Below are 72,089 nucleotides of genomic sequence, written 5' to 3' on the forward strand. Positions count from 1 at the left end.
ACAGATTACTGTCCCACTGGGCCCACTATGAGGTGCTCTGGGTAAAAGTCCCACCTATCCCACGTACCCCACTCACCCTACACTGACAGTGGGCCTTGATAACTGAGCTGAGGTTACACATCGCACCCTAGCCAGAAACAAGTTTTTGCTTCTATTTTGGAGAGGTGGGATTCACAAGGTGAGAATTTTCCCCAAAATGGAAACATTGTTCAAATGGTACTAAAGCAGCCATGAAGCTATATTATGCTATGGAAAAAAATCATATTTTTCATCAACTTTAAGAAGTGAACACAAAGGATGCATTTAATTTAAGTAGGAATGAAGTGACAATGCTTTTAGAACAAAAACAAAACTTTATTTTCCCTTATGTTGGAGGATATTGGTTTAATTCATATTATTATTCCCACTGATGCTTTACATAACATGGGACATAAAAAATGTACTGTGAATAAAAGTTCTTTTCATTCAAATGGAGAAGAAAATTATAGGCTCAAAAAAATCAAGTTAAATATCAAAAAATAAAAGCTTCTATGTTTCAAAAAACCTGACAATGAAGACAGTATCAAATTTGTGATGAGTGAGATACACTTGATGGTGAGCCTCTGAAAACCTTGGCTTTGAAGTTGAAGCTTCTGCTTAGAAACAGTGTGGGCAGAGCAGACCTGTTCACATTTTGACAGAAGGGCAAGTTTAAGAGTCCTTTAGTTCAAATATCTGTTAATTATCCTCTGTCAGAAACACTCTTCAGAGTGTTAAACAGAATTCTTATGGAAGAAGAGGCGTCCAGCAGCCACAACCCTGCTTTAGGGGAATCTGTTGACTTGGAACTCTCTGGCACTGTTAAGATCCCTGGAACAACTGCCCCCTACTCTGTTCAGCTGACATGTAAGGACTCAGTAGCAGCAAGCCGCTATCGCCCAGGGGAGTACGACTTCTTATACTTGGAGATGAGGGCGTCTGTTTTTCCAAGGCTCACTCTGTAGCAGTCCACTGGCACCAAAGAGCCAAGCGGTGGCATTCTGTCCAAGCGCTCCTGGTTGCTGGCTGCGAATGGCGATGACACTGGCTCTGATACAGCAGCTTTTTCTGCAGGAGTCAAGCGCTCTTCGCCTCCAGGTTCCTCTGTGTGGCCGCCCTGGGAATTCAAAGGGCCGCTACTCGCCTCACCGCCCTTAAGGTGCCTGTGGTGATCTTCGCTGAGCAGCAGCACGATGGTCCCACCAACACGAAGCACTCTGGCACAAAAAATAAATAAATAAATAAAGGTAATTAGTATGAGTATTTCTTTCTTTGTAGACAACAAACAATCCCACTTTGTTTAAAATATTTGGTGTTCTTAATTTGAAATTTAATTTTAGCCATTTAAATACGAGGATTTTGATAATTAGGTAGTATCTTCCATAATGCATATTCATTATAGTAATTATGAAATCACTAGTACAAATCTGCTTTAATTATCTATTTTTACTCTATTTAAAAGGCAAGCCTCAAAGTAATTTGTAGTCACAGTTTAATAAGTGATTGTACAAAGGAAAAGGCAAATGAAAGGATCCTGAGGAATCTGAGCACATGAAAGGCAGCAGGCTGAACAAGAACAGAACAAAGTCCCCAGGAAGGACTGAGCACGAAAACAAGAAAGGGCGACAGGGAAGGCCCGGCAGTGTCAGCCTGTGGGGGAGGATTCACTTTCTCAATCGCTTGACCAAAGTCTATACAGCACTTACATGGAAACAGTGATGAATGAGGACATACAGTCCCGAGTTGCTAAAGAGACGACTGAGCAGTGGGAGAGAGAGGCAAGGAAAGAGCTAAAGAGCATATGTGGCAAACGCCACTATTGAGGCAAGGGTGAGGGGCTCCGGAAACACCTCAGGTGGGACCCAAACCTGGGCACTCGGAGTCGGGGAGACTCTCAGAGGCTGAGAATAGCTGCAGTGGGTGTGAAGGACAAGCAGGAGTGAGCTGGGCCGAGGGACTGGGGGACTGGAGCAAGGGGGTGCCCGAGGCAGGGAAGGGAGCAGAGACAGGAAGCTGTGGAGAGGACATACTGAAGGTGGTCCAGCTGGGAGGAACCAGAGCGGGCGGGACGAGGGGATGGAAGAGCTCAGTGTGGAATATGCTGAGCGGGGGGCCAACAGACAGCTGGGCGTAGGGCCTGGAGCTTGTCAGAGAGACCAGGGTCGGAGGTGGAGATTTGAGTTTCCCATAATAAATGGCAGATAAAGCCAGGTGGTGCTAGTGACAAAGAACCCACCTGCAGGAGACATGAGAGGCAGGTTCGATCCCTGGATGGGAAAGATCCCCTGGAGCAGGAAATGGCAACCCACTGCAGTATACTTGCCTGAGAAATCTCATGGACAGAGGAGCCAGGTGGGCTACAATCCATGGGGTCGCAAAGAGTCCGACACAACTGAAGGACTTAACAAACACAAAGCAATAATGGGGGATGAGATCACCTAGGGTGGATGAACAGAAAGAGGAGAGAAAAGGGGTCAAGGAACAGGGACTTAACATTCAAGGAAGGATGGAGAAGGAAGAGCCCATGAAACAGCCAAGGAGAAGGTCTGAACTATGGTGATAGCATGGAAGCCAGAAGAGCAGAGTTTTAAGACGGGAATGAATGGTCTCAACACTGTCAAATGCTACAGGACTAACAAGTGATGAGGATATTAGTGACTCTGGGGCAGCACTCCTAGTTGGGGCCAGGAGCCAGTACTGGTCTGCAGAGGCAAGGCGGGGGTGGGAAGGTGAGGAGAACAAGTATAGACTTTTCTCTGAAGAACTTGGCTGCAGAGGTTAAGAAACCAGGTGCCAGCTGGAGGACCAAGACTTAAAGGGAGCCCTGCCCCCACCACACCCAGCAATGAGGTCAGGAGCTGAAGTAGCTTTCCCTCATCTCAACAGTCCGCCAATCTAAACGAGTCTGTCTGCAAACGACATCACACATTCATCCACTTCATTCTATGCTCTCCTCTGCCCACACTACCACAGCCTGACAGGTCTTATTTCCAAATCTGTCATCATCCCCCAACCTCCCCTTCTGAGTTTCCACACCAGACACAACTACATCCCTGCGAAGCTCTCAACCATTAAACTTCAAATAAACTCTCGGCTCCCACTTGCCTGCTTCCCTTTGCTCACCGTGTGTTCTACAAACTGACCGCCCTTCTTCTTGCCCCAGGACATCCAGCTCTGCTGTTCTGGGGCACTGACACCCACTCCCTTGTGTGCTTCTCATCATTCAGGTCTCAGAGTTCAGACGCCTCCTTGGAGAGGCCTTTCCCTGAGCATCTATCTAAGGAAGCCACTGCTGCTCTCTTAGTCACTCTCTGGCAAAAATGTCGTCTTTAGTGTTCATCGTATCTATCGTGATCTGAAATTATTCTGTTGATTTATTCATGATTTGTATTCCGATGCTGGAGTGCCAGCCCCACGTGGGCAAAAACTCTGTCCTGTTCACAGCCAGATCCCCACTGCCTAGTACAGTGTGTCAGTATGAAAGGCCACAAAAATGTCTGGGGAAGGGATAACTGGATCTGGAGAGAATGAGGAGGTGGACAGGTTGAAGGTAAGAAAGAAGTGGGCAGAGAACAGTTCCTGAGGATGCAGGAACCAAGGGGATAAACTCTTGCTACTGGGAGAGGAGGAGGTGAGGTGAAAGGTGTGGCTGGACACCAGGGGACAGAAACAAAAAACACAGGTATCTCTGAACACATAGGAAAAAACACAATTAAGATAATAAATGAGATTCAATTTTTCACCTACCATATTAACAACAATAAAAAGACTACCACACTCAAGATGGCAAGATTAGAAAAAAATGAGTATTCCTAAAGACAAAAATTGATATAACTTTTTGGACAGTAGTTTAGCAATAATATGGAGGCTTGACTAGTGGTTCAGATGGTAAAGGGTCTGCCTACAATGCCGGAGACCTGGGTTCAATTCCTGGGTCAGGAAGATCCCCTGGAGAAGGAAATGGCAACCCACTCCAGTACTCTTGCCTGGAAAATCCCATGGATGGAGGAGCCTGGTAGGCTACAGTCCATGGGGTTGCAGAGTCTGACACAACTGAGCGACTTCCCTTTCCCTTTCCCTTTAGCAATAATATATCAAAAATATGAAATGTATATAACCTTTGACCCAGCAATCTCACATCTAGGAAATTATTCTAAGATATAAGAGCAGAAGCTGTAGCAGTAGTAGAATAATAGTGACAATTAATGGCAAAGACGGCTAATATTTATCAGTATCAAGGGCTTCCTGGGTGGCACTAGAAGCAGGTGGTAAAGAACCTGCTTGCCAATGCAGGAGATGTAAGAGATGTGAGTTGGATCCCTGGGTCAGGAAGATCTCCTGGATGAGATCATGGCAACTGACTCCAGTATTCTTGCCTGGAGAATCCCATGGACAGAGGAGCCTGGCGGGCTACAATCCACAGGGTTGCGCAGAGTCAGACATGACTGAAGCAACTCAGCAGGCATGCATGTATTATGTGATGAATGTTGTTTTAAATGCTTTGTATATCATTTAGTCCTTAGAATTCAAGTATATTCTGTTGCCACATCCATTTTTCAGATGAAGAAACAGAGGCACTGTGGTTTTAAATAACTTACTCATTATAGTCAGTTTGAAAAACTGTTTGTGCAAAGATGGCTCAGAATGTTATTCTTTATTAAAATGAAATGGTGGAAGTTACCTAAATACCCATCCCAAGTTCTGTAGGCTACATAATGGTATATACATATAATGCAACCACTGTGGCAACCACTGAAAATTATCATGTACATTACGACGACTCATCAGAATGATTGTGACATATTTCTGAGTGGAAAAAACAAAGCAGTTTATACAGTGCAGTAAATTAAGGATGATCCTATTAATATAAAGTTGAAAACATCTATTTGTATATGTGTACATGGAATGATGTCTAACAGGATGTTCAGCAATTAATTTATTGTAACTTTTTTCACATAATGGAAGAAAATAAGAAAGTAAAAATCACCTGGAATCCTGCTACTCAGAGGTGACCATTTTTGATAAAATGTCCTTCTAAGCATCTTTCCACATTCATATACATGTAAATTTCTTACTAAGAAAGCTATTCAGAAATTATAAAGCAATATGTTTCAAACTGGATTCCTATAAACACTAGTATAGTATGAGAGATTATTTCTTGTATATATAAAAAAGAAACCAGCTACAATTATGTGGTCAGTAAGTTGGAGAAGCTCTGTACCAAACAACATAAAAGAGATTTCTCTTTTACATGTGAACCTGCAAGGCTAGGGGTAGATGACACAAACACCCAACTTATTTGAACTTGGATGGCATCAGGCCTTAACCTTCTACCACTCGTCTCTATTCCAAGCAGTCTGGTATATTCATTGTTTTTTGCACATTCTTTTTGCTTCATTATTACCCAAGAAGTACTTGCTAGAATATCTGCATGTATAAAACGTGGTGTGGTCTCCTTTTTCATTCTTTGCAAATTTCTAAATTTCACTGAGATCATGCTTCTTCCATGAATCCACCTCAAATCTTCTGGGCATTGAGTGACTTCTTCCTTCAAGCCGAACAAGTTAAATTTCTAATTTTGCTCATCTGGTTGAGAAGAAAGCTCAAATATTATACTTATCTGTATTTCTCCTTTGCATACATGAGATTGTTATTGCTGAAGTAAATTAAAGGAGGAAATAATTGAGCTGAGAGTGCAGCGCTCACACCACCAGAGCAATCATCTGTCCGACAATTTAAAATTCTGATTGTATGTTCTTTCTTGAAGAATCCAGTGCTCTGTTACACTCAGGACCCAATATTTCCATTGCCTATTATAAACATGTTTATTTTGTATTTTTTCTTAGTGTAAACTATTGGTAAGTCATTGGGAAAAAAGTTATGTATACTTTAGATATATTTATGTATATCCCCACCTATTTCTCAAAAGCACTGGAACTGTTCTACACTGAAAAATCAGGTCTGAGCTAACAGTTACTGAGAGCTTTCAAGGCACCTAGCACTGTCCTTACTTCCCTGGTGGCTCAGCTGGCTCCGCCTGCAATGTGGGAGACCTGGGTTTGATCCCCGGCTTGAGAAGATCCCCTGGAGAAGGGAACACCTATTCACTCCAGTATTCTGGCCTGGAAAATTAGCCTGTCCTAAGAGCTTTAAATCTACTGACTCCTCAGGCCAACACTATCCAGTATGTACTATTATTTAAAGATGAGGCACAGGGTGATTGAACAACATGCCTAGGACAGAAATGACAGAAGAACTATTGAGTATTCTGACTCCAGAGACCACGCTCTTCACCATTGTGTTACAATATATGGCCTGTACAAAACCTCAAACCAGAAAAAGTCAAAAGCCAAACCATAAAGGCTGAGGCCATGTGGCAAGGAAGCTTGGGCACAGGAGCCAGGAATGTTCCTTATGTCCATAGGCATAATTTTTTTTTCTAAATTTTATTTAAAAAATTTTTTGCTTTTTTAATTTTTACAGTGTTGTGTTGGTTTCTACCATACGATTCGAAACGGCTGTAACTATAAATACATCCTTTCCCTCTAGAGCTTTCCTCCCTTTCCCATCCCTCCCTAATCCATCACAGAGCACCAGACGGCGCTCCCTGTGTCACACAGCATCTTCTCACCAGCCATCCATTTTACACATGATAGTGTATACATGTTGATACTGCTTTTTCCGTTTATCCTACTCTCTCCCTCCCCTACAGTGTCTGTAAGCCCATTCTCTACATTTTCATCTCCATTCCTTCCTTGCAAATAGGTTAATCAGTACCATTTTTCTTTCTGGGAGGCACCTGAATTAAGCAGGAAATCTTGAATGTCTTCCTGATTCTCGCGTAAATATTTAAATTTCCTGAAACAATGTGAGGGTGGTCATATCTGTTAGTTTCATTTTCAGTTACTTAGAATAAAAATCAAAACTGACCGAGAGAAAGTCAGGCTGGTCTAATTTTACTAGCGATGAAAGGACAGTCTACTCCAAACACTGCCCTCCAGTGACTTGTGAAGATGTTTAAAATACACAGCACTAGATCAGCAGGTAGGCTAAGCTGCCACCTCTAGTGGAAAGTTCCAGGTTGGGTGAAAAGTTTCATATTAAGTGTAACATGCTCTTACAGTAGTATCTCACCACGGGCTAGCTTAATAGTACAACTGGTAAGTTACCACGCTAGGCACAAAGGCCGTGGTTATTAATCCTGGGGGCACCACAGAATCGCCTTGGGAGATAAAAAATACTGGATGCCCAGGTTCTACTCTGGACTGATTAAATCAAAGTCTCAACGAGGAGGAGTGGAGAATGGGTATCAATGTTTTTCAGAAGTTCCTGAAATGATGTTAATATGAAATCAGCATTGCAAAATCTCGAGGGGAATGCTCCATCAACCAGAAGGCGATACAGGAGCTCAGGAAATGTCTGAGTTACAGGTGCTGAGACCCCAGGTGACGTCACAAGTCAGGTAACTGTGGAACAGGGTTACACACAGGCTCCTGACCATGTACTACGCTGTCCTGCACCATCACACACTCAGTTGAGACAATTTAATACAAACGGACCCCTTATCCATGTCCCTTCATTCCTCTGTGTTCTAGGTTCTCTCCTTTATCAGCTGAAATGATCAGGAAAATTCATATTCAGGTCTCACTGTTTGAACCTCTCAAAGAAACACTTTCACTTCACTGCATTATATTCCCTGAGGTTGACCTTAGAAACATTACATGACTAGCACTTCTGCATTTTCATTTCAAACCAACAACGAAGGCATCATTCTACTTGACTGAATGTTTCATATGTAAATTCTGTCCTGTTGCTCAGTAGCTCTGTGATCTTGAGAAGGATAATATTTCTGGGTCCTGGTTTCTCTCCTGTAAAATGTGGGGGATTAACACATAGGAGGCAGGGTTGGGGGAGAATTAGAAGTAAATATGTAAATTAAGTAGCTCAGTGACTGAAATATATGTCACTATTTTAGATTTTCAAATTTTTGGCTATAATGAAAAATTATCTTTTCCTGAATAAAACTTATAGTATGATGATACAGAATAACTATATCAAGTTTATAACTATATAAACTTCTGATTTGAAATCTTAGAAAATTAAGCTATAAAAACACGAGAAAATTACTAAAATGTAATCAAATCTTAACTGAAGAGCTACAATACATTTTGCTTAAATGCCCTATGGCTCAAAGATTTTGGAAAGAGACTCAACAACTTACCTTTCCATCTCCTGCAGCATCCTTTTGATGTCTTTTCCTAACTTAAACTTTTTTCCAAATGGAATATCAGAAATTATAATATCGACACTTTCTGAAGGCAATGGCAATTCTGAAATACAAAAATGAGAAAATTCTATTACACTAAGTTCAAACATTTACAACCTAAATATGATAAAACTGAAGTACACAGGATTTTTTGCATACTGAATAAAATTTAAGGCTTCTAATATTGTTTCTAAGGAATGACAAGATCCTGAAGGCTTTCAGAATCACTAAAAATAGATGTTACAATTGTTGTATTTTGTCCTTTGAAAAGTGGTTTTTCAAGTGTAATAAAATATGCCATAAGTTAAGAGAATTTTAAATTAACCAGAAAATTAAACTCTTTAAAAATATTACATGAAAAGAAAATTGCTAGATCCAAGAAGAAATCTATTAGGATGCCTAGAAAAACCTTTTACAAAATTATATCCTATAACTTTCATTTTTCTTTTCATGATCATATATAAAATCCATTTGTAGATCTATTTGTTTTTAAGAAAAGTGACACACATGTTTCATTGTATTTTTAATGGCAACCCCAAAGGTTAAGAACATACACTTAAGTCCTAAGATTAGAGAAAAAGTTAAACAATCAATAATCAAGAAAATGACATCACTAAAACAAAATATAGTGTTTGATTATCAAATCTAAATTTCTTTCTCAACTTTACATTTTATTCTCAGAAATTAATTACCACAAGGTAATACCCCCAATCTCAACTTCCACATTTTCTGATTATACTTTTCACTTTGCACTCTTTATACTTCTACTACCACCATCTAAATTTAAAAAATTATTTTACTTTCAGACAGCACCTAATTCTATAGAAATACAATAGAATTTAAATAATCTTTACTATTCTGAATACAAATTTTTGTTGGCAGGAAATTTAAAAACAAAACAAAAAATCCTGTTATCTGGGAAAGTCTAATGGATGAACATTTGCTAATAGAAGAAAGAGTGGGTTGTTAGAAAACAAGTAATGGGATGATATTTTGTTAGAACTAGGCAGGAAATCTTTTTTTTTTCCCCCAAGTCACGTTTTAACGTCATGGTGGCTCAGACGGTAAAGAATTCGCCTGCATGCAGGAGATCGGGTTCAATACCTGGGTCCAGAAGATCCCCTGGAGAAGGGAATGGCAACCCACTCCAGTATTCTTGCCTGGAGAAATCCCATGGACAGAGGAGCCTGGTGGGCTACAGTCTATGGGGTCGCAAAGATTCGGAAACAACTAGTGACTATCACTTTCACTTTCTTTTTTCATTTAGTTTTAGGGTATTGATATAGAGTGGGGCTTCCCAGGTGGCTCAGTGGTAGAGTCTGCTTGCTGACACAAGAGATGTGGGTTCTATCCCTGGGTTGACGGTAAAGACGGTAAAGAATTCGCCTGCATGCAGGAGATCGGGTTCAATACCTGGGTCCAGAAGACACCCTGGAGGAGGAAATGACAACCCAATCCATTATTCTTGCCTGGGAAATCCCATGGACAGAGGAGCCTGGCGGGCTATAGTCCATGGGACTGCAAAGAATCAGACATGACTGAGCAAACTGAACACGCACACATCCACTTGAACACTGTAACTATACTTGTAAAACTACTAAAGACAATGAGCAAACATGGTTATCAAACGTTTATACATGAGGAACCAGGCAGTAACTTATCTTGAGATTGAGCCCAAGTCTTTTGCTTACATAAACACACAACAAACACGAGCTGCCCATCTTCTGGTTTGGATTTTTTCCCCTGCTTGTTAGTCTACTTTCATTTGCAAGTTTTCTACTCTGTATTATAATTTACCAAACTGCTTTAAATCATTTTAGAAGATGAAGGAATAAACATCACTGAGACAGAAGGGAGTAATCTTTTACATAGAACCAGTGTCATCTTCCAATAATAGAACAGAAAATAATCTGGGCTTTTGTGCAGGCTCTGGTGTCAGCTTGCATTTGGCGCTGCCACTTACCAGCTGTGTGACTTTGGAAAATTATTGCTTTACTTTTCTCATCTGTAAAATGGGATAAGAGTACCTATCTCAGAAGTTAACATGTAAGGAACCTACAGAAAGTATCAACAGACATTGCCTGGCACACAATGAGCAGTCAGTAATTGTCAGCTGTTGTCAGTATTTACAACGTCCTCTCTCGCGTGTATAAGGAGATGACAGCCAGGGGGACCCAGTGGGTCAGAATCCTTCCAGGAAGCGCTGCAGAACTTCACAATTCTTCTCACGGCTCCTCAAAGACCTAGTGGGGCTGCTACTTCCAGATGGGTCTCTTTTCAACTTGCCTTTCCCTTAGCAGTGGTTCTCAACGTGCGGTCCCCAGAGAAGCACCATCAGTATCACCTGGAACTATAAACGCAAAATCTTGGGCCCTACAACCAACCTTGATGTTTAATGTGGATCAGAATCAACTAAGGGCCTGGAAGAACGCAAACTGCTGGCCCTACTTCCAGGGATGCTGATGCATGAACTCCTAAAATCACGAGCACCTGACCCATAAGAGTCAACACACAGTAAAATCTTTTAAATTATTAAATGTTTGAACTGCCTGTGAACAAAGAGTTTGTAACTAAGGAGATAAAATTCTGAAATAGAAACATAGCTTAAAACAAGTAAAAAAATCATCTTTTTTACATCTCTGCAGGATGATTCAAAAACATGAAAAAAAAAAAAAAAAGGTAAAAGACTGGTATGTCTTGAATAAAACTGTCCTATTTACTCCCTCCTTCTGGGATAAGTTTGAGTAAGAACTGCTTAAAACCAGGATATAGCCCTAAGATATTTTCTCTCCAAAAGTTTTAAGAGCCTTTAAAATAACTTTCATGTATATATGTAGACAAGAGACTGGGTAAACTGAGAACTTTTACAAGGCTGAGCACATCCTTTTTATATTTTCTTTCATTGTACTTTGTTATTCTTTCCATCATCTAGGTTTATAACAATGGCATTCTATCTTGTAATTCTCAGTTGCTCATATACTTGTATATTTGATTTAATCTTCATGACCGGCCATTTCACCTTGACTTTTTCTATTCCTCAGTTGGTTCATCTCTTAAATGTCTGGGTTTTATTAATTTTTAATAATTTTTCCCCCTCTGACATGCTTGTTAGTGAAACGTTGCCTGAACTTTTTATATTTGAAAGTATATTTGTACTAAAATGATATCTTGGTTGAGCATACTTCTGGGTCCCACTTTGCCTTAGTAACCTTGTGCTGCTGCTGCTGCTGCTAAGTCGCTTCAGTCGTGTCCGACTCTGTTCAACCCCATAGATGTCAGCCCACCAGGCCCTGCCGTCCCTGGGATTCTCCAGGCAAGAACACTGGAGTGGGTTGCCATTTCCTTCTCCAATGCGTGAAACTGAAAAGTGACAGTGAAGTCACTCAGTCGTGTCCGACTCTTAGCGACCCCATGGACTGCAGCCTACCAGGCTCCTCCGTCCATGGGATTTTCCAGGCAAGGGTACTGGAGTGGGGTGCCATTGCCTTCTCCTAGTAACCTTGTAAGTAGCCACTATTTCATTGGCTATTGTTCTATAATTTTGTTTCCATTGTGGGCAGATTTTGAAGTTTACTGCATTAGATTATGCCTTTTCTTTATTTGATTGCTGCTGGTGAAATTTTTCTCTTCTACTATCTTTCTCTTTATACTATTCTTTTTGATTTCATAAAATAGAGAATACAAATACTTCAATGAAGTTGAAATTTCTATATGTATTGCTAATTCAGAATTCCATAATTAGTCTTGAATATGCAAAATGTAGCTTGGCATCTGGGAGATAATTTTAAAGTGCTGTTGCCAGTTTTGTTTTTAATGACTGCAATTTATCAAAAACTTTAAAAACTTAAAAGTTTTTTTGCACTCCATTTGTTGAATTCTTTGATTACAGATTTCCAATGAATTCTGAAAAAACTGCAACTACAATTAGGCAACTTGTTTATTTAAAAAAGTTTATAGCACAATTATAAGATACTCTGGCTAGGTACATCAGCTATCAGTACATCTTCAAAAATTTAAACATTTTTAAGAAAACTGAAGTATAGTTGACTTACAATGTTGTGCCAATCTCTGCTGTACAGCAAAGTAACTCAGTTATACACATACAGTTCTTTGGTTATATCCTTTTCCATTATGGCTTATCCCAGGAGATTGAACACAGCTCCCTGTGGCATACAGTAGGACCTTGTTGTTTATCTATTCTAAATGTAATACTTTGCATCTACCAACTCCAAACTCCCAGTCCATCCTACTCCCTCATCTCTTCCCCTTGGCAATCACAAGTCTGATCTCCCTGTGAGCCTGTTTTTGTTTTGTGAACAGGAAGATTGTTTTCTGTTCTGTTCACTTGTGCCATATTTTAAGATTCCACATCTAAGTGATGTTATATGGTATTTGTCTTGCTCTTTCTAACTTACTTCACTTAGTATGATAATCTCTAGTTGCATCCATGTTGCGGCAAATGGCATTATTTCATCTTTTTTTTACAGCTGAGCAGCATTCCATTACACACACACACACACACACACACACACACACACACGTATGTACCACATTTTCTTTCCCTATTCATCTGCTGATGGACATTTAGGTTGTCTCCAAGTTCTGCCTATTGGGCATAGTGCTGCTGTGAACCTCTGGGTGCATGTATCTCTTTGAATTATACTTTTGTCTGAGTATATATGCCCAGTAGTGGGATTGGTGGATCATACGATAATTCTATTTTTAGTTTTCTGAGGAACCTCCCTACTGTTTTCCATAGTGACCACACCAACTTACATTCCCACCAATGGTATAGGGAGGGTTCCTTTTTCTCCACATCTTCTCTAACATTTGTTATTTGCAGACTTCTTAATGAAGGCCATTCTGACCAGAGTGAGGTGGTACCTAATTGTAGTTTTGATTTGTATTTCTTTAATATTTAGTGATGCTAAGCATCTTTTCATATGCCTACTGGCCATCTATCCTCTGGAGAAATGTTTATTAAGGTATCCTGTTCATTTTTTTTTCTTGGATTGCACTTTTTTTTGTGGTTGTTGTTGAGTTGTATGAGCTCTTTGTGTATTTTGGAGATAAAGCACTTGTTGGATGCATCATTTACAAATATTTCTCTCATTCTGTAGGTTGTCTGTGTTCTTTTCTCTGTGCAAAAGCTTATAAGTTTGGTTAGGTCCCTTTGTTTATTTTTATTTCTATTGCCTGGGAGAATGGCCGAAGAAAACATTGATACGATTTACATAGGGGAATGCTTTGCCTATGCTTTCTTCTAGGGTAGGAGTTTTATGGTATTATATCTTTTTTTTTTTTTAAATTGGAGGATAACTGCTTTACAATGTTGTATTGGTTTCTGCCGTACAGCAATGCGAATCAGTCACAACTGTACATATATCTTGTCCCTCTTAAGCCTCTCTCCCACCTCCAGGGTTATGTTTGTCTTTAAGCCATTTTGAGTTTATTTTTGTGCACAGTATGAGGATGTGTTTTAACTTCATTGATTTACATGCAGCTGTCCAACTTTTCCAGTACCACTTGCTAAAGAGACTGTCTTTTTCCCATTTTAAACTCGTATTAAACATTTGCAGTTCAGTTCAGTCGCTCAGTCGTGTTCGACTCTTTGTGACCCCATGAATCTCAGCACGCCAGGCCTCCCTGTCCATCACCAAGTCCCGGAGTTCACTCAGACTCACATCCATTGAGTCGGTGATGCCATCCAGCCATCTCATCCTCTGTCGTCCCCTTCTCCTCCTGCCCCCAATCCCTCCCAGCATGAGAGTCTTTTCCAATGAGTCAACTCTTCGCATGAGGTGGCCAAAGTACTGGAGTTTCAGCTTTAGCATCAGTCCTTCCAATGAACACCCAGGACTGATCTCCTTTAGCATGGACTGGTTGGATCTCCTTGCAGTCCAAGGGACTCTCAAGAGTCTTCTCCAACACCACAGTTCAAAGCATCAATTCTTCGGTGCTCAGCTTTCTTCACAGTCCAACTCTCACATCCATACATGAACACTGGAAAAACCATAGCCTTGACTAGATGGACCTTTGTTGGCAAAGTAATGTCTCTGCTTTTCAATATGCTATCTAGGTTGGTCATAACTTTCCTTCCAAGGAGTAAGCGTCTTTCAATTTCATGGCTGCAGTCACCATCTGCAGTGATTTTGGAGCCCAGAAAAATAAAGTCTGACACTGTTTCCACTGTTTCCCCATCTATTTCCCATGAAGTGATGGGACCAGATGCCATGATCTTCGTTTTCTGAATGTTGAGTTTTAAGCCAACTTTTTCACTCTCCTCTTTCACTTTCATCAAGAGGCTTTTTAGTTTCTCTTCACTTTCTGCCATAAGGGTGGTGTCATCTGCATATCTGAGGTTATTGATATTTCTCCCGGCAATCTTGATTCCAGCTTGTGCTTCTTCCAGTCCAGCGTTTCTCATGATTGACTCTGCACAGAAGTTAAACCCAACAAATGATGGGCAAACAAAAAAGCATGTACTGTCAGGTTGAATTTTTTTGCATTCAACCATCTTTACAGATAGTCTACAGTTTAGTTACTCTGTGTATATTAAAAAAATTTTTTTAAGTCTATTATTTTGATAAGTTACTATTTCAATTCAGAACATCACAGTTTGTTTGGAGGTAATTATGAATTATGTAGGTACCATGTCAAATTCTAAGTACATTTCTCTGTCATAGATTTCTTTATTTAATAAGAACATTAATCTTCACCAGGATTCTGTGGTCTACCAAACAATGCATAAACAGACACAGGTGCAGTGCTGAGCTGAATCTACAGTAGCGTTCACAATAATGAAAGATGTTTCATCTCTGACAGAAAAAAAATTCCTAAATTTCCAAGAATTGGGAGGGGGTAGGAATACTAAACCATTACTGGTTTGACTTAGCTAATTTTCTTTTTGAAGGATCTGGTAACACTGATACAAACTGGTAACATTTAACTTTCTGCAGAGGTCTTCTGCTAATGGAGCCAATGTACTAATAGCTATAGCTTCATTTTGTTTATATACATAAGAAAATTTGGAATTGAAAATGAACAAAATTAATTTAGAAGAGTGGTCATTTGATCTAAATGAAAAGTCATGCTTCACAGAGTGATAGTTAAATGCATTTCTTTCTGTGCATCTGATAAACACTAAATTTTGGCTTGCTCTCCTTGAAATAATGAACTAAGTTTTGGAGTAAATGCTAGATGCCTCTATAAACAAGTTTATTTCATTTGGTTACTGCTATCACCATTGCCCTCACAGTGCATGATAAAAGTAAATAAACATTTTACTTTAGTTGTATGTTCATCAACAGCTTTCTTGAGAAATAGTAATTCAGTATATAATTTTTCATTAAATATGCACTTTTAAAACCTTATTGCTGCTGAAAGAGTTTGTTACAGAACAGTGTTACCAAACAAAGGGACTTATAGCATATGATGTATGATAAAGCCACTGTAGCAAAAACACTCAAATTCTCTAAGGTGGGCTTCTCACCCCCTATTTCCCACACATATTTCACACCCAACCTATCACTTCTCATATTTCCCCTGACTTCCCAGATGCCAGAGCAGCCTGGCAGCTTCATGAACTGTGCAGAATATGGTGTGAACCACAACATACCCAGTAGAACGCCAACTTTTCTGCTTCCCTTACCAGCCCAACTACCCAAAAGAATGATGAGAACTAGCTGTCTTCAAGTTACCTCTTCCTGTTCTCTCCAGATCCCATTCAGGCAGGCAAGCCTTTGTTCCTGCTGCTCCACGGAACCAGTTAGGCCTGAGTTTTGCTCCACAGAACTGGTCAAGCCTGAGCTTTGCTTCACCAACCAGCAGCATCTGACACAGTTGCTCATTCTTGCTCAGATTCTCTCTTACTTTCTCATCCCTGGTGGTTCCTTTACTAGATTCTCACTCTCCAGAACTCTAGGCATTTCATCCTCAGAGAAAGCCTCTCTCTTCTCTATTTGTGCTCATTTCCTAGGTGATCTCATGGATGTAAATGTTATCTAGACTAGTGATGTGCACTGTCTCCCCTAAACTCCAGATTTGTATGTTGACTACTACCTTGAGATCTTAATGGTTCTTAATCATCATGTGGAACTGAACAAGCCCCCAACTCTTGTTCCTCCTGCAGTTTTCCGCAACTCAATGAACGGCAATGCCACCCTCTAGCTGTTCAAGCCAGAAAGCTTAGTCATCCTTGTTCTTTTTCTCACATTTAATCCACTAACAAATCCTGTTGGCTCTACGTTCGATGTATATATACATATACATATATATATGTGTGTGTGTATATATATATGTCTGACCTCTTTTCAACACCTCCATCAATACCACTTTGTCCCAAGCCACCACCATTTACCTGGATTAATGCAATAGTCTTGCAACTAGTCTCTCTGTTTCCATCCTTGCTCTACTATTGTCTGTTCTTAACAGACAATAAAAAGACTAATCTTTTAAAAAGCTAGGATTTATTTGGCTACTAGGTATAATAGAAAACTTAAAAAAAAAAAAAAACTTTTCTTTATTAACAATTGAGCACTTAATGCTTGTTTTTAAAGTGAAATCTTATGGGAAATACCCAAAACATGATAACTGATGAAAGCTGAGCTGGTACAGCAGCGATATTCTGATGGACAAATTAGTACTTCCTTTCTCATGCAACCAAGGCACTTTTGAGACTGTAAAGAGTTGGAAAAACCACTGCTCTGGAACAATTTATAGAGCTATTCCATTTTTCTTGAAGATCTCAAAAAAAAAAAAAAAAACAGCTTTCTTAAAGAAATGTATATGAAAACTTGATTTCAATCTAATCATCCCTCAGCTTCCTCTAGAAACTTGTGTTGCACAGAGTCCAATTAAAAACCTCGACAGAAAGATTGAAAAGATAGTCACTGGCAGCAAACAATTATGAAACTTCAACCAACAATACAATGTCTTCTTTGAGGCCACTTTATTATGCATCTATATAGAAAAGTTATCCTAATATTTTGTTAACAATGCATTTCTACTACTTTTTTACTATCATAGAACACTTTTTTTTAACAATATACTGTTTCTCTAGATTACAGGGACTTGTCTATCACCTACTCTCACTGTGCCAAGAGAATATGATTTTCTTAGCTGAGAATTAAATGTGGTCACTTTTAAGGGAGAAAGGCACACTGACGGAAAGATAGGAGGAATGTGAGGCTTCTCTCAGTCTAAATACCATGTGTGTTAGTAAAATATTATTTTGGACTCCATAGACTTGATTCCTTATAATGTTTCTTGCTGTTGACTCCCCATCAGTAAACAGGGAGTAATGGCTTTCCTCTGCCTCACAGGGTGATGAATCCTGGTTTGCCTTAGAATTTCTGTTTTAGCATTAAAAGTAGTACTGGTGTAGCAAACTGGGAAGGCTTGTTACCTCATTCTCCATAACATAGGAATACTATCCAACTGAAGCAAGGGGAAGGTAAGATAATTCAAAACATTTCATATAGTTTACTGCAAAGAATTCACAGATTCTCAACAAATTATTGTTGCTGTTATTCTGTTTATTTTATGCCTATATTAAATGATCCCTTGTTATCATATGAGAAATGGTTCAGATGCAACAAACACATCTTAAAATTTCTTAAGATGCTTTTACTTTGTACCATGCTTTTCAGGCATGCCTTTACTTACATACTTAGGGAAACTACATAAATATAGTTCCTGACAATGAATCTTTTGAAAAATAAAAAAGTTACAATTATAATATTGGAAGTAAACTGAGTATTGGCCCCACAGATATATCACAAGGTATAAATAATTCAACCTTTATATTAACATATGAAAAGGGAGTGGTGTTCTATATTATGATTCTAAGTGTGTTTACACATGTTTATTTCCCCCAAAAGTTTGCATTTTTAATATCTTACCTATAACAGAGACTTGAAGTAACTCAATCTTATCCCTGAGGCCTGCAGCTCTCAGATTGTCATATGCACCTGATAACTGGGAGTCACTGACATCAGCACCCACGTAATATACATGCTGTGAGGGGAGAAACTCACATTGTAAATAAAACCATATTTATGTAGTTAAGGAAATCTACTTGCAGTTTTTCAAATGATGAAAATGAAATCAATAGATTTGTTAATTCACATTAAAAGAAATTTATGATATTTCTTTAAAATAACATTCAAGGACCAAAACCCGAGAAGTTTTTGGTAAAATGTTAACACATTAATTTTTAACATTTTACAATTAATATTTTAAAATACAAATGTCTAAGGAATTGAGGGATTTATATAATGTAGGTCATGACTAGTTACTGGAATTCTGTCATAATTTCCTAAATTTATCACAGTATTTAAAGAAATAACACAGTAATTTAATTAATCTTTCATAGTCTACTTTGACTACAAGTAAATAGTAACTCATATAATTAAAAATAATAATCCCTAAACAGACAATCTACCTGTAAATAATGGTTAAGTGAATACACAACACACACTGATTAAAGTAAAACACTGCTTGGTTTACCAAACTTTAGAACTTACTGGCCATTCCTTAGCAGCTTCCAAAAGTATTGTTCCAAGTCCACACATTGGATCTAAAACAACTGCACCAGCCTATAGATAGAAATGTGGATTTGCTGCTGTTAAATCTACTGTAACAGGTATTATGCAAGAAGCCTAAAACTTGAGGAATCAATCATTTCAGAGTAAAGATTCCTTTCTCAACTCTATTAGGAGTTTCAGGTAGTTAAAGCCCTAGGGCAGGTGTCTGCTTGGCACATTTAAAGATTAGGCAGGAGACCAGTGTGTCAAAGCACAGTAGGGGCCAGGCAGCTCCACCAAGATGCGCTGTGTAGAATTACAACCACCACGTCCTACAGGTTTAAAAAACTGTGCAGCTCATGGTACAAGCCTACAGTATGACATGTGGGGCTTCTGCTTCTTACCCGGAAAGTGACACAGTGAAGGGGTCACCAGCAGAGGCAAAGAAAACACAACAAATCAGGCACTGGCTTTTAAAGTGCCATCTGGAAGTTGACACACATCATTTCCACCAACATTTAATTGGGGAAAGCACGTCAGTCGCATGACACACACAATGTGAAGAGGTTAGGAAAGGGGCCCTCCTCTCTGTACCTGAGAGGAGAGCAGGAAATCTGGAGGAAAGAAACTAATGACTCTCCCCTCTGGGGGACAGAGGGTGTCACACCATGTCTGATCTTGTTGCTGTTACCAGGATTCTGATTCTATTCTGAAGGATGGGAAACTACTGCAGGGTTCTGAGCAGAGGAGAAACATGATGTAACATTTCAAAGGGATCACTGTGGCTGCCCTGGTGAGAAAGGACCACAGAAAAGTAGGGGAGTTACGAGGAGGCTAGTTAGGGAATCCAGGCAGAGATAATGGCGGCCCGAATAAAGAGTGACATTGGTGGAGGTGGGGAGAAGTAGTTGGATTCTGGGTATATTTTAAAGGAAGAACCGACAGGATGGATGGCAATGCGGAATATTACAAAATGACAATGGTCTGATGTGACTGAAGTTTTTAAGAGAAGGTAAAAAAAATATATAAGCCTATCGTCTGGATGCTGGTGATCTCCTAAGTACCAACGTTTGGTAGATGAAGGCCCAGCAGGGTACCCTGACAGCAGAGGACCCTGACACAGAGCCTAGGCTGGTCCTCAAACAAAGGGGAAACATCCCACAGGCAGGAGTGGTGACAGTGACCACGTGCGGGTAGGCTAAGCAAGGTGAGTGGTTTCGGTGGCGTGCTCAGAGAAGAGCCTGAGGGAAGGGGACACCAGAGAGCACGGGAAGGAAGAAGTAGACACCAAATATGGATGGCTGGTCCTAAGTGTTTCTCTAAAGGGAAGCAGAGGAGGGGGTGAGAGCTGATGGATCATGTGGGTTCAGGAGAGGGTCAATTCATTTTTAAGTTGCAAGATATTATAGCACGTGCACATGCTGATGGGAATGACCCAGTAGAGAAAAAAGTCCTTAAGGAGGCACGAGGGAATGGAATCCAGCACACAAGTAAGGGAGCAAAACAAGGACAGTTCATTTATTATAATGATTATAATAATTATAAGCCACTGTAATTCCAATATGTTGGTAGACCTCGTGAGAACATGTTAAACTTCTCTTTTGATTCCATTATTTATGTCACTTAAGAAGCAGGAGAATTACAAGTATGCTCAAGGGAATGACTGTAATGATAGAGCCTAAAATCCACGTGGGGAGGGAGGGCTGAGTACAGGTGGTGAGCAGGGCCACCTACTGGGCTTCCTTGGTAGCCCAGCCGGTAAAGAATCCGCCTGCAATACAGGAGACCCTGGTTCAATTCCTGGGTCAGAAGATCCCTGAAGAAGGGCATGGCAACCCTTTCCAGTATTCTTGCCTAGAGAATCCCATGGACAGAGGCACCTGGCGGGCTACAGCCCATGTGGCTGCAAAGAGTCGGACACGACTGGACTAAGCACAGCACAGCACAGGGCCACCGGTGACTAGCGGTCTCATGGAGTTAAAAAACGATGGCAGGGCACAGGAGGAAGTGAGTGGGAAGGAGGAGGAGGATAAGAGCAGCATTTCTGGGATTTGGGGAAGGTATACTTTTCTGGGTATGATAAATTCTAGGATGTGACTACAGCAGATCATGAGAGGCAGGGAGAGCAAGACACTAAGGGATCAGATAGCGCAGACACTGAGTTGATTTCTGACAGGAATAATGCTGTATACTAGTACAGCGGTGACAAGAGATCTGTAGATGACCAGGATGATTGGATGGCACGTGCTTCTAAGGCAGCGAGAGATCCTGGGCAGAAAGGGCAGCGAGGTGCAAGCCGGACACCTACCCCAGCGCCAGGCCCAGAGGTCCCTTGGTCTGTCTACAGAGGAGGCAGAGTGCTCAGAAGACAGCGGGGTTCAGCCAGAGCCAGGGGCTACCTGATGAAAAGAAACAAAATGTCCTTCAGAAGCTTCTCCCTGACACTAAAGTCTACCAGAGTGTCATATGGATCCCCCATGAAGGGGCAGAAAAGTAACAAAAAGAATAATGATTTAAATGACAATTTTAAGATTAATAGCGGTATGAGAACTAATTTTTATTAATGACTTAAAATGTACCAAACTCCATGCTCTTTCTCCCCACAGTCCCTCTTCGATGAGGTGATCTGCCCTTAAATATTTTTCAATGTCCTGATTTTACTGCAGGACTGTCATGACACCTGGGGACATAGACAGTGGCAGAGAAGTATTTCCATATGCTTAAAGTAATAACCAAGATTTACACAGAACTTGATTTTCCTTGCTTTTATGATCTGTATGAAGTAGAATGGTTTACATTGAACATGAAAAATACCTAACACCCCCAGGCTTAAATTTCAGTTTCCATGGCATTGGCCTACTCAAGGTTGAGCTGCTTGTGCAGTTTTAGGTACCAAGCTCCAAAGAGGGGCCGCCTGGATGAAGGCTGGATACTGGGATCATTTATACGGTGGGCCATACTGTGTTCTCCCAAAAAGAACCATGCTGTGCACATCTAAGGGTAGGAAGTCCCTTAAAAGCTAGAGCGAAAACAGGCAGAACCAACAATACACATCTAGTGAAATGAAACTTCTGGAGGGAACAGATAAATATGTGAAAAAAGTTAAAGCCGCTAGAGATATCAAATATAGCATGTGATGTGTGCTAAGTTGCCTCAGACTCTGTGTGACCCCATGGACTGTAGCCCTCCCAACTCCTCTGTCCATGAGATTCTCCAGGAAAGAATACTGAAGAGGGTTGCCATGCCCTTCTCCAAGGGATTTTCACAACTTAAGGATTGAATCCAGGTTTGTTCTGTCTCCTGCATTGGCAGACAGTTCTTTACCAAATATAGCATGCTGCTGCTGCTGCTAAGTCACTTCAGTCGTGTCCGACTCTGTGCGACCCCATAGATGGCAGCCCACCATGCTCCTTTGTCCCTGAGATTCTCCAGGCAAGAACACTGGAATGGGTTGCCACTTCCTTCTCCAATGCATGCATGCATGCTAAGTCGCTTCTTTCGTGTCTGACTCTGTGCAACCCCATGGACAGCAGCCCACCAGGCTCCTCTGTCCCTGGGATTTTCTAAGCAAGAATACTGGAGTGGGTTGCCATTTCCTTCTCCAGTGCATGCATACATGCTAAGTCGCTTCAGTCGTGTCTGACTCTGTGTGACCCCATGGACAGCAGCCCTCCAGGCTCCTCTGTCCATGGAATTCTCTAGGCATACACATACACAATTTTCCAAAGCTAAAAAAATCCATGATTTTAAAACTAAACATTTCAATAAAGTACAGCACATTTTGGTGACTCTGGTTATACCTTGGAAGATAATGTCCAAGGAAAACTCAAAATCCACAGGCAAAATATAAAGAGATGGAAAATATGTGAGAAAGGAAGCTTAACATGTTTATCACAGGATCTCCAGAAACAAAAAAAAGGAAATTGTTTAAGTAAAAGACACTAAAGCAAAATAGTTGAGGAAATAATAAGTAAATAATGGATGAAAGAGTACCTGAGCTGGAGGAAAAAATGATTTCTATAATTATTATATATACTAAATAATAGTTATTATAATTATTATTACTGTTGAGGTCCAGGGCAGGATGCCCCAAAATATGCTTTAATGGCATATTGATTATTTTGAGTTAAAAGTTACTTAAGAAACAGCAGGTAATGATATAAAAAGGACATACACTCTGACCCACTTCTCTCCCCCTGAAAGCAGGAATTTAATCTCCCAAGTGAAGGTATCTTCCCTCTACCAGGAGGATAGAAAGCATCTTTATCACCCGAGTTAGGGAATTCAAAGCTGTATACATGAGAAAGCTGGATAAACAAACTGTTACTTCTTCACTAGTCTGGTACCCCAAGCACAAACCTCTTTGTTTTGTTAAATCTTCACAAGTGTTTCTTTGTCTAAAAATAATATATAAATAGCCTGCTTCCATCACTTCAGGGGTCCCACATCTATGAGAGTTTCATGCATACAAATTAAAAATTTTTTTCTTCTGTTAATCTGTCTTGTGTCAATTTAATTATTAGATCAGTCAAAAGAACTCAAGGGGGGATAGCGAGGTAATTTCTCCCTCCTTGACATTATCATAGCAGAAGTTAACACTTAGGTACTTCCTATATGCTAGGTGCTGTTCTAATCCCTTGATAAATGCTAATTCACATGGTCCTATGAGATTACTATTTTCATCTTGGAAGTAAGAAACCGAGGCGCAGAGATGTTAAGTATCTTACATAAAGTTTCCCAGCCTGTAAGTGGTAGGGTTGGAAAGGGAACTCAGGGAGTTGGACTCATCCAGTTCTGGGCTGAATAAAAAAGATACTTACATAAGTACATCTGGTAATATCCCTGAGATTAGAGGATTAAAAAGAAAACTCTTACAAGCTTGCAAATAAAAAGAACAAGATAGCCATCAAGGAAAAGAAAAATCATACTGGCAGGAACTGCTCCCCTAAAACACTGGAAGTGAAAGGATAATGGAACAGCATTTATAGACCTCTGAGAGAAAAGGACTGGAACTCAAGGATCTCATACCAAGCCAAAGGGGGATACCCAGGTGACAGGAAGAAGTGTAAGGAGATACTGGAGTCCAGAGCGTATATTATTCAAATACCAAGTTTGAGGAAAGTACCAAGAAAAGACTATCCAAGCAACAAATAAAGCAGAGCAGAGACCTCAAAGAGAGAAAGATAAAGTGAAGAAGAAGGGTGAGAAGCACTGTACCTCACACTATACCTGTGTGTTTATACAGAAATGCATGTTACACACACTGCATCTTAATGATTACGGGTGGGTTGTGTAATATAAGTGCAGTATAAGAACTTTTGAAAACGGATATACTTGGAAATTTTGATGCATAATAAATAATTCAGTTCAAGCTGGTAGTTGGGAATGGAAGAGGGTAAACATGTTTCAAAGGTCTCACTGTAGGGAGGAGCAAAGGTGGGCCAGAAGAAGAGAAAAAATACCCTGGAGGTCTCATCTCATGACAAGGGAGGAGCGGACAGAGGAGGAAGTTCAGAGTGTAGGTGGTAAAAACAGTGTGCTGGCAAAGAAAAGAGTTGATGTCTTGTTTTAAAGTCAAGTCTCATGTGTTTAATTAAGAGAGCTGGGAGAGAGAGCCATTCAATAGCACACAGAGTAAAATCCAACCTCAGGGAAAACAATGAGACGATTCACTTGATGAAAGTAGCATAAATAAAGAGTAAACTGCAAGAAGTTGCAAAGCAAATCTATCATAACTGCTGTATCTATCATAATACTGTACTGAATTCTCTCACTGAAAGAGCCTATCATTGTGGGATAAAGATAGAGTTCTATGTTTATAAAAAATACACACTGAAAACAAAGTTGAAAACGAAGCAGAACTACAAAGGAAAATGCAAAGAAAAAAAGTGGAAATACTAAGACATGGTGAAATTTAAGTTTAAACTTACAAATCAACATGATGAAAACTTTAATAACAATAAAAAGGAACACTTTACAATGAGGCAGTAACAGTCAAATGAGTATAAACCAAACTACAGAACAAACTACAGAATGAGGTGACAATGAATAAAAATGCAAAATCTTAAAAAATATAATCTAATAAATTTCAAAATACCTCTTTCAGTACTGAGCAGATAGTAAAACAGCAAGTAAAAGATACAGAGGCCATCTCTTGACTAGAAAATAAAATTATTTTCTTATGTTCATGGAGCATTTACAAAAACTGATCAAGATCTTGGTTAAATTTTAAGTAGAAGTTGTACAGGCCACATGACTGTGACAAAAAATTAGAAATAATAAAATGTAGTTATCTTTTGACTCAGCATTTTCATAGCCAAAATTCTCCCAGAAGTTTGACAAAAGCCTATCTGCAGTTCGTAAGTGTAATGGCAAGAAAAGAAATAGAAAAACAGAATAAAAAAGGTTAAAAGAACCAAAGAGAAAAGAAAGCAACCATCAATAAGAGGCTGTGTAAATTAATTATGGAAAGGACCTTGGTATTCAATTAAAAGGGACCAGAACAGGTTCCTTACCTTAATTTCTGCGAGGGAGGCCATTGCCCAGGCTATGGTAGATCTCAACCCTGCTGTCTTGATGTAAGCTCTGCAGGCTAAAGGAACCCTATTAATAGGATACAAACAAAAATAATTAACCCATTCATACCTGTACATCATGCACTGAAGTATTGCCTAAGTTAGAGAGTATATAACCTTTTTATTAATACAAAATTACCTTCTCTAACTGGTACCTTGTCTAACCAGCCAGTGTGGTATTTCAGAAAGGAAAATTTTTTAGATAACTGAAATTTAAACCCTTAAGTGCTTAACTTAAAAAATTTAATCGTATGAGGGAAGTCCTTCTAACTTTATATGCTTCCCTGACTTCCTATGTAGAACAGACCTTTTCTCACTGACCCAGAGTCATCGAGAGTAAACTGCACTGTGCTACAGATGCAGTACAGGACCCACGGCTGAACGGATGCCAACCCTTAAAGAATTTCTAAAAGGTCCCTTTCGTAAGTTTGCCTTTTGCTCATTTGCACCTTTCTCTAAAGTTGGAATGAAGCTTGACACTGCACTGTCGAAAATAATTTATTGAATGAAATGCTGAAGCAGAGGACTCCCCAGTGAGTTCACTGGTCTCCATTACCTATCACTTCATACTTGATCTTCTACCCCATTATTGCTAATATCGGTGTTTCCAGATTTGATACAGATTTTCAAAATATTATTTCTATGTTTCTGGTGCAGTGAACAACATTGCCTTGCAAATTTCAATGCACTTATCTATTTTGTGTATACTATTTATTGGTAAGACATGATATATGATTTCAAAAATCAATGCTTGGCTGTTTTGTGGTTAGGCCTGTTTTAAAGCCACTAAGAGGGCTCTTCTACTAACAATACACCAAGCCACAGTGTTTTCCAAACCCTATTTCCTTTCATCATTTTCTTTCTGCTCTTAAAGTTTTCTTGTTTTGTCTGTATTTATTGCAAGCCTCTTAAGATCTTAGAATTAGATGAGGTATGTCTTTTAAATAAAACAGTGTAATTGTGTATTTAGTATTATGATGAAGACTGCATGATAAAACTACGAGAGGTTGTTTTTGTTGAAAAGGTTTTTCAGGAAATAAAATTTCATACTGTAAATAGTACCATATCCAGAGATTTGGAATCTGGGATATAAACTTTGTGGGTAGAAGAATTATAAAATAATCTGATCAACGAATCTTGCTTCAGCAGGCTAAGTGCAGCAATTATCTCGCTACAAAACACATCAGGTATAATCAAAACTGAGAAATTACTTTCACTCTAGACACACACAAATAGAACTGGTACGGAAAACTGTCTCTGTCCATACACATTACGAAGTCCTTTTCTACGCATCGGGGATTTATACAGAACCTTTGAAATTTTTGACTATTGTATGCATACTTTTGCTAATAGAGGTTTATTTTATGGTAGCCAACTCTATTAATGTGTGACACAAGGGTACCCATTCTTACTTTGCTTGGACAAAACTAATCTGCTATTACTTCAACAAAAGGGCCTCATTATATCAGTAAAATAAAATTATTCAGGGAAAAGAACTGTTCAGAAATAAACTCTTTGAAAATAAAAATAATTCTCTATTTTCATAGGACCTGGCTAATGTGTTTATTCGGAGTTTTAGCTGACTTTTACCCCAGTACAAAAATAAATGTGGCTTTTGATCCTCTTGTCCTCATATATGAATCTCTTCTTTATTTTCTTACACACCATTATCACCAAGTTGAAGACATTCTCATCTCCATCTCTAGCCTAGATCAGTCCCCTGAATCCCAGATCTTTATCTTCAAATGTGTGTTTGGAGACCTTTTACCTGGAAGTACTGCAAAACTTACAGACATAAACTAAGCATACTCTGCTTTCCCTGTATTTCATATCTCCATACATTTCTTCATTTTCGTGGGTCATTTCCTATCTACAATATATAGAGTATCCCCATCTACATCTGCAGGGGTTAGGGCCTGGCACTCCAAAAGGCACTGAAGTAGGGAAGCCTGGACACCTCGTAGGTGTAGATGTACGTAGGTGTAGATGTAAAACAGTGGGTTAGGTCTGGTCTGGGAGAGTTGGGAAGGTACTGGAGTAGGTGGGGGCCAAGGGAAGCCAACAGGGCCTTGAGGCATGTGATGACCTCATGTGTGTTAAAGTGACTATTGGTGCATGATATCTGTAATCTTGAGGCTAGTGGGGCCTACCCTATAACTAGCACACAGCGAGAACACAATCATTCAGCATTTCTTGACCATTCAGAATGTCCTCAGCTCTGTGCTAATCAACTGCAATGGTGCATCATCTGATAAAACTGTTACAATGACCTTAAGCGTTCTTTTTACATCCTGATCTGGGCTTACACATGTACAAATGTGACCTCAGGGTCAATGGGATCTTTCCATAGGATTTTTATGATTTTAAAAATATTCCATACCTAGAACCACCTAGAGAAAAGATATCTAAATCACTTTATACTATGTAAACATGGCTATGCATATAAAATGTTTTGAAGATGCCAACAATATTTACATGCTCCCAAGAAACTGCAAATCACTATTTCCATCATCCAACCACCCATTCCTTCCCAAAGCATCTAAGAAAGTACTGCTGTATGATAAACATTCAATAAATATTTCTGAATAAGAAATATTCAGAAAAATTCAACTGTATTTATTATTATATAGTACCCTACATAACTAGGGAGAAAACCTGAAGAAGATTTTAAAAATTGGAATTACTCTCCCACAAAAAAAACTGCAGTAAAATGTGAAGTATGTTCAAAATGAATTTTAAGAACTGTGATGTATTTTCTATTTTAATGAAAAATCCAAGAGGCCAATGGACTAAAATTTAGTTTAAATGTGGGCCTGTGAAAATCATTTAATAAAAAAATAGATATGATTTTCAATATGAAAAATGTAATCAGTTGACTATTGTGATCAAATCTTTCACAACTCTAACCAGTCCAATCAGGATCCAAAGTTCCATGCAAATACTTTACTGGTTCAAGCAAAGAACTCAAAGGCTTTGATTTAAGCTCCCTCTGATATATCAGTGTTTCATACTATGAATAAAAACACAAAGTTTTTAGTTTTACAAACTCTCCTAAGACACAAACCTGAAGCTTAGAAATAATACGTACCTGAACACAGGAATTCCCAACACAGAGTAAACGTCACTTAGATGTATAAAAATCTGAAAGAACAAATATTGACGTTAGAATGGACCAGGTAATGCATTACCCAATGAGTGACAATTTGAAAGCTTCCATTTGGAACCTATACAACGTATATTTTAATAAATTCCAAGGCCTCTTCATATCTGAAAAAATATTCCATAGTATTTTTTATTGAGCAAAGTAAATTTTAAGTACATCTCATAGAAAAATTCTGAAGTCAATTTGGTAAACAACTTATATTGAGAATCACATTACGAAGAACTCAAGATCACTTTTCTTTACAGCGATTCTTTGAATTACCCTAACTAAATTAGATTTTTAAGCATTTTAGGTTAGAGCTGCTGCTGCTGCTAAGTCGCTTCAATCGTGTCCAACTCTGTGCGACCCCATAGACGGCAGCCCACCAGGCTCCACCGTCCCTAGGATTCTCCAGGCAAGAACACTGGAGTGGGTTGCCATTTCCTTCTCTAATGCATGAAAGTGAAAAGTGAAAGTGAAGTTGCTCAGTTGTGTCCGACCCTTAGCGACCCCATGGACTGCAGCCTTCCAGGTTCCGCCGTCCTTGGGATTTTCCAGGCAAGAGTACTGGAGTGGGTTGCCAGTGCCTTCTCCGTTTAGGTTAGAGACAATTACCTAAATCTACCCTAATTCTAGCCTCAAGTAAGACTTGATACCATGGTTAACAGAAAACCTGCTTAAGCTAATATACTGTAGTAAGAGTGACCTTTCACTCTATTATTTATAGGGACTGCTTTTTTTTTCTTTTAAAATTTTTATTGGGGTATAGTTAATCCACAAGCTGTGCTACTTTCAGGTGTACAGCAAAGTGCATCAGTTATATGAAGAGTTTATTCCTTTCTATCATGGCATCTGGTCCCACCACTTCATGGGAAATAGATGAGCAAACAGTGGAAACAGTGTCAGACTTTATTTTTTTGGGCTCCAAAATCACTGCAGATGGTGACTGCAGCCATGAAATTAAAAGACGCTTACTCCTTGGAAGGAAAGTTATGTCCAACCTAGACAGCATATTCAAAAGCAGAGACATTACTTTGCCAACAAAGGTCCGTCTAGTCAAGGCTATGGTTTTTCCTGTGGTCATGTATGGATGTGAGAGTTGGACTGTGAAGAAAGCTGAGCACTGAAGAATTGTTGCCTTTGAACTGTGGTGTTGGAGAAGACTCCTGAGAGTCCCTTGGACTGCAAGGAGATCCAAGCAGTCCATTCTGAAGGAGATCAGCCCTGGGATTTCTTTGGAAGGAATGATGCTAAAGCCTGAAACTCCAGTACTTTGGCCACCTCATGGGAAGAGTTGACTCATTGGAAAAGACTGATGCTGGGAGGGATTGGGGGCAGGAGGAGAAGGGGATGACAGAGGATGAGATGGCTGGATGGCATCACTGACTCGATGGACGTGAGTCTGAGTGAACTTCGGGAGTTGGTGATGGACAGGGAGGCCTGGCATGCTGCGATTCATGGGGTGGCAAAGAGTCGGACATGACTGAGCGACTGAACTGAACTGAACTGATCATCTTTCTCCTGTTATTTTCCCCCCAGTTTTATTGAGAAATAATTCATACATCACTATCTACGTTTAAATCATACAGTATGAAGGTTTGATTCATGTATATTATGAAATGATTATCACAATAGGTTCAACTAATATCCACCTTCTCATGTAGATAAAAAGAAAAGCAAAAAAGGGGAAAAAATTTCCTCACCATGAGGACTCTTAGGATTTACTCTTCACAACCTTCCTATACCACACAGCAGTGTTAGCTATAGTTCTCATGTTAGGTCATGATGAGGATTTAAATGTCTCAAGTTGAAATCAGTAGCCCACATAAATTTTAAAAGAATCTTACTCCTTTAGCCTGATGAGGTTTATGGAATATTCTAACTCTGCTCTTTGACCTCAACAACATTTGACTCCTGATACTTTTACCCCAAAGGTATTTTAATATAGTTTAATCAGAACTATTCCAATATTGATAAGCTTTTACTAAGAAAAGAATAATCTGGAATGAATTCCATTTAGTTTAATTCTTTGATCATTGAAGCTAAACTTTACAATTTTTTTTATCTTATTCATGTTAGCAAAGCTACTGATTGGTATTGATTCTTTTCTATTTAACAGTTAAAGTTATGATATACTGATATTTTTATATACCAAATGTTATCAGGTACAACTTTTTGCACTATGAAGTCTTCTCTGTTACTTGTACAGAACAAAATTTGCTAAAATTTGATTCTTCTGTCAGTTTTGGTCACATAGATTTTACTATGTGTGATTCTGTTGTCAATTTTGTTTTGTGTTAATTATTTCTACTAATAGCTATTATTTGCATTAAATGGATGATAGGAATTAAATTAGATATATTTGTTTATGAGCTAAACTATGAGAAAACTGTGGTTCTGAGACACTGAGATGGAGTCAGGGAGAGATGAGGAGGAAACCAGACGGAAGATAAGAAAACTATAGACAGGGAGATGAAAGAAGATACGCTTATATAAAAACATTCTCAGCATCAAAGAATTTTGCAAAACAGCAATAAAGGATATACACTAGGCATGCCTTTTTAAAAGCAAAAAATATCAAATAACAAAATAGAAAACAACACAAAGCCTTCTGGTTTGACTAGCCATTACTCCTTTTAAAGCTATATAAAAATAATCTACCAATTAATGAATCATAAAAATGACTACTGGTCAAACTTATGGTCTTCAAAAAACACTGAAGAACATTTGTTATAGTCAGAATTCATTGTCCCATGTGTTTACTTTGTTCCAATTAAAAATGGTATAACCTCATTAAATTAATTTTGAAAATAGAGAAAAGGGAAAGAAAAATAATCCCACAAGCCCAACAAAGCCACTGTTAACACAGGTCTGTTTTCCAATTTTATTTTTTACATTAACTAGAATTTCTTATAGATATTTGTTATGTATTATAGTGATTATAGAGAGCATCTCTAGTGTTTAGTTTAACTGCGACTAAACAATTCCATTCCAAAAGTTCAATTTGAATGAGACATTTTCACAGTGAAAACTACTAGCAAAAGAATCTGCAAAAAAAAAGAATCTGCAGTATTCTGTTGCAGAGGAGGAATCAGACTGTTAGATCCATGTAGACATGACTTAAAACTTTAAAGCAAAGTTAAAAAGCACACTAAAAGTTATTGACATTGCAGCTGTATTGTAATAACTTTGAATGGAGACAGATGGCTATTAGACTTGTGATGATTTTATAATGTATGCAAATGTTGAATCACTGTGTAATTCACGTGAATCATATTTTATGTCAACTACATTTCAATTAAAAAAAAAGAATAGTTGGCATTGTCTTTAAAGAATTAGGTTATGAGCATATAAAATAAAATGAACATTCATTACCTCCAAATTTGGATTCCTCAAATCTGCTTTCCATCCAAACTGTTTCATAAGAGCAATTCCAATTACTCTTCCTACCTCCTGAAAAGGCAACAGGTTAAAAAAAGATAAGACTACTAAAAATGAAAATTTTAAGTTTAAATGTAAGCAGAAAACTATCAGGGAAATCAATCATACTATCTGATGGTAATTTAAGGTTACAATATTAAAATACTACACGAAAGCATTTTCTATTCAAGGCAATAAGGGTGCATTGTACCGCTTCCACCCCAACAAATCTTATGGCATTGACGTTTACTTGTGTGTAATCTCTCTCCTCGTAATTTCAGACACATGAAATAACCAGATTGTGGCCTGATAAATATGGTCATTCTGGGTTCCAGGAAATAGATGCAAACTGAAAGATGAACTATTTTAGCTATGGCAATTCTGTATAATTTAAAAGTACCTGTTTAGTAGCATTAGGTTCAGACTGAAGAGTCTGTCTGATTTTAAGACTGGCCCAAGGACCCACACCTATGCCCTCAATATCACTAAACTTTGCAGGGTCCTTTTGTGGTGTTCGCTCTCCTTTTAAGTACACCTGTGTATCTCAGTCTGGGTCCTGGGAAGATCCCACATTCAAGACCTGGTGCTGAGCAACCACTCGATCAACACAGAACCGAATTGAAGAGAAAGCCAAAAGGCTTAGGGCCATGATATTCGAATTTCCAAATGTAAACAGTATCTATGAGTTTAAGGAAACTTTTAGGAAGAAAGTAAAAGGAAGTCTTTATGTAGACTGGCACAGTATTCCTCTTAAGCATCTGAGGTAAAGTTAAGAAGGAAAATGCATTTTTAGAAGAGATTTAGTTATGTGCGATTAGGTCGAGTGATCTGTCTGGGCCTGGTTATGTATTCTGTGAGAAGTTTTCACCTCATTTTTGATCTAAAGAATAATTAATTCTTTTAGAAAATGGGAACCCACTCTGGGGGGCAAGTGTACCTGCGCAGTAAGGGTCTTTGCAACGGCCCCACTGCAGCGACAGGAAACTCTAAAAGTTAAGTTGGTCTGGTTACGCGTATCAACAGCTTCCGTGACATCATCCTGAAGTTTTTGAAATTTTTCTCCTTCGGTGATAAAATTTCCTTGCTCCAATATTTTTTCTTCTATTTGTTTTTCCAGCTGGCATTCCTTAGTCTCTTGTAGCTCTTGGATTTGTTCTGTTTTCAATTTCTTAGCAGTGATATCATCTTCTCCCACTTTTCTTTTGAGTGGGTTAGCATTTTTGTGAGAAAGTTTTTCCTTTTTTGCATCAAGTTCAAGAAGATTCTTCCAAATTGAAATGGCATTCAACCAACTTTCAGGATCATCATTTATAAGTCTTTGTAGTTCATTAAGTATTTTTCCTAAATAAGTAAAATCTCAGTTTATCCTTTAGTGAAGCTATTCACACCCTCAAATCCCATTACCTTTATTTCTTTAAAATAAGAAATTTTATTAAATTGCTACATGAATACTGATTTCCCTTTTATCTGGAACTTATATAATTTAAGAATATTGTACAGAATAAAGTTCATTCATGTATTCCATACTTAACATCAAACCTGTTTTAAAATTCCTATAAAGTTACCATTTACTTTAGCAAGATCATTTGTCCTATGATAACATATGTATCTCTTCGATATACACAGAGATGTACAATGTGTGTTGATCTTTAAAGTAATGCTGATCTTGCATATAAAAAATTAAGTTTTAAAAAATAGAGTAAATTGCAAAACAGAGCTCAAAAACAGAGCAACTGAATCTTGAGACTATTTAAGACCACAAAATATTAGCACAGATCATAAAATGAGCTTCCATAAAGAAACATTTCAGATACACAACTCATTCATAATTTAGGAACTGGCAGTCATGCTTAGTAAAATGTAATCTTTTCTTGATAAGCAAAAGCCATCAAGATGATCAAAGAGTAATTACTGTAGTTCTTTAAAGATGAAAGTGTGTGGAATATTGGGATGAAGTTTTACTGACCTTACAACATAATATCTGAGGATTTGTTAACAATTTTTCTGCCTCATCTTGATGTCTCACCATTTGAATTGCTCTTGACACAGTTTATTATAGGCTGTGATGACATGATTTCTTGTGCACAAGCAGCAGTCAAAATAAGGTTTAAGGCAATGTTTTATCCAGCTATAGCAGATCCTTTTTTGCTTTTGTCAGTATCTTTACGTTATTTTAGCAGCACATTTATAAAAGTAGGGAGTGGACAAGAAATCTCTTAAGCCCTCTTTAATGCTTTATCAATTTAAAGTTCCCCACAATAGGAAATTTGACTATGTAGTATTTTCCAATTATATCACTCATCAGGTAAAATTTATAAGTTCTGACCAATTATTTAAATCAATGCATTTGGGGTTATTACATGCTCCTAAATCTTAATAAATGCACCAACCATATATAGCCTTAGAGAAGGTGTCTGATCATAATTCTCAAGGAAGAAATGTGACTTAGGACACTAAAATCTCAGAAGGAAGGCAACACATTGGTCAAAACTTGTAAAAGAGAAGAAACACAATTAGGTGATAATATTCAGGAAATACAGAAAAATAACTAAAATTAATGATCCCAGGGGTATGAATGATTCTTTAAAATATGAAATGGCTACATATTAATTGCCAAGCAAAAAACTCTGGAGTGCACTATGTCACGTAGGTAAAAGCAACAGGTATACACCTACCTTTACTCACAGAAGAAACAGGAAATGGAAGCTGCTTTTTAATCAGCAAAAATAACCTTTCTGCAGATTTCAATTGTTTCAGCATATTCAAGTCAGAACAGGTGGTGAAAAAAACTTTTCCTGAAATGTATTCAACCTAGAGATAGAAAAAATAGATATTAATGTAGTTCAATGTCAGATTAAGAATCATTTCCCTTCCCTCCCCCTTAATGCATTAAAACATAGCATCTAACAATAATAAAAATGCCTATTTCTGAAGTATCTACTATTTATTAGACTATCCTAGGCACTCTGAATACGGTTTTCCCCCTCATCCTATAACAACCCTCTAAGGTAGATTTTATCATCTCCATTTTATAGATTAGGAAATTGAAGCTTAGAGTGGTTAAATAATTTGTATGAAGTCACATAATCAGTGACCAAGACCATAATCTTTCTGTGTTACTTTTTGGAAAGTTTTTGTGTACACTCTACTAAAAAAAAAATAGAACACAAAATACTGATTAATTATCAAATCTCACACAACTACTAAAAGTGGGGAAAGGAAAGGCAAAATGGATAGGACAAATTAGGTGTCTAGACCAAGTTTAACCTAATCAGTAGGTATTTATTAAACACGAGGAAGCATAGAGTATAAATCCTACAGATGAATAATAATGTAAAAGGCATATACTGACATACAATTAAAATGTAAAAGGTATAAGACAATAATTTGCATTAAGCCCAGGAGAAAAGTAAAATGTTAATAAATGTTCTGGTAAGTTGCAGGTACAATAAGCATTACTAACGATGGAAGCCACCATTAGTAAAAGTCTTGGGAAAGAATCCTATAAGATTTGGTCAGAGGGATTCTCACAAAAGAATGCAGGGGAAGAATGCAGAGGTGGGCGTGACAATCTGGCTGAAGTAAACTGTAAGACAGCATGGCAACCTTTGCTGTGTGATGCTGACTGGATGGTGTCAGGCGGATGGATGGTGCGGCTCAGGCCCAGCTTGAAAAACAGTAACGATTTTACCCCAGATAGTAATGGTTCACCATTATAGACTTCTGATGAAAACTATGACAGCACTAAATTAGCTGGAAGAAAGATTTCTGTGGACGGGGCATAAAGGACTGAGTGCTGAATGTGATGCTGGAGGGAGAAGCAGATTACTGAGGAAGAAATAATGAACCACTTGGCTGCGGGAACCGGACAATGGATAGAAGCAAGAGTATGCATCAAACTGAAAGAGGCTTGAAAGACAGGATAGATATGTAGACAAAGTCAGAGAAGAAAGGAAAATGAAAAGAGCACTGATTCAGAGAGTCAAATGAGGTACAGCAAACGATGCTCAATGCCAATGGAACCCTAAACCTTTTGGGTCAACCAACCCCCTAAAGTTCAGGATGGATGTGGATGCTCCTAGCATTCTCCTTTAGGAATGGCCTCAGGCTAACTAACATGGTTTTAAGTTATCTCCTAGGACTGAGGCAACCATGGAATCAGGGGTGTTCCATGTGTACAGACAGCTCCCACTCAGTGGAACTTGAACTCCAAGTGTATGGTATGTTTGATCTGACCTGTTCTAATTAAGCTTTTGGGATGGTAATTTCTAAAGTTACACTCTAGCTTGATGAAGAAGAATCTCTGCTGGGGAAGCCCTAAGTTGATGACAATTAAAACCCCAATACTTCTATAGTTTTAAGATGAACAAGATCTGGGATTCTGATGTATAGCATGGTGATTTTGGCTAATAATTCTGTATTATTTAGCTGAAAGTTGCTTAAAGAGTAGATCTTAAATGTTCACATCAAAAAAGTAATGCTGATTACATGATGGGATGGAGGTGTTAGTTAATGCTATGGTGGTCATCATTTTGCAACATATAAACGTATCAGATCACCTTAAACTTAAATAATGCTATATATCAATTATATCTAAATAGAGCTGAAAAAACAAATAAATTTTAAAACTCCAAAGACTTTAGGTACTAGCAATGTACCTAAGACAGACGAAGGAAGTAGGGAATGAAAGAATGTTTAGGAATCAATATTTAAGGGGATAATGAAGTAACTAAAACAAGAACTTCCGGTTTTTACAATTTACTTCTTTCTCATTACAAAGGTGACATTTTCCCACTAAAGTCAAAATTGAATATATACCTCAAAATGCTTAGAACTTGGAAACAAAGTTTTAAAAGGTAAATTTTTTTGAAGTTTAGATTTTGTTACTTGATCTAAAAGTATAGTTGATATTAAGCCATCACATGAAATAGCCAGTTAAGATTCTGGGGGAACTGAAATAAATATTTTACTGTAAATCTATGGTTCTAAGATTCAAGTCTTATAAATAAACTGATACAAACATCTAGACCAGTCTAGACATTAAATTAATTATTTACTAGTACAAAGATCTTATCTTTTCTCATTTACTTGAGTATCAAGGGAGATAATTTATATAATGAACTTCTAAAAATATTTTATTGGAGGAGGGTGTGGAGAACAAAAAATTTTTTTGACTGAAAATCAAGTTAATTAAGAGGAAGAGGACCTAAAAGGTCCTTTAGGAAAAGGCAATGGCACCCCACTCCAGTACTCTTGCCTGGAAAATCCCATGGATGGAGGAGCCTGGTGGGCTGCAGTCCATGGGGTCGCTAAGAGTCAGACATGACTGAGCGACTTCACTTTCACTCTTTACTTTCATGCATTGGAGAAGGAAATGGCAACCCACTCCAGTGTTCTTGCCTGGAGAACCCCAGGGACGGGGGAGCCTGGTGGGCTGCCATCTCTGGGGTCGCACAGAGTCGGACACAACTGAAGCGACTTAGCAGCAGCAGCAGCAGCAGCAGCAGCAGCAAAAGGTCCTTTAATCTACTGGGGTGCTCAATCATAAGAATAATATGTGTTTAGCCACTTAAAATGTTAAATACATTCTAAAAATCAATACCAACACTGGTTTATTCTGTTTATTTAAAAAAAAATTAACATTAGGCCTACATTCCTTTTATAAGAAATGAGCATGTAATCAGAATGTGGCGGATTCATTTTGATATTTGGCAAAACTAATACAATTATGTAAAGTTTAAAAAAAAAAGAAGTAGTTTATGAAATGGTAAAATAGCCACTGTGAGAATCAATCATATATATGCAAGTGCTTTAACAGTTCACCTTTGATAAAGTATTCTATCTCAAAGTAGTAGAAAAACGAGTTTTGGTATTTATGATTTCAAACACTGCTGAAGCTACTGTTACTCATTTTCTTTAGTTTATTGTTTGTAACTGATCATATTCAATTACAATAATTAGGGAGGACTGTGGCATTTTAGACTATTTCACACTAGTATTTGTTACTTGAAAATTTATTTATATATCCAATCTGTTTTTTCCATTTGGAATTAAATCATTAAAAGTGTCTAAAACCAACTGGTTTTATGTCTAACACTTCAGAAGATGAAACAACAGCCTTTATTAAAAGAAAAAACAGCTCTGTTGTCAGCTATAATATCTACGCAGTTAGTATTTTTGTTTTTCTTTTAAAATTTAGGGAGTCAGATCTAATGAAAAGATGAAAAGCCTAAGCCAAGGCAAAAAGGTAAGGTACAGTAATAAGGAGATACCAAAGTTTTCCTAATTCTACAGATGCCACTTAATTTTAGAATTAATTTTTAAGTGCTAGGTGAAGGACCGAGGTGGGGTGTGAGCTTTTGTGTTTCATTTTAGAAGAGAGAATTAAAAATATATATTTTACTTAATTTTTTAAAAAGTATCCAATCTACAGGGAATGCATAGAATCTAGAACCTTATGCAATCATCCCATTAAATGAAATAACTGAAATAACTCGACTATCTGCTTAACCCTACTATGTGGGCTAATTGTTTTGCTATGTGGGTTTATAAAGGCTGATTAATTAACTGACCGGGCCTCCTGGTTCTCTGGCATTGCAGACACCTCTACTACAATGAATTTTATCTTCAAGATTACTGTTTCTACTTTTATTTTTATAATAACAGTATTTAACACATTAAACAGAATTACAAAGTAAAGCTTAATTTTACCCAATACATTTCTTTAAGGTATGCTACACACTGCATACTAGAGTATATATTATATTTATATGCTGTAAGTATTTAAAAATACCCAGGAACCTATAAAGAGGCTTGCCCCAACACCGGAGGAAAAATAATCAAACCTGAACGTGACCAAGTGCCAGCTATAACTTATTTGACTCCAATTGATAGGAAATAGAGGAACATGTGAAAGTACACCACGGAGGTGCAAATGGCAAACACTGAGAACAAGCAGAGAGGTCAGTTTTCTAATACTGAAGCATACGCAGATTGGGTCAAGCCTTCTATTTTTCATACCAAGAACTCTAAGTGAATATTTGAAAAAAAAAAAAAAAAAATCAGCGCGGCATGATGTCATGGCTTCACAGTGTTCAAGGACCTGGAACCAGGTGCCAACCTGCCTGGGTTGAACATGATAACATGTCTGATTTCACAGATAGCTTGGGTGTGAATCCCAGCTCTGCCATTTTCTGGTTCCGTGATGTGAATATTTTATTGGACTTACTTGTGCTTCATTTTCCATTTCTGTTAAATGTGGAGCCCACCTCAAAAGATAGGGTTGTTGTGAAAATTAAGTGTCTGACATATTAAATGCTTAACCCATGTCGGCAGTTGCTATTATATTGTTGCTTTTTCAGACTAGCTACATTTAACACTCTATGACATTCGGTGACTAAAACCACAAACGGCAGTTAGTCTAATAAGACTGATGTCATTCTTCATGATCCTCTCTGTCCTCTCTCCAATCATCATCACAGAAACTCCTTTTGTGAGCTTTCAACACTTCAGGAGTCCTGGGAGTGGAGTGGTCAGTTTCTTTCAATAAGCTTTCATTTTCCAAAAATACATCATTTACACTGTCATATATAATCCCATCAAGACACTGGAGCCTTTTTCTATTACATCCTTTCCCTGTTTTCAAGAAACAGGCTCAGCATGTACTAGACGGTAAACTGATGTTTACAACTTTCTTCATTTCATCGAAATTAACAGTGTAATAATACCAGCAACTGCTAACTTCCTTCTCTGAGGCATCTTAGGGTATTTTTCTAGCTACTATTTACTGCGGATTTACACTGTACTTTACATAACCTTTATCACTGAATCCTCCCAACAGTCCTGAGATAAACACAGTGTCAGGAAACTGACAAAAATAGCTGAACCTGACGATTATATTTGCATTTAAAAGCTGGAGAAAGAATTCTTACAGGTCTAATTCTAATTATAGGCACTATCAAACATTTTTCTTTAAAGAATCTAGGAAGTAACTCACATCAATAGCTCTTTTTAAAAAAAAAAACCTTCAGCCGTGACAGTGACAGATGTGTAGGGGGAAAGGGCTGGCGGGTCTTTCTGGCAGTAATTAAGGGACCTGCCAGCAGAACTCCGAGGGCCCGGCCGTCGCCTCTGTGGGTTCGCGGTCAGACAGTGAGGGGTTCGCGTCACTTTCGAGGGTCGAGGACCGACCCCAGCGGGGAGGGACCACGGGCAGGGGCGGGGCCTGGGCCGCCCTGCTTCTCGCCCCGGCTCGCTGCGAGGCCGACTCACCTGGGTGGCAGCCAGCCGCTCCCGCACCTCCCGCATCAGGAAGGGCTCCAACCCGCGGCCCGCGGTGCAGAAAAACTGGGCGCCCACTGCAGGCCTGGAGCTGGGACCTCCGGGAACCACCGCCATGGCAGTTCGGGGTCACGTGGCCTCGGGTGCGCGCGGCGCGGCCCCGAGGTCCCGGAGGCGGCGCGCAGGGGCCGAAGGGCCGGGTGTAGCCAAGGGCGAACCAGGCCGGAAGGTCCCAGAAAGGTCTGATCGGCTGAGAGGGGCCCTGTGGGTCTCCTAGGTTAACTGATTGGAACCTCGTTGATTAGGCATCTGGAATTATTTAGAATCGCAGGTGGAAGGGATGTGATTGGGATATATAACTGGGAATAATAAAGACTGCCACTCATCTGGTAGATCCTTAGCAGATGCTCTTATGGCACATCTTTGCCTCTGATAGCATGGCTTCGCTATGCTAAAGAAGTGAATGATGACTATAGGAAACAACATAAAATGTGAAAGACTGGAGGGAATGAATAACTGATGGCGTTGCTTAAAATATCCATTAGATTTTTACCTCAGTTCTTCCCCGGTAGTGAGATAGGGGATAAGATTACTGGTTTGTGCTAATAATGAGACATCCTATTCCAAACGATTGATTGTTGGTGTATAAAATAAATGAATAATATTTTCAAATCAATATTTTTTAAGGTGGGAAAATGAAGCATTAAAAATGATTTCCCTATAACATCTGTGACTGCTACTCTTTAAATGACTATAACAAAGGAAGATACATCAGTAATAGGTCTTTCTGTTGTACCTTGGAGAAAACAATAAGTCGGAACTTGGATAAGAAGTTGGAACTTGGATAAGAAGGCAACCCCACTCCAGTACTCTTGCCTGGAAAATCCCATGGACGGAGGAGCCTGGTGGGCTGCAGTCCATGGAGTTGCGAAGAGTTGGACACGACTGAGCGACTTCACTTTTACTTTTCACTTTCATGCATTGGAGAAGGAAATGGCAACCCACTCCAGTGTTCTTGCCTGGAGAATCCCAAGGACGGGGGAGCCTGGTTGGCTGCCGTCTATGGGGTTGCACAGAGTCGGACACGACTGAAGTGACTTAGCAGCAGCAGCAGCAAGAGTATAAATAGTGTACTCTTATTTTAATCTTTGACTATAATAATATAAACAGGCAATAAAAAAAATATGATATGCATTAGCTTGGGCTTCCCAGGTGGTGCTAGTTGTAAAGAATCCACTTGCCAATGCAGGAGACATAAGAGAGGTGGGTTTGATCCCTGGGTGGGAAAGATCCCCTGGAGGAGGGCATGGCAAGCCACTCCAGTGTTCTTGCCTAGAGAATCCTATGGACAGAGGAGCCTGGCATCCTATAGTCCTTGGGATCGCAAAGAGTCAGACACAGACTGAAGAGACGTAGCAGGCTCGCACTCATTAGCATAACTTTAAAACAAATTATATCTCTGACATAACTTTTAAAAATAAAGATGTGAAATATTTTTTAAAAAGGAGATGTACTATCATCTCGTTCATCTTCTTATTTTTCAGATAGAGGAAATTGATGCTTAAAGAGGCTCAGGGACAGTGAGTTAGGGGCACAGCTCAGGCTAGAACCTAAGTCTTGATTTATACTGTACATACTGAGCTTTGTTCCATTCCTACCAACTCCCTCCCCTCATCTCCATCCCTCCCCACTACTCTCCTAAGATGAGGACCAGGCTCTGTCTTCTCCAAGCATTGGGCCCAAACTGGGAATTCCTAGGCCCAAGAGCAGACATTTCCATGCTCCACCAAAATGTCTTTATATTCATAAAAGAGGTAATATTTCTGCACTAAATTAACTATATAGTCTGGGCCACCTGATTTGATTGACTCTCTTAACAGTATTTGAAGAGGTGTCTTTTAAACTCTGAATTTTAAATTGACAATGAATACATCACTTGAAGACTAGAATTCATATTATTTAATAAGCAGCATTAAATTAGCTCTGTAGTTATATAAATCAGGTATACAGAAACTACTAAATGTGCCTCTCTATCAAGTGTGTCTCCTGTTCCTCACAATAGGATATTAAGTTCAGTAAGTGGATATTCCTCCACTCTGCCCTGCCCCCTACCCAGCTCATGGTCCGCTAGGACATATTGTGAAAATTCTTATGGAGTCAGGTTACATGAGCTTTCCAAACTTCAGTCCTAAAACTCTGCAGCCTTGGGTCAGCCATGGTTCTATCCAGGAGAGTACATTGCTGGCCAGCCTGAGGCTGGAGGAGTTATTTCTTCTTCTGCCTTGGGCAGCACTGCCATGACCTGGTCCCCTACTGATCTCTCTTATCTCTTGATATCAACTCATATAATTTATGCTCTGATAATTTGCAATTTTTTAATGTTTAATATTCTGATAGACTGCCTGAAGAACTATGGATGGAGGTTCGTGACATTGTACAGAAGGCAGGGATCAGGACCATCCCCAAGGAAGAGAAATGCAAAAAGGCTAAATGGTTGTCTGAGGAGGCCTTACATAGCTGTGAATAGAAGAGAATCATCGAAAGGCAAAGGAGAAAAGGAAAGATATACCCATTTGAATGCAGAGTTCCCAAGAATAGCAAGAAGAATTAAGAAAGCTTTCCTCAGTGATCAATGCAAAGAAATAGAGGAAAACAATAGAATGGGTAAGTCTAGAGATCTCTTCAAGAAAATTAGAGATACCAAAGGAACATTTCATGCAAAAATGGGCTCAATAAAGGACAGAAATGGTATAGATCTAACAGAAGCAGAAGATATTAAGAAGAGGTGGCAAGAACACACAAAACTGTACAAAAAGATCTTCATGACCCAGATAATCACCGTGGTGTGATCACTCACCTAGAGCCAGACATCCTGGAATGTGAAGTCAAGTGGGCCTTAGAAAGCATCACTAAATTCCAGTTGAGCTATTTCAAATCCTAAAAGATGATGCTGTGAAAGTGCTGCACTCAATATGCAAGCAAATTTGGAAAACTCAGCAGTGGCCACAGGACTGGAAAAGGTCAGTTTTCATTCCAGTCCCTAAGAAAGGCAATGCCAAAGAAAGCTCAAACTACTACACAATTGCACTCATCTCACACACTAGTAAAGTAATGCTCAAAATTCTCCAAGCCAGACTTCAGCAGTATGTGAACCGTGAACCTCCAGATGTTCAAGCTGGATTTGGAAAATACAGAGGAACCAGAGATCAAATTGCCAATATCCACTGGATCATTGAAAAAGCAAGAGTTCCAGTAAAACATCTATTCTGCTTTATTGACTAAGTCAAAGCCCTTGACTATGTGGACCACCACAAACTGTGGAAAATTCTGAAAGTGATGGGCATACCAGACCACCTGACCTGCCTCTTGAGAAACCTGTATGCAGGTCAGGAAGCAACAGTTAGAACTGGACATGGAACAACAGACTGGTTGCAAATTGGGAAAGGAGTACGTCAAGGCTGTATATTGTCACCCTGCCTATTTAACTTATATGCAGAGTACATCATGAAAAACGCTGGGCTGGAAGAAGCACAAGTTGGAATTAAGATTGCCAGGGGAAATATCAATAACCTCAGATATGCAGAGAACACCACCCTTATGGCAGAAAGTGAAGAAGAACTAAAGAGCCTCTTGATGAAAGTGAAAGAGGAGAGTGAAAAAGTTGGCTTAAAACTCAACATTCAGAAAACTAAGATCATGGCATCTGGTCCTATCACTTCATGGCAAATAGATGGGGAAACAGTGGAAACAGAGGCTTCATTTTTTGGGGCTCCAAAATCACTACAGATGGTGACTGCAGCCATGAAATTTAAAGACACTTGCTCCTTGGAAGAAAAGTTGTAACCAACCTAGACAGCATATTGAAAAGCAGAGACATTTTTTGCCAACAAAGGTTCGTCTAGTCAAGGCTATGGTTTTTCCTGTGGTCATGTATGGATGTGAGAGTTAGACTATAAATAAAGCTGAGCACCAAAGAATTGATGCTTTTGAACTGTGTGTTGGAAAAGACTCTTGAGAGTCCCTTGGACTGCAAGGAGATCCAATCAGTCCATCCTAAAGGGTATCAGTCCTGAAAATTCATTGGAAGGACTGATGCTGAAGCTGAAATTCCAATACTTTGGCCACCTGATGAGAAGAACTGACTCATTGGAAAAGACACTGCTGCTGGGAAAGATTGAAGGCAGGAGGAGAAGGGGATGATAGAGGATGCGATGACTGAATGGAATAACTGACACAATGGACATGAGTTTGAGTAAACTCCAGGAGTTGGTGATGGACAGGGAGACCTGGCGTGCTGCAGTCCATGGGGTCACAAAGAATCGGACACGACTGAGAGACTGAACTGAACTGAGTGTTCTGTTTGTGAGATTTTTAAAAAATAATTTTTGACCGTGCTGGGTCTTTGTTGGCTGCACACGGGCTTTCTCTAGTTGCTGCAAGCAGCGGCTACTCTTCATTGTGATGCTCAGGTTCTCATTGCAGTGGCTTTTCTACTTGCAGAGCACAGGCTCTAGGAGTGTGGGCTGCAGTAGTTGTAGCTCATGGGCCCAGTTGGTCCTTGGCATGTAGGATTTTCCTAGACTAGAGATCAAACCCTTGTCCCCTGCATTGGCAGATGGATTCCCAACCACTGGACCACCAGGGAAGTCCTGATAATTTGCAACTTTGCCTACTATTTCTTCTTTGCCCATCATCCCTTCTACACACTTTATAAATAACGTTTGTTAACCAGAAATATTCCTCAGAATGACCTGGGGAGTTGTTTCAATATGTCAGGTTTCAATATGTCATCCCCAGTATTCTGGTACAGTTGAGTGGGGTTGGTGGTGAGCCAAGGCTCGTCTTCCCAGGAGGGAACCAGAGCTATATACCAACCAATTCAACTGCCAACTTCCCCCAAATCCCCACTCTTTCCCCTCTCTAGGCCTTTGCTTACACTGTTCCCTTTGTCTAGAACCTGCTTCCTTTTCTTCTCTTTAAGCCTAAGCTAGAACACCACATCTTCTATGATGCTCTTTCCTTGCCTTTACTGCATAAAATTATGCTTTTATCATTTATTTATTCATTAATAAATATTTATTGATTCCATGGCAATGTGTCAGTTGATATGATAAGGCCCCAGCCTTTGAGAACCTATCAGTTTAATGGGAAGCAATGTGATGGTGCTGGATTGCCCAGAGAGACATATAAAGGATGATATATAAAATATGACATATGGGAAGGAAAGGAAAGCAACTGGGCCTGACATATAGTAGGCACTTTATAAATAAGATTGAACAAATGAACATATTCTGAAGTTGAGTGAGCATTTGTCCTGTTTGTGGCTTCTCAGCAACTTTTGAGCTTCTTTGCCAAGTCAGGACATTCTCTGCCTTCAGAAGCCCAGCTCCCTAAGGTAGATATGCAGGTGGTGGGCACTGTGGAGGTATGATGAGCTCTTGTTCACACAGGCCAACATGGTAACTTACAGAGTAGAATTTTATAAATATTGTTAGAGTTCAGCTGAATTGTGACATTGTGGTAAAAGCTTAGATGCAGAGATCTGCTGGATACACGCATTCCAACCAAGTCAATGCAGCTGTGAAAGAATAAACATATTTTTATGTTTGCAATGGCAAAAGCACTTTGGAAAAAAGCTCTTGGCCACATACTGATCATTTAAATCATTTACATGCACTCATCCTGAGTGTACAGTCAAAAAAGAGAAAATTTAGCAGAAAATTAGTGCATTATGTATGTAAATACTGCCTTTAAAAGCATTATGTATTCATTAGTATATCTCTGTAGTTTTTGTGTAGCATCAAAATTCAAAAGATGCAACTGCCATGCTTGATCTAGAGAGACAATTCCTTTATAGATATTATCTTTCTCTAGTTATGCAGTACATGAAATTCTTTTGATGTACAAATAAAGCCTAGTATATTCAGTGCTTTTTCTCAGAAAAGCATGCTGAGTGTTTAATGCATGTTTCAAAACACTAGGGTATTTGATGTGATTTTATTTGTTTAAATGTATTTTGAGCCCATAAAACCATATTTATATTTGATAGACCTTTATAGTGTCCCCGTTAGAAGAGAGTTTGGAAATTATTTTTTCGATATATTTGCTGACTGAAAGAATGACTGAATCTACAATTTTCTTCAATTTACTTTAATGGGCTATATTGCCTAAATAAAATAAAGCCACTTTATTCTTGCAGTTACACTCACTTTACTGAGGCTGCTGTTTTAATATTCCTTTTCTTGTGCTGCATTTGTGTGTATGTTTACTGTGAACTGTTTTCCTTGAGAGCTTTGCTCTTAACCTCTCTTTCTATTTCCTAGTCCAAAGAAAGTCCCAGAAACTTCTCAAACCACCTAGGATGCCCATATTTTTATATTTTCCTCCTTTCATTTTCTCCTCTTACTGCTTTCCAGTAGATGGCCATTTATTTTGCCTGGTTTATCAGTGGTCATTAAAAAAAAAATCACCTTAAAACTCAAGCTGACATGAACTACAAGTAAACAAAAGCAACCAAAGGACAGATTTTATTTCTTCAAAAGTACAGAAAAAACACCCTGTTTTAATGTGAATGGTATTTGGCAGAATAGAATATGGAGATTTTATTAGAATGTTGGCTTGATTCAGTCACTTTCCTCCCATTGTTGGCACGAAATGTTGAGAGTGGAGTATGGAGCAAGCAAACTTACTTTATTATGTATTCATATCTTTCTGTTTTTCTTCTTGTTGAAGGGTGATAATTCTTTGCTGCCCACAGAGATTTTGTGCTGCTTTGAAAAACAGATTTTTTTAAGCACTCTTGGAAAATTCTTTCTGATACATATCCACACATACTCAGCCTTGTCTTCCAACAATTTTCTGTAAAAAAATTTTTGTGCTGTGCTAAGTCGCTTCAGTCATGTCTGACTCTTTGCAACCCTGTGGACTGTGGCCCACCAGGCTCCTGTGTCCATGGGATTCTCCAGGCAAGAATACTGCAGTGAGTTAATCTCTCCTTCTCCAAGGGATGTTCCCAACCCAGGGATCAAACCCGAGTCTCTTACGTCTCCTGTTTTGGCAGGCAGGTTTTACCACTAGTGCCACCTGGAATTTTAATAACTAAGAATATTCTATTTATATTTAATGCTATAATTTTTAATTACAGTATTAATTACTTGGCTTAACAGAAAAACAATACAGATACAAAATAAAGGCTGCAGTCTGTAACAATAACTTAGGCAATCGTTTGAGGCTTTCATAAAATACCTTCAGAACAGGACATAATGTTGGAAATTATTTGGTACTGCATGAACTCTTTATTGCCAATTCAGACTTAAATTGAAGAAAGTAGGGCAAACCACTAGACCATTCAGGTAAGACCTAAATCAAATCCCTTATGATTATACAGTGGAAGTGAGAAATAGATTTAAGGGCCTAGATCTGATAGAGTGCCTGATAAACTATGGAATGAGGTTCGTGACATTGTACAGGAGACAGCGGTCAAGACCATCCTGATGGAAAAGAAATGCAAAAAAGCAAAATGGCTGTCTGGGGAGGCCTTACAAATAGCTGTGAAAAGAAGAAAAGCGAAAAGCAAAGGAGAAAAGGAAAGATATAAACATCTGAATGCAGAGTTCCAAAGAATAGCAAGATGAGATGAGAAAACCTTCTTCAGCGATCAATGCAAAGAAATAGAGGAAAACAACAGAATGGGAAAGACTAGGGATCTCTTCAAGAAAATCAGAGATACCAAAGGAACATTTCATGCAAAGATGGACTCAATAAAGGACAGAAATAGTATGGATCTAACAGAAGTAGAAGATATTAAGAAGAGATGGCAAGAATACACAGAAGAACTGTACAAAAAAGATCTTCACGACCCAGATAATCACGATGGTGTGATCACTGACCTAGAGCCAGACATCCTGGAATGTGAAGTCAAGTGGGCCTTAGAAAGCATCACTACAAACAAAGCTAGTCAAGGTGATAGAATTCCAGTTGAGCTATTCCAAATCCTGAAAGATGATGCTGTGAAAGTGCTGCACAATATGCCAGCAAATTTGGAAAACTCAGCAGTGGCCACAGGACTGGAAAAGGTCAGTTTTCATTCAAATCCCAAAGAAAGGCAATGCCGAAGAATACTCAGACTACCACACAATTGCACTCATTTCACATGCTAGTAAAGTAATGCTCAAAATTCTCCAAGCCAGGCTTCAGCAATACATGAACCATGAACTTCCTGATGTTCAAGCTGGTTTTAGAAAAGGCAGAGGAACCAGAGATCAAATTGCCAACATCCTCTGGATCATGGAAAAAGCAAGAGAGTTCCAGAAAAACATCTATTTCTGCTTTATTGACTATGCCAAAGCCTTTGACTGTGTGGATCACAATAAACTGTGGAAAATTCTGAAAGAGATGGGAATACCAGACCACCTGATCTGCCTCTTGAGAAATTTGTATGCAGGTCAGGAAGCAACAGTTAGAACTGGACATGGAACAACAGACTGGTTCCAAATAGGAAAAGGAGTACATCAAGGCTGTATATTGTCACCCTGCTTATTTAATTTATATGCAGAGTACATCATGAGAAACGCTGGACTGGGAGAAACACAAGCTGGAATCAAGATTGCTGGGAGAAATATCAATAACCTCAGATATGCAGATGACACCACCCTTATGGCAGAAAGTGAAGAGGAACTCAAAAGCCTCTTGATGAAAGTGAAAGTGGAGAGTGAAAAAGTTGGCTTAAAGCTCAACATTCAGAAAACGAAGATCATGGCATCCGGTCCCATCACTTCATGGGAAATAGATGGGGAAACAGTGGAAACAGTGTCAGACTTTATTTTTCTGGGCTCCAAAATCACTGCAGATGGTGACTGCAGCCATGAAATTAAAAGACGCTTACTCCTTGGAAGGAAAGTTATGACCAACCTAGATAGCATATTCAAAAGCAGAGACATTACTTTGCCAACAAAGGTCCGTCTAGTCAAGGCTATGGTTTTTCCTGTGGTCATGTATGGATGTGAGAGGTGGACTGTGAAGAAAGCTGAGTGCTGAAGAATTGATGCTTTTGAACTGTGGTGTTGGAGAAGACTCTTGAGAGTCCCTTGGACTGCAAGGAGATCCAACCAGTCCATTCTGAAGGAGATCAGCCCTGGGATTTCTTTGGAAGGAATGATGCGAAAGCTGAAACTCCAGTACTTTGGCCACCTCATGCAAAGAGTTGACTCATTGGAAAAGACTCTGAGGCTGGGAGGGATTGGGGGCAGGAAGAGAAGGGGACGACAGAGGATGAGATGGCTGGATGGCATCACTGACTCGAATGATGTGAGTCTGAGTGAACTCCAGGAGTTGGTGATGGACCAGGAGGCCTGGCGTGCTAGGATTCAAGGGGTCACAAAGAGTTGGACACAACTGAGCAACTGATCTGATCTGATCTGAACTTCTAGATCCCAGATAGATAAAGGTATTTGTATCTTTAATCACTATATGTATGTTGCTCTATTTCTCTGTCACTTTGATCAGTTTAGGTGATGCAGATCTTCTGCCTCACAAAATTCAAAATCTAAATGTAGCCAGGCTGAGATAAATAATCTTAAAAGTAGCTTCAGAATGCACCTTAGGTACACATGAGTCTTTAAGAGAATTCCTTGATGGTGTTTAGCGAGGCTTCAACTAGAGAAATCTAGAGATATTAATAATTAAACTGTGCTGCTTAAAAAGTCAAGGGGAGGTAGGGAATATGGTGAGCTCAGGAAAGGAAAGGAGGTTTGGGGAGTAGTGGGGGAAGATGAGGCCAGAGGAGAAAAGTAGCCAGAGAGAGGCTGCCTGTGGTGTGGTTGCTGAAGGACTTCTAAGAAGGATCTTCAATACTGAATTAAATTTGTTTTTGGTATTGGCATGTTAGACCCTCTCAAGTAGCCCAAACTTTCAGTAAAACAAATAGGAACAGCTATTTGCCTCAGGTATTTTAGGATTCAAAGTTATCATGGTGTTGGTCTTTGTTAAATTAAAATATAGTTGATTTACCGTGTGGTGTTAGTTTCAGGTATACAACAAAGTGATTCAGATATATGCAGTTTTTATATAAGCTTTAAGATTCTTTTTATAGGTTATTATAAAATATTGAGTATAGTTCCCTGTACTATACCGTAGGTCCTTGTTATCTATTTTATATATAGTAGCATGTTTTGACGGAGAAGGCAATGGCACCCCAGTCCAGTACTCTTGCCTGGAAAATCCCATGGATGGAGGAGCCTGGTGGGCTGCAGTCCATGGGGTCACTAAGAGTCGGACATGACTCAGCGACTTCACTTTCACTTTTCACTTTCATGTATTGGAGAAGGAAATGGCAACCAACTCCAGTGTTCTTGCCTGGAGAATCCCAGGGATGGGGGAGCCTGGTGAGCTGCCGTCTCTGGGGTTGCACAGAGTTGGACACAACTGAAGAGACTTAGCAACAGCAACAGAAGTCAAAACTCAGAGTAGAGTCCATAAGGAAAACCTAAGTGTCTGAATTTATCTCTTACCTGAAGCAATAAATTTTATATAAACCAGTGTCTAATCCTTAAGTGCTTATTTCTTATTCTTGACAGGTGTAGGTGTTGCAATTTTGGAGTGTCCCAGGGCAGATAAACTAATGGGGATTAAAACCAGAGGTTGGGCTCAACATCCTCAATTTTATATTTTTAGATAGTCATTTTCTTATAATTTTATTACTATTATTTAAAATAGTACTAGATTTGAACATGGATTAATCACACAAATCAGAATTGCTCAAATTTGTGATCTGCTATTGTACGTAGTTTGCAGTGGATATTGTATTGGCTGTCTACATTGGATGTAGATTACTGTGCAGACGTTCCAGACTTTTTAAGATTCTGGGAGTACACATACTCTTTAAATTGGAAACATCCTTCCAATTTAATGATGTGATGATAAACTTGGGTTCTTTAAAAACCAAGTTTCTAAAGTTGTGAAAGAATGTGTGTTGGGGGAGGGAGGGAGGGAATGCTGTTACAAACCCTGAGGCTCTTTTTTTGGGGCCTGAGAATAGCAGTCACAGTTCTGAGAGTTTGATTTCCTTGAAGGCAACTTTGATACTGAGTGCCCAGTTAGGGCAACTGGAAGACAGGGCCCTATAACAAATATTGGAGACGACTGATAACCCAAACGATTGCAGGTAAACTTGGCACTCATATGTTTTAAATGTATGGCTCATATATGGTAAGTAATGCTATTTGCTATTTCAGAATGGGTATACATAGAATTTAAAACATTCATATACATAACTGGTTGAAAACAGTGTTAGGTGATAACTTGATTTGGAAACTCCTCGCTCTTCTTCAAATTAGAGTTGGCTCTCTACCCAGATGCTGTCAAAGAGATATTCAAACACTTCAGACAAAAATCTCAATAATAAGATAAATCTCATGGGGGCAAATGCAAGGGAAAAAATGAGGAAAGACTGACTAGATATAAGTTTAATCCAAATGTAGCTGTTTATAAGCCTAAACACTTAACCTGGACCCCAAATTGACCACAATCTATATCCATTTGTTGATCACATTCTAAGCAAGAAAGTGTCCCAAGGAGAAGGGGAAGAGAGTGGCAGAAGATGAGATGGTTAGATAGCGTCACCGACTCAATGGACATGAACCTGAGGAAACTCCAGGAGATAGTGAAAGGCAGGGAAGCCTGGCATGCTGCAATCAATCCATGGGGTCGCGAAGAGTTGGACATGACTTAGCAACTGAACAACCACAGGTTGTCCCAAGATCAGGTCATAAAGGATGAAACTGGCGAGTAGAGACAGATGGTTACCGAAAAGGATAATTGGGCGATTATTCACTTTCAAAGGCTTTGAAAGTGAAAAAACAATCTTGTGTTCTCTCATAAGCTCTTTAGCCTTATTCCTCTATTAGGATTCACCATATTGTTTTTCATTTGTTTTGCTTTCATTTAAAAAATTGTGGTAAACACCACATAACATAAAATTTTACCATCTTAACCATTTTTAAATATACAGTTTGGTAGTAACTATATTCATATTGTTATACAACTAATCTGTAGGACTTTTTCATCTTGTAAAACTGAGCAGCCTCTTGTTTCCCCCTCTCCCCAGACTTTGGCACATTGGGTTTTTTTTTTTTTTCCTGCTTCCCTCCTCACTCTGGCCAGGGATTGAACTCACACCCATTGCCATGGAAGCACACAGTCTTAAGCACTGGACTATTAGGGAAGTCAGGGATATTGGATTTTAATGGATTTTTTCCCTATGTATTTACATCCCTCATTAGTCTTTAAGAATTTAATCATCTTTTGTCCCCAGTGCCTTACATTTCAGTTCAGTTCTGTCACTCAGTCATGTCCGACTCTTTGCGGCCCCATGAATTGCAGCATGCCAGGGCTCCCTGTCCACCACCAACTCCTGGAGTTCACTCAAACTCATGTCCATCGAGTTGGTGATGTCATCCAGCCATCTCATCCTCTGTCGTCCCCTTTTCCTCCTGCCCCCAATCCCTCCCAGCATCAGAGTCTTTTCCAATGAGTCAACTCTTCACATGAGGTGGCCAAAGTATTGGAGTTTCAGCTTTAGCATCATTCCTTCTAAAGAACACCCAGAACTGATCTCCTTTAGAATGGACTGGTTGGATCTCCTTGCAGTCCAAGGGACTCTCAAGAGTCTTCTCCAACACCGCAGTTCAGAAGCATCAATTCTTCGGTGCTCAGCCTTCTTCACAGTCCAACTCTCATATCCATACATGACTACTGGAAAAACCATAGCCTTGACTAGACAGACCTTGGCCTTACATTTAGGGGGTATTTAATAAATGTCTTCTGAAAGAATGAGGGAATGAACAACAAAGTGAATCCTTTCAAGTAGACTTATGATAACAACATTAAGTTAACAAATGTGGCTGATGCTATTTGCTTTCCCAACCCATTCCCTGTCCTTAATCCTTTTTTTTTTTTTTACAAAAGCCAGATTATTTCATTCACGATGGCCATGGATGTGGTTGATTCTGTCAATAACTCTAAAATGGCCCAGTATGTGATTCTCATCCTTGCCTGTGCATGACAGTCACCAATGCTGCTTTTAAAAATACCCATGATGAATGGATAAGAAAGCTGTGGTGCATATACACAATGGAGTACTACCTAGCCATTAAAAAGAATACATTTGAATCAGTTCTAATGAGGTAGATGAAACTGGAGCCTATTATACACAGTGAAGTAAGCCAGAAAGAAAAACACCAATACAGTATACTAACGCATATATATGGAATTTAGAAAGATGATAACAATAACCCTGTATGCAAGACAACAAAAGAGACACAGATGTATAGAACAGTCTTTTGGACTCTGTGGGAGAGGGAAAGGGTGGGATGATTTGGGAAAATGAAATTGAAACATGTATAATGTCATATATGAAGTGAATTGCCAGTCCAAGTTCGATGCATGATACTGGATGCTTGGGGCTGGTGCACTGGGATGACCCAGAGGGATGGTTCAGGGAGGGAGGAGGGAGGGGGGTTCAGGATGGAGAACACGTGTATACTTGTGGCGGATTCATGTTGATATATGGCAAAACCAATACAATATTATAAAGCAATTAACCTCCAATTAAAATAAATAAATTTATTTTAAAAAATAAAATAAAATAAAGGGGGAAAAAATAAAAGGGAAGAGAGACACCAAAAAGAAAAAAAAATACCCATTTGAAAAAAAAAATAGATACCTGCATATGTATAAATGAATCACTTTTCTGTATACATGAAACTAACACAACATTGTTCAACTAATAATAGCAAATGAAGCAACCTACAAACAACTAATCTCAAAAATATACAAGCAACTCCTCCAGCTCAACTCCAGAAAAATAAATGACCCAATCAAAAAATGGGCCAAAGATCTAAATAGACATTTCTCCAAAGAAGACATACAGATGGCTAACAAACACATGAAAAGATGCTCAACATCACTCATTATCAGAGAAATGCAAATCAAAACCACTATGAGATACCATTTCACACCAGTCAGAATGGCTGCGATCCAAAAGTCTACAAATAATAAATGCTGGAGAGGGTGTGGAGAAAAGGGAACCCTCTTACACTGTTGGTGGGAATGCAAACTAGTACAGCCACTCTGGAGAACAGTGTGGAGATTCCTTAAAAAACTGGAAATAGAACTGCCTTATGATCCAGCAATCCCACTGCTGGGCATACACACTGAGGAAACCAGAAGGGAAAGAGACACGTGTACCCCAATGTTCATTGCAGCACTGTTTATAATAGCCAGGACATGGAAGCAACCTAGATGTCCATCAGCAGATGAATAGATAAGAAAGTGGTGGTACATATACACAATGGAGTATTACTCAGCCATTAAAAAGAATACATTTGAATCAGTTCTAATGAGGTGGATGAAACTGGAGCCTATTATACAGAGTGAAGTAAGCCAGAAGGACAAACACCAATACAGTATACTAACGCATATATATGGAATTTAGAAAGATGGTAACGATAACCCTGTATACGAGACAGCAAAAGAGACACTGATGTATAGAACAGGCTTATGGACTCTGTGGGAGAGGGAGAGGGTGGGAAGATTTGGGAGAATGGCATTGAAACATGTGAAATGTCATGTATGAAACGAGATGCCAGTCCAGGTTCAATGCACGATGCTGGATGCTTAGGGCTGGTGCACTGGGACGACCCAGAGGGATGGTATGGGGAGGGAGGAGGGAGGAGGGTTCAGGATGGATTTTCTTTTAAAAATTTAAAATAAATTAAAAAAAATAAAAATAAAACCAGCTTGAACATCAAAAAAAAAAGAAAAAAGAAAAAAAAACCCAACTATAATATAAAAACAAACAAACAGAAGACAGAATGGGAGAGAATGCCATGAAAAAAAGTAATTCTTAAAAAAAAAAAAATATGATTCCTGCTTTCCTTCCACGATTCCACGATTTAACTTGTTTGAAATGGGGCCTAGGCATTAGCATTAAAAACAAAATCTCTCACTAGGTTAGAAAACCATTGTCAGGCAATCCTGTTCTTTGCCAAATCTTTGCTTTTCCTGGCTTTTTAATCTCTGTGGTTGGCCATGTGATTTAGTTCTGTCCAGTGAATCTCTGCTATATGTTCTTGAACCTCTTTTGCTTTCCTAATAAAAGAGACAGATACCAGAGAACTCAATGGTATGGCATTTTCCTCCTTTTTTTCTGTCTTGAGTGCAAGTGTGATATCTTATGCCTTGGCAGCCCTCTTGCAACCATGAGGCAACAAGCATTATGATAAAAAAAAAAAACAAAACTACAAGTTAATGGGGAAGCAGAAAGTTGGAAAGAACCTGGGTCTTTAATAATATTGTTGAACTCTGAGGGTGCTTATTTCATTATAGTTTAATCTCCCTAACAGTGGCTCTTCTGTCATTGAAGTGAAATGAAAGTCTCTCAGTCATGTCCAGCTCTTTGTGACCCCATGGATTATATAGCCTGCCAGGCTCCTCTGTCTATGGAATTCTCCAGGCCAGAATACTGGAGTGGGTAGCCATTCCCTTCTCCAGGGATTAAACCCAGGTCTCCTGCATTGCAGGCAGATTCGTTACCATCTGAGCCACCAGGGAAGCCCAAGAATACTGGAGTGGGTAACCTCTCCCTTCTCTAGTGGATCTTTCTGACCCAGGAATCAAACCAGGGTCCCTTGCATTGCAGGTGGATTCTTCTGTCATTACCTGCTTACAAAAGCATCCTGAACTGAAACAAAGGTTATCATAGACAATACTCAAACTGGATGTAGATAAATCCCAGAATGAAATGTTTTTCAGAAAAGCTAGCTAAAACTCTAAAACTATTTGCCTAAATGTATAACTGTTATTACAAAGGTTTGTGGTATTTACTGTAAAACACTCCCTGACATGGCTATCAAAAACAGACCAAGGTTGGGTATAATTCTTACTCATTTTTGCATTTATGTTTTTTATATTTCCAGTAATTAAAGTCAGCAGGGTAGAATAGTAATAAATAAAAAATAAAATTTATTCATTGTACAAATGTTTATTGAATGTAAGCTCTGCCAGGCACAATTTTAGGTAAACATATGGGAAACATTAGTGAATGAAACAAATCACTCTGTTTTAAAAAATACCCCTATGGCACTTACATTCTAGCTGGGGGCTGCAGAGGGCAAGCAAAGGAGCCATTTTTATAATAAGTAAGATATGTGATGTGTTAGAAGGTGAAAGTTCAGTTCAGTCGCTCAGTTGTGTCTGACTCTTCATGACCCTATGGACTGCAGCACGCTAGGATTCCCTGTCCATCACCAACTCCCGGAGCGTACTCAAACTCATGTCCATCGAGTCAGTGATGCCATCCAACCTTCTCATCCTCTGTTGTCCCTTCTCCTGCTGCCTTCAATCTTGCCCAGCATCAGGGTCTTTTCAAATGAGTCAGTTCTTCACATCAGGTGGCCAAAGTATTGGAGTTTCAGCTTCAACATCAGTCCTGCCAATGAATATTCAGGACTGATTTCCTTTAGGATAGACTGGTTGGATCTCCTTGCAGTCCAAGGGACTCTCAAGAGTCTTCTCCAACACCACAGTTCAAAAGTATCAATTCTTTGGTGCTCAGCTTCCTTTATAGTCCAACTCTCACATCTATACATGACTACAGGAGAAACCATAGCTTTGACTAGTGGACCTTTGTTGGCAAGTAATGTCTCTGCTTTTAATATGTCTAGGATGGTCATAGCTTTTCTTCCAAGGAGCAAGTGACTTTTAATTTCATGGCTGCAGTCACCATCTGCAATGGTTTTGGAGCCCAGAAAAATAAAGTCTGTCACTTTATCTCCCCATCTATTGTTTCCCCATCTATTTGCCATGAAGTGATTGGGACCAGATGCCATGATCTTAGTTTTCTGAATGTTAAGTTTTAAGCCAACTTTCACTCTCCTCTTTCACTTTCATCAAGAGGCTCTTTAGTTCTTTGCTTTCTGCCATAAGGATACTGTCATTTGCGTATCTGAGGTTATTGATATTTCTCCCGCAATCTTGTTTCCAGCTTGTGCTTCATCCAGCTCGGCATTTCACATGATGTACTCTGCACATCAGTTAAATAAGCAGGGTGACAATATACAGCCCTGATGTACTCCCTTCCCAATTTGGAACCAGTCTGTTGTTCCATGTCCAGTTCTAACTGTTGCTTAGAAGGTGAAAAGTGCTATTAAAAGATAGGACAGCTGAAGAAGGGCTTGGAGGGCAGGAAAGAGCAAGGCTTACAGTTTTAAATCAGGTGAAGGAAAATCTCAATGTTTTTACTTTTGACATGATATACCTTTAAATATTCAGATAAAAGCAGCATTTTAGAGAGTGAAATTAACCTTAAGTACTAGATTCATTTTCTTAGCATGTACTATAACCAATGTGTATTTTGCAGAGGGCTGGTGAATTTATATATGTTAGCCACAGATGAAAGGAGTAAGATTGGACACAGAAGGACATTCTGATGGTGACGTGTTGCTCTGTTTGAAAATAGGGAAGGGATGTAATCAGTCGTGGGCCTTCTTTCTGACCTGTGACAGGTGTCACTCTTGTTACTCTCTGCGGGCCAGCTCACTCTGGTTGATATAACAGCAGTTTTGTGAATGCCTAGGGAAACTCCATCAATCAGAAATGCAAAGAGGGCGAAAGAGACAGGTTTAGGAATTAGTCTCTCCTAACGGGGGAAATAGATGGGGAAACAGTGGAAACAGTGTCAGACTTTATTTTTCTGGGCTCCAAAATCACTGAAGATGGTGATTGCAGCCAGGAAATTAAAAGATGCTTACTCCTTGGAAGGAAAGTTATGACCAACCTAGATAGCATGTTAAAAAGCAGAGATATTATGTTGCCAACAAAGGTCCGTCTAGTCAAGGCTATGGTTTTTCCAGTGGTCATGTATGGATGTGAGAATTGGACTGTGAAGAAAGCTGAGCGCCGAAGAATTGATGCTTTTGAACTGTGGTGTTGGAGAAGACTCTTGAGAGTCCCTTGGACTGCAAGGAGATCCAACCAGTCCATCCTAAAGGAGACCAGTACTGGGATTTCTTTGGAAGGATTGATGCTGAGGCTGAAACTCCAATACTTTGGCCACCTCATGTGAAGAGTTGACTCATTGGAAAAGACCCTGATGCTGGGAGGGGTTGGGGGCAAGAGGAGAAGGGGACGACAGAGGATGAGATGGCTGGATGGCATTACTGACTCGATGGACGTGAGTCTGAGTGAACTCTGGGAGTTGGTGAGGGACAGGGAGGCCTGGCGTGCTGTGATTCATGGGGTCGCAAAGAGCTGGACACGACTGAGCGACTGAACTGAACTAAACTGAAGGGTCTTCTTTGGGCTTCCCTGGTGGCTCAGCAGTAGAGAATCCACCTTCAATTAGGAGCTGTAAGAGGTGTGGGTTAGATCCCTGGGTCAGGAAGATATCTTGGAAGAGTGCATGGCAACCCACTCCAGTATTCTTGCCTGGAGAATCCAATGGACAGAGGAGTCTGGAGGGCTACAGTCCAAAGAGTAGGACACAACTGAGGCGACTCAGCACGCTTGCAAGGGTCTTCCTCAGATTTTACCTCAATTAATTGCTTGAGATAGTGATAAAAGTCATATAGATAAAATTTAATTTTTATGTAAAGTATTTAGAGAGGTTTGTAAAAATTGCTTTTGAGACAACGGTAAAAAAAAGTCATTTAAAAATGACCTATAGTTGATTTTACGATGTTGTGTCTAGCTTCTGCTGTACAGCAAAGTGGCTCAATTATGCATTTATATATTCTTTTCATATTCTTTAGCATTATGGTTTATCCTAGGATATTGAATATAGTTCCCTGTGCAATACAGTGGGACCTTGTTGTTTATCCATCCTGTATATAGCAGTTTGCATCTGCTGATTCCAACATCCCAGTCCTTCCCTCCACCACACCCACTTCCCCTTGGCAACCATGTCTGTTCTCTATGTTTGTAAGTCTGCTTGTGATCATTGGTGTTGCATTTTAGATTCCACATAGAAGTGACATCCTATGGTATTTGTCTTCCTCTTTCTGACTGACTTTGCTGAGTATAATCTCTAGATCCATCCATGTTGCTGCAAATGACATTATTTCATTCTTTTTTATAGCTGAATAATATTCCATTATATACAATGGAATATTATATGTATATATATATATATATCACATATTCTTTATCCTATATATTCATCTATCGATGGACATTTAGGTTATTTCCATGTCTTGGCGATTGTAAACTGTACTGCTATGAACAAAGAGGTGAATGAATCCTTTCAGAATTTAGTTTTGTCTGGGCATATGCTCAGGAGTGGGATTTCTGGATCATATGGCAAATCTATTTTTAGAAAATTAGTTATTTAAAAAAACACCAAGATCTCTGTACACCTGGGCTTGACTACTATTGATACCTACTTCTTATCAACTAAATATAAGGGTTATTATAGGGAACCTAGTGGGGAAAATTCTTTACTAGCTAGCCCATGGCTTGTTTTTCTAAAGAAAAGTCTTTTAAATGTACTTGAGTGTGGTGCATGGCTAGGGAATAGAGAAAACACCAAAAACCAAGGAGAATGGATTTTGTTTTGCACAATGTTTCTCTTTGGTACAACAAAAGAATGCTGTTCTTTTGTACAATATCCAGGAAAAGGGACACGGCTTCACCTTTAGCCAAACTACACAATGTAAGGGGCTTCTCATGGTCACTTTTAAAAGCAAACAGAAGCCTCTGGAGCCTTTGAGAGAGGTGATTGAGGGCTGGTTGATGTTTTATGGCTGCATGGTTTTAGCCTAGTTTTGGTTTTATGAAGTGAGAGGAGGGAAAAAAAAATATGTTGGTTGGAGTGCTCTGTGTTTTATTTACCTTCCTGAGTTATTGTGATGGCCTTCTAGGCTGAAGTTTTATGGCATCAAATGAAAACTGTTTATTTTACCCAGGCTTCAACATCTGACAGAGGCAAATCATCCAATCTTACATCCTGGATTACTTGTAAACAGAAGTGTGATAAGATACAACCCAAGGAACAAATTTTAAAACTATTAATCATCACTCAGATACAGTTTTTATAAGCTTTTTCCTGTTTATTTCACTTGATTGCATTAACACTAGCATTGCCTACAGAAATGAGCTTTTGTGATGTGTGACATTATTCTCTTTCTTTATTTACTGTTGAAATTGGAAACAAATGTCTCAGTAAATAAATATCAGAAGAAAACCTGTATAAAATTTCAAATTGCTTGCTGTTGTTTCTATGATTTTAAAAATCAACACAGCTATGTATTTTGTGTGTGGTTAGATTTACTTCAATAAAAATATTTCAAAATCAAAGAAAAATCTTGTTCTTACGTATCCTAGGAAACGGATTAGTAAGATGGAGTGTTAATGAATCTATTCTAATTATTTTTTTCCTTTGGAGTTGATAGTGTAATTTGTTTAAATACAAGATTTAAATTCAGCCAGTCCATAACTTGACAAGAACAGTAACACAACTCAAACTATTAATTTTTCAGAGTTTATTTTGGGATTATTTCTCAGTAATAGTCTAAAAGAAATGACCAATTGTGATAATTATTGATGAGGCTTGAAGAGATTATAGTGTGAGTTGCTCTGGGGGGGCGGTCAGTCACTCAATCATGTCCGACTCTTTGCGACCCCGTGGACTGTAGCCCACTAAGCTCCTCCGTCCATGGGATTCTCCAGGCGAGAATACTGGGGTGGGTTGCCATTTCCTTCTCCAGGAGATCTAGGAAGACTTAAAAGCCTAAGAAAAAAGTTTTTAGAAAAAAAATTTAAATTTAATTGATTTAAAGGTTTCCAATAATCACTTAAGAGATTCCCATATTTTATGTAAAGGGTGAAATCCATGGTACACAAGGTCAGCTGTGAGTCCAACAGTCTTATTTAAACGGTCAGATCAGATCAGTCGCTCAGTCGTGTCCGACTCTTTGCAACCCCATGAATCGCAGCACGCCAGGCCTCCTGGTCCATCACCAACTCCTGGAGTTCACTCAGACTCATGTCCATCGAGTCAGTGATGCCATCCAGCCATCTCATCCTCTGTCGTCCCCTTCTCCTCCTGCCCCCAATCCCTCCCAGCATCAGAGTCTTTTCCAATGAGTCCACTCTTCGCATGAGGTGGCCAAAGTACTGGAGTTTCAGCTTTAGCATCATTCCTTCCAAAGAAATCCCAGGGCTGATCTCCTTCAGAATGGACTGGTTGGATCTCCTTGCAGTCCAAGGGACTCTCAAGAGTCTTCTCCAACACCACAGTTCAAAAGCATCAATTCTTCGGCGCTTAGCCTTCTTCACAGTCCAACTCTCACATCCATACATGACCACAGGAAAAACCATAGCCTTGACTAGACGGACCTTTGTTGGCAAAGTAATGTCTCTGCTTTTCAATATGCTATCTAGGTTGGTCATAACTTTCCTTCCAAGGAGTAAGCGTCTTTTAATTTCATGGCTGCAGTCACCATCTGCAGTGATTTTGGTGCCCAGAAAAATAAAGTCTGACACTGTTTCCATTGTTTCCCCATCTATTTCCCATGAAGTGATGGGACCGGATGCCATGATCTTCGTTTTCTGAATGTTGAGCTTTAAGCCAACTTTTTCACTCTCCACTTTCACTTTCATCAAGAGGCTTTTGAGTTCCTCTTCACTTTCTGCCATAAGGGTGATGTCATCTGCGTATCTGAGGTTATTGATATTTCTCCCAGCAATCTTGATTCCAGCTTGTGTTTCTTCCAGTCCAGCGTTTCTCATGATGTACTCTGCATATAAGTTATATAAGCAGGGTGACAATATACAGCCTTGATGTACTCCTTCTTCTATTTGGAACCAGTCTGTTGTTCCATGTCCAGTTCTAACTGTTGCTTCCTGACCTGCATACAAATTTCTCAAGAGACAGATCAGGCGGTCTGGTATTCCCATCTCTTTCAGAATTTTCCACAGTTTATTGTGATCCACACAGTCAAAGGCTTTGGCATAGTCAATAAAGCAGAAATAGATGTTTTTCTGGAACTCTCTTGCTTTTTCCATGATCCAGCGGATGTTGGCAACTTGATCTCTGGTTCCTCTGCCTTTTCTAAAACCAGCTTGAACATCAGGAAGTTCACGGTTCACATATTGCTGAAGCCTGGCTTGGAGAATTTTGAACATTACTTTACTAGCATGTGAGATGAGTGCAATTGTGCAGTAGTTTGAGCATTCTTTGACATTGCCTTTCTTTGGGATTTGAATGAAAACTGACCTTTTCCAGTCCTGTGGCCACTGCTGAGTTTTCCAAATTTGCTGGCATAGTGAGTGCAGCACTTTCACAGCATCATCTTTCAGGATTTGGAATAGTTCAACTGGAATTCCATCACCTCCACTAGCTTTGTTCGTAGTGATGCTTTCTAAGGCCCACTTGACTTCACATTCCAGGATGTCTGGCTCTAGGTCAGTGATCACACCATCGTGATTATCTGGGTCGTGAAGATCTTTTTTGTACAGTTCTTCTGTGTATTCTTGCCATCTCTTCTTAATATCTTCTGCTTCTCTTAAGTCCATACCATTTCTGTCCTTTATCGAGCCCATCTTTGCATGAAATGTTCCTTTGGTATCTCTGATTTTCTTGAGGAGATCCCTAGTCTTTCCCATTCTGTTGTTTTCCTCTATTTCTTTGCATTGATTGCTGAAGAAGGCTTTCTTATCTCTTCTTGCTATTCTTTGGAACTCTTCATTCAAATGGGTATATATCTCCTTTGCTTTTCACTTCCCTTCTTTTCATAGCTATTTGTAAGGCCTCCTCAGACAGCCATTTTTCTTTTTTGCATTTCTTTTCCATGGGGATGGTCTTGATCCCTGTCTCCTGTACAGTGTCACGAACCTCCATCCATAGTTCATCAGGCACTCACTCTATCTATCAGATCTAGTCCCTTAAATCTATTTCTCACTTCCACTGTATAATCATAGGGGATTTGATTTAGGTCATACCTGAATGGTCTAGTGGTTTTCCCTACTTTCTTCAATTTAAGTCTGAATTTGGCAATAAGGAGTTCATGGTCTGAGCCACAGTCAGCTCCTGGTCTTGTTTTTGCTGACTGTATAGAGCTTCTCCATCTTTGGCTGCAAAGAATATAATCAATCTGATTTCGGTGTTGACCATCTGGTGATGTCCATGTATAGAGTCGTCTCTTGTGTTGTTGGAAGAGGGTGTTTGTTATGACCAGTGCATTTTCTTGGCAAAACTCTATCAGTCTTTGCCCTGTTTCATTCTGTATTCCAAGGCCAAATTTGCCTGTTACTCCAGGTGTTTCTTGACTTCCTACTTTTGTATTCCAGTGCCCTATAATGAAAAGGACATCTTTTTTGGGTGTTAGTTCTAAAAGGTCTTGTAGGTCTTCATAGAACCATTCAACTTCACCTTCTTCAGCATTACTGGTTGTGGCATAGACTTGGATTACTGTGATATTGAATGGTTTGCCTTGGAAACAAACAGAGATCATTCTGTCATTTTTGAGATTGCATCCAAGTACTGCATTTCGGATTACCATTTAAATGGTAGTATTCCCAATTAGAAATTTCCCACAAAAGAGACTTAGTCTTACAGGAAACTTCATCCAAAACAATGAATATTTTCTAGGCTTCCTCCCTAGGCTTCCTTTATTATAGAGCTGGTGGTTATGCTTTGTCAATGTTAATAATATTAAGCCAAAGTGAAAGTGTTAGTTGCTTAGTCATTTCTGACTCGTTGAGATTCCATGGACTGCAGGTCACTAAGCTCCTCTGTTCATGGAATTCTCTGGTCAAGAATACTGGAGTGGGTAGCCATTCCCTTCTCCAGGGGATCTTCCCAACCCAGGGATCAAAGCCGGGTCTCCTGCATTGCAGGCAGATTCTTTGCCATCTGAACCACCAGGGAAACCCATTAATAATATAATAGCCAGTTATTTTACCAGCAAAAGCAAGCCTATTCTGAAATAGTCAGAAGAACTGCACTGTGGGATATGTGAACTGTGGTGGACCATAGGCAATTCAGAAAACAAGGAAGGCAAATAGGTTCTTATGGGGAAAAGGGAGGAGTAGAGACGGGCTGTAATAACCAAGGGGACCACTGGAAGAAGCTGCAAGTCCAAAGTATGGAGGCTTCTTATCTGTTGGGGCTGCTAGCAGACTGGATTGTCAGTGCCTGAGAGTTTTATTTTTCCTGCTGGACAGCTGAGTAGGAGACGCCTTCCTATCAGAGATGTAGGCTTATGCCTCTTCCTGTTTGGAGTAATTGATAACGCAATGCAGGGCAAAGAGAGCTCCTTAGAGAGGCTGTCCTGGCTCCAATTTTAGCTTAGGATTTCTTTAATTCTACAAAGTAAATATTCAAATTAAAATATTTGTCCAGAGAGATGCAAAGTTAAATTTTCCCCCAAAGCATCATTAATGACATATTCTGGGTCCAAGTTCTGCTATTAAATCAGATCTTTGAATCGTGGGTTTTGCCAGTTTTTCTTGCTCTGCCTTTATTAACTGTATAATAAGAAATGAATCCACCTAAATATTGGTAAGCCTTTATTTCTGTTAGTCTGATAACATTTTCTTCTATTTCTTTTCAGTCCTGATCATAATAAGATAGAGATTTTTGACCTACAGCATCATGGTTATAGTTAGATTTAAGAGAAAATAACCTTTGGACTTTTGTTCTTAAAATTGATTTTTTATCAGGGATGACCTTGTTTCTAGAAAACATCTTGTTTTCTAGGATATTGATCATAAAAACATATCTGGCTTGACCATCATTCGTAACAGTCATTCTTAGGAGATAGTCACAGAACTGAAAAAACATTGGCTTTTAAACTTGGATTTCCTTACATTTTGAGTCTATTCTCCCATCAGTACATATGTCAGACTTTTACCCTGTCCGCTCCCCACAATGCTCTTGCTTCTAAACTTGGATTATTCTTAGTGAATGAAAGAAAAGAGGAGACCAGAAACTTATATTCTCAAACATGACTAGTTGAACATATGATAACAACAGAAAAATTTTTTTTTAAAAACTTAAAAGCAAGTAATTGCATAGTGCATTGTTTCTGGAGTCATGATGGTTTCCCAAGGATCAACTGAGTGATATCTGAATTACTAATAGATTGAAAACTTCCTATGTTCTAGGAGCTATGCTATGCTAAGGCCTTTCCATTTACATCATTTCACTTATTCCTCAATATTTCCCATCTAAATAGATGGAGAAACAATGGAAACAGTGACAGACTTTATTTTTGGGGGCTCCAAAATCACTGCAGATGGTTGACTGCAGCCATGAAATTAAAAGTCACTTGCTCCTTGGAAGAAAAGCTATAATCAAGCTAGACAGCATATTATAAAGCAGAGACATTACTTTGCCAACAAAGGTCCGTTTAGTGAAAGCTATGGTTTTTCCAGTAGTCATGTATGGATGTGAGAGTTGGACTATAAAGAAAGCTGAGTGCCAAAGAATTGATGCTTTTGAACTGTGGTGTTGGAGTAGACTCTTGAGAGTCCCTTGGACTGCAAGGAGATCAAACCAGTCCATCCTAAAGGACATCAGTCCTGAATATTCATTGGAAGGACTGATGTTGAAGCTGAAACTCCAATACTTTGGCCACCTGATGTGAAGAACTGACTCATTGGAAAAGACCCTGATGCTGGGAAAGATTGAAAGCAGGAGGAGAAGGGGATGACAGAGGATGAGATGGTTGGATGGCATCACCGACTTGATGGACATGAGTTTGAGCAAGCTCTGGGAGTTGGTGATGGACAGGGAAGCCCGGCGTGCTGCAGTCCATGGGGTCACAAAGGGTCTGACATGATTGAACGACTGAACTGAACTGACTTATTACTCCCAATAACTGTGGTTAGTTGGGTACTAGTCTCATCTTATACATCAGAAAATCGAGGCACAGGGTGGTTAAGTGACTTTCTGAAATACACACAGTGCTCAGTGGCAGAGCTGAGAATGAAATGTGTGCTGCTTGACCTCAATGCCCAGGCCCTTATCTGTTGTTCTCACTTTTTCTCTTTCAAGGGATGTGCAGTGGATGATTCAATAAATGGAGGGTAATGCTTATTTTAATTCTGTTGATGAATGTTCACAGTTGCATTGAGACATTTTATTCACCTATTCTTCTACTGTCATTTACATTAGCACTAAAGATCTGTGCCTTTGACTGTCACATTCAAATACCTTTTCTTAAGGAAGACACTAATTTTCATCTTACTTTCCTGGTCCTTGTGTTTGTTTTATAATCTAATATTGTGATTAGGGTTATATTTTGGACAACTGTGTTTTTGTGCAAGGGGGACAGAATTAGAGCTTTAAGGTAATGAATTTTCTATACTGTTTGGGAGATGTGCAGATGCTATTATTCTCTAGGTATAAAATGCTCTATCTATCACTGGTTCTTGTTAACTTTGTTGTTTAAATCTTCTACAACAGAGGCTGGCAATCTTTCCTTAAAGGACAGATAGTAAATATTTTTGGCTTTGCAGACCATACATTCTCTGTCATAGCTACTCAATTCTGCTGTTGTAATGCAAAAGCAACCATAGACTATATGTAAATAAATGAGTGTAGCTGTGTTCCAATAAAATTTTATTTTCAAAAATTGGCTGCCAGCCAGCCAGCAAGGCAGAATTTGCTGATTCATGTTCTGTTACTTTATTTATTTGTTATCTACCTGATCTATCATTTTCTGTAGGGTGTGTTAAAATTTCCAAGTAAATTCATAATTTGTTCTTGATTTATCACCTTAAAAACTTGTCGGTTATTACTTTATAATTTAGAATAGGAGCAGAAAATAGGGGTTGAGAAGGTGAACTCTGAGTCATGAGCATGTCCTTATGCAAGACTCTTCACCCTCTATGACTCAGTTCCCTACTCTGCTGAATGGAGGTTAATATTTACAGCATAGGTTTGTTGAGGATTAAATGAGTTAATACATGTAAAGCTCTTAGAAGAGTGCTTGGAATCTGATAGGCACTAACTGTAGATGAACTATTATTATTTGAGATGTTGCTAATCCCATGGACGGAGGAGCCTGGTAGGCTGCAGTCCATGGGGTCGCTAAGAGTCGGACACGACTGAGTGACTTCACTTTCACTTTTCACTTTCATGCACTGGAGAAGGAAATGGCAACCCACTCCAGTGTTCTTGCCTGGAGAATCCCAGGGACGGGGGAGCCTGGTGGGCTGCCGTCTATGGGGTCGCACAGACTCGGACACAACTGAAGCGACTTAGCAGCAGTAGCAGTAAGTGCACTTAGGGATATAATCATTATACCTTTTGGGTTTATATTCTTTTAACCTGTATATAATATTCTTCCCTGCTATTTTTGGCTTGGCATTCACTTTCAGCTGATGTTAAAACCACCTCTCTGGCTTTCTTTTGCTTCACACTTGCCTATTACGTCTTTTCCCTTCCTTTCATTTCCAGCTTTTCTATACTAAGCATGTCTCTAGACAATGTATTTTTAAATCTTATTTTTTGTTTGTTGTTAAACCAAACTGACACCCTGTTTGTTTTTGTTGGTTAGTTTAATGTAGTGATTTGCATTTATTTTAGTTATTGTCATATTTAGAGTTATTAAAACTTTCTGATTCATCTCATCTCTTTATCATACTTTCATTTGGTCAATTTATTTTTCCTTTCCTTACTTCTGATCAATACATCAAATATTCTTATGCTGGTTAGACAGGTATACATTTAAAATTTTTGAATGTCCGGTGGTTACCTTAAACTTAAGACCTACTTTTATGGTTTTATTTTTTCCCCTTTCATAGTTCTTGATTTTTAATGATATCTATATTTTCTCCTTGAAGGTTGAGCTCTGAGTCATACTGCCTGAATTTGAATTCAGGCACTGAATGTGGCCCTGTGTCTTAGTGGCTGTGTGTCCTTATATAGGTTTTTAACCTCTCTGTTCTCAGTTTCCTCATCTGTAAAATGGTGTCTTCTGATGGCAACCTCTTCTTTCCTCTTTTCTCAAGAAAGTCCACTTGGTATCATCCCCCTTTAGCTCAGGTTATTAACTTTTTGCTCTGTTGCTTTTTAAAGGTAAAATAACCCTTTTTAACTTATTTACTCATTCTAACTTCCTTTATATCAGACTTCAGTTTTTTTCTTTCTTTTGGAGTACTTATTGTAAAAGTGTTTTCACAGCAGGTCTTTGTGCTATGCTGAGCTTTCTTCTGAGGCTTTGCCTACAAATAATACTTACTTATTGCCTTCTTATATTTAAATGACACTATGGAGAAGGCAATGGCACTCCACTCCAGTACTCTTGCCTGGAAAATCCCATGGACGGAGGAGCCTGGTAGACTGCAGTCCATGGGGTCGCGAAGAGTTGGACACGACTGAGCGACTTCACTTTCACTTTTCACTTTCATGCATTGGAGGAGGAAATGGCAACCTACTCCAGGGTTCTTGCCTGGAGAATCCCAGGGACAGGGGAGCCTGGTGAGCTGCCGTCTATGGGGTCGCACAGAGTCAGACACAACTGAAGCGACTTAGCAGCAGCATTGGGCATAAAATTTTAACTTCAGTGCTTTTGTCTTTAAACACTTTAAAAACATTTTGCATTGTCTCTGCTATGGCTGTCAAGACAACTAATCATCTGAATTTTATTCTTTGTAGTGGAATTGCTCTTTCTTACTAGAAGCTTTCCAAATTTTCTCTTGAACTTTGAAGTCCTTTAGTTTTCCTCTACTGATGTCTAGATTTTGGATTTTCTTTTCCACTTCTGTTTGCCCTTTGATGTGCCATATGCCTTCTTAATCTAAGGCCTTTCATCTTTAATTCTGGGAAACTATCAGTCATTAATTCTTCAAATATTTACCTCCTTTCATTTACTCTCCCTTTACAGTTGACCCTTGAACAACATGGGTTTGAACATGAGTTTCAACATGGATCCACTCATACAAAGATTTTTTAAAATAAATATGTACTGCAATACTGCATGATGTGTGGTTGGTTGAATTTGTAGATGCTGAATTGAAGATGTGGAGGAAAGACTAATGTTAGATGCAGATTTTTAATTATATAGATGGTAAGCATCTCTACCTGCTGTGTGTTTAAGGGCCAATTATATGCTATTAATATTATGTAGATGGTAACACTCTCCTTTATATTTCTTAAATATATTCATAGTATCTGACATATATTCCATCTTAATTCATCCCTGAATCCTTCTGTGATTCCTTGGCCCAGGATAGGGAGTCTGAAACTGGTGTCCTGGTTTGTAAACCCCCTGAACAGACTGTTATTTCCTTTCCACTTAAGGTCATAACCACTTTCTAGATCTTCAGGAGGCTCATGTGGATTTTATGTTAGCTTTTAAAAACATAAAATGCATATGTTTCCTCCCTGGTTTTTGGTTTCTTTTTCTTGTTTTTCCTTTGTTTTGGTTTTTGCTTTTTTAAAATTGAGTTCAGGAGAGGAAGTTAGCAGTCTTGGTTAATTCATTGTCATGCTACAAGGGTACTTTTTTTTTTAGTAAAATATTGCCAGTTCTCAAGTTATATGTGAGTGAAAGTCGCTCAGTCTTGTCCAGCTCTTTGCGACTCCAGTTCTCCAAGCCAGAATACCTGAGTGGGGTAGCCTTTCTCTTCTCCAGGGGATCTTCCCAACCCAGGGATCAAACCCAGGTCTCCTGCATTGCAGGAGGATTCTTTACCAGCTGAGCCACGAGGAAAGCCCAGTGTTTAAAAAGGACAGTGTATACAGTTGCTTCTTCCAAAATTTAGAAAGTTTATTAATCATTGCATATCATATATATTAGACTTAGCCGTATCAATCTCCACCTCTGAAGACTGCTGATATGAATAAAATGGTATGTCTGTAGTATATAGACTTGACTCAACCTTTCTCTTCTTGATGAGGCTGAAAGGGCCAATACTGTACTTCAAGGATATAATTTACGTACTTGAATGATGATTCTCTAGTTCTACGTGTAGTAATTTTTACCAGTCTTGCTGATTTACGACAACAGCAAAGTCATATCTTAAAATTTATGGTATTTTAATACAAAATTTAAATTGAATTTTACTTTCATTGATTTCCACAAAGTCAAGCAATTCACTTCAGGATTATAAATTCTGCACCTACACCAGGTCTGTCAAGCAATGATGATGAAGACTGATGCTCTTTCTGTTCTTTTGATTTTCATGCAACATCCTGGTTTTGTAAGTCTTCTTGTGGGAAGGTTTGCCTGAGAGTTCAACAGAGCGTCTTATCACCAGCCTTATGTAACTTGTATGATATTTATTTTCCTGGAGGAAAAAAAAATAGATTTAAGGGTTAGGTTAAATTAATTTAATTTTTTAAAATATATTCCTATTAAGGTTCTGAATGATAGTTGATTTAGTTGATAAAAACAGTTTGTGTCAAGTGTTGAAATTAATTACTGAGATGGCATGTAAAATCTTTCTCTGGAATTCTTTAAATGCAGGATATATTTTTATCTTTCTGAGGTGGCTAGTTTAGGGGTATTTTTAAAGATTGAAGGACTGAAATGATATCTTTTCTATTTGAATCCTTTGACTGAAACTGCTCTCCAATTTTAGCTGAAAAATGCATTCTTTAAAATGCATCCTTTTGTGCCACTGATATTCTTTAAAGTAAAGCCTTGAAGAAATTATATTTTATTTGAAATTTTGTATTGATCACTTTTTCTTCCCTTTCTCTCCTAATAATTTGTATCTGCTCCTTCATTTTTGTCCTAATAGCTCCTGGAAATACCTGAGATGTTCTCTCTAGCTTTGGCATAGATTTTATAGCTTTTTAAAGAATTGCCTTATTTGTACACTTATTTTCTTCTTCCCTAACTTTTCCTTCTTACACCCCTCAAACAAATATGTCTCAGTGACATCAGATCAGATCAGTCACTCAGTCGTGTCCAACTCTTTGCGACCCCATGAATTGCAGCTCGCCAGGCCTCCCTGTCCCTCACCAATTCCTGGAGTTCACTCGGACTCACGTCCATCGAGTCAGTGATGCCATCCAGCCATTTCATCCTCTGTCGTCCCCTTCTCCTCCTGCCCCCAATCCCTCCCAGCATCAGAGTCTTTTCCAATGAGTCCACTCTTCGCATGAGGTGGCCAAAGTACTGGAGTTTCAGCTTTAGCATCATTCCTTCCAAAGAAATCCCAGGGCTGATCTCCTTCAGAATGGACTGGTTGGATCTCCTTGCAGTCCAAGGGACTCTCAAGAGTCTTCTCCAACACCACAGTTCAAAAGCGTCAATTCTTCAGCACTCAGCCTTCTTCACAGTCCAACTCTCACATCCATACATGACCATAGGAAAAACCATAGCCTTGACTAGACGAACCTTTGTTGGCAAAGTAATGTCTCTGCTTTTGAATATGCTATCTAGGTTGGTCATAACTTTCCTTCCAAGGAGTAAGTGTCCTTTAATTTCATGGCTGCAGTCAGTAGATTAGAACAATTAAATATTACTATGACCATGGCCTGAATTTTCCCTAGTTTTATTCAGACATTGTAATATTCTTAACCCCTCTCTACCTCCTCACACATCCTTTCAGGAGAAAAGTGATTTATTTTCCTGGTTCACTTGGGGACAGGAAGTGGTCATGCAGGGTTCAGATCTTTCTCCTCTTATCTCATGGAACCCAGTTGCTCTAAGGAAGAATGCAATTTTTCTCCCCTGCTTTTCCATGCTGCAGAGTTTATGGAGCAGCTTGCTTCTATCTGTGTCTGAGTAAGGCCTATGATTGTTTCAAAACTCCCTGTGACTAGGTGAGAAAGGCTTTCTAATTCTGAGATTCTGCCCACTTAACTACTGAGTGTTTGGATGTAAATCTACTATCTTATTGTCTTC

The 72,089-nt window shown here is 39.1% G+C and overlaps 1 protein-coding gene across 3 annotated transcripts; it reads right to left on the reverse strand.

Annotated features, from left to right (window-relative positions):
- Positions 1 to 333: 333 nt before the first annotated feature.
- On the reverse strand, positions 334 to 40,379 carry THUMPD2 (THUMP domain containing 2). Of its 3 annotated transcripts, XM_019970044.2 has the most exons (10): positions 40,219 to 40,379; positions 34,623 to 34,758; positions 32,885 to 33,288; positions 31,903 to 31,980; positions 28,474 to 28,526; positions 25,326 to 25,413; positions 18,811 to 18,882; positions 18,187 to 18,301; positions 8,240 to 8,348; positions 334 to 1,235 (listed from the first exon to the last, which is right to left on the reverse strand). In XM_019970044.2, the coding sequence occupies exons 1-10, from the start codon at positions 40,342 to 40,344 to the stop codon at positions 911 to 913; spliced, it is 1,506 nt and encodes a 501-aa protein (XP_019825603.2). In that variant the 5' UTR covers positions 40,345 to 40,379; the 3' UTR covers positions 334 to 910. The 3 variants fall into 3 exon arrangements, with proteins under 3 accessions (XP_019825603.2, XP_070654642.1, XP_070654643.1); XM_070798541.1 differs by lacking the exons at positions 334 to 1,235; positions 8,240 to 8,348 and adding an exon at positions 8,793 to 14,719; XM_070798542.1 differs by lacking the exons at positions 334 to 1,235; positions 8,240 to 8,348; positions 18,811 to 18,882 and adding an exon at positions 8,793 to 14,719.
- Positions 40,380 to 72,089: the final 31,710 nt, after the last annotated feature.

The sequence above is a fragment of the Bos indicus genome, chromosome 11, assembly GCF_029378745.1.
Source record: "Bos indicus isolate NIAB-ARS_2022 breed Sahiwal x Tharparkar chromosome 11, NIAB-ARS_B.indTharparkar_mat_pri_1.0, whole genome shotgun sequence".
Taxonomy (NCBI): Eukaryota; Metazoa; Chordata; class Mammalia; order Artiodactyla; family Bovidae; genus Bos; species Bos indicus.

Coding starts and splice junctions, on each gene's coding strand:
- THUMPD2 (XM_070798541.1), bottom strand. CDS start 40,344: ATGGCGGTGGTTCCCGGAGGTCCCAGCTCCAGGCCTGCAGTGGGCGCC. Junction 33,289..34,622: donor TGTTTCTTCTGTGAGTAAAG/GTAGGTGTATAC, acceptor TTACTTATTTAG/GAAAAATACTTAATGAACTA. Junction 28,527..31,902: donor TGAGGAATCCAAATTTGGAG/GTAATGAATGTT, acceptor TTGTTCTTTCAG/ATTTTTATACATCTAAGTGA.